Source organism: Ipomoea nil, unplaced genomic scaffold (genome assembly GCF_001879475.1).
Source record: "Ipomoea nil cultivar Tokyo-kokei standard unplaced genomic scaffold, Asagao_1.1 scaffold0804, whole genome shotgun sequence".
NCBI lineage: Eukaryota > Viridiplantae > Streptophyta > Magnoliopsida > Solanales > Convolvulaceae > Ipomoea > Ipomoea nil.
Window position 1 is genome coordinate 263,541 of NW_017617232.1, and position 71,147 is coordinate 334,687.

The window sequence follows — 71,147 nt, forward strand, 5'->3', positions numbered from 1 at the left end:
TATATATTATTATTAATGAGAAGATAAGAAAATATATGGTGGATGCATGTGCATAGTAACAATACTGGAAAAGATAACGGAGTTATAACGGTACAAAAAAAAACTTAACGGAAAAAACGGACATAAATCAGGGATATAACTATCATTCACACCAGGACTATGTGGTCTAATGGTACCCGGGTTAGACTTTCATTTGGAAGATTATGAATTCAAGCCTCAATGGAGGCGTTATTGGTTCTTTGTGTTTCAGTAGGTTGAGAAAGTATATGAACAGATACTACAATGTAATAGAGCCAGTAACTTTCAAAAAACTATCATTCACACTTATTATGTTTTTATTTATTTAGATATTTAGTTCGCTACTTTATATTAGGAATTTATAGAAATTTATGTAATGGGTTAGTAAAGTTAAATAACATTTGGTGGTGCACTGTCATGAATATATTATCTTAAATTTGATAGGAACTTTATTAATTTTAGTTCTAAAAAAATGTTGATTATTTTGTTTTAATGAACATATTAGAAGTAGGTCCAGGACAAGCCAACCCAAGAGAAGCCTTAACGAATTCCACGAGCCCCAAAGCTCCAATCATTATTGTATGGACCATGGTCTACGCAAGTTGTGTGAACCATATTTTGTCTACTGTAAAATAATATACATTCAGTATAAAAATAATGTATATTCAATACAAAAATAATGTACATTATATTCAGAGGATATACATTATTTTTGTTCTGAGTGTACATTATATTGTATAATGTACATTCAATACAAAAATAATGTACATTTAGTATATAAAAAATGTACTTTTTGTTATGGTCCACATAACATTGTGTGGAGCATGGTCCACACAATAATTTGCCCCAAAGCTGCCCTCCTCAAGGCTCAAGGTCATCCTTGGAGGGGGCCAACCCATGCCCACAGCAATCATTATTGCATGGAACATGGTCTACACAATTGTATAGATCATAAATAAAAAATATATTTTTAATATATTAAGGATACATTATTTATGTACGTAAGATACCTTTTTAAAAAATATATTTTTAATATATTAAGAATACATTATTTTATACAATGTACCTTAACTCCTTCAGTACAAAAATAATGTACTTTTAATATATTAAAAATGTACCTAATATCCATGGTCCATACAATTGTGTAGACCATGGTCCACACAATAATTTGTCTGCCCAGAGGGTTTGGTGAGGGTAAATTATTGTGTGAACCATGAATATTAGGTACATTTTTAATATATTAAAAATATATTATTTTTGTACTGTATATATTATTTTTATATTGAAGGTACATTATATAAAATAATGTACCTTTAATATATCAAAAATTGTACCTTACATACATAAATAATGTATTCTTAATATATTGAAAATGTACTTTTTATTTATGATTCACAGTTTCACACAATTGTGTGGACCGTAGTCCATGTAATAATGATTGTTTGGTGGGTGGGGTGCAACCGTCCGCCCCATGGGAGGCGTCCGATTCGCGTGAGGCAGTTGTAAGGAGAGGTCAACAATAAAAACAAGTCCTTTTGTTCTCATTTAAGACACAACTTTTGTTACTACACTCTTTGTACTCTCATTGAATGATAAAGGCTATATTAAGACTACCTTTACATCCTTTTGCTCTTTAATTAATCAGACTTGGTTAATTTAAGTAACCCAAATTAATTAATTCCATCATATTGTTTTCATGCATAAAAGTTAATCTTTTAGATTTTGATTTGTTTTTGAAAGAGTTAGGCCCTTTTTGGTAAATGGCTATTAGCGGATAGTTGTTAGTAGGGGTGTCAATGCGGGCCGGCCCGCCTCATTAGGTCTGCCCCATCGCGGGCTTTTGCGGGCTGGCCCGCGAAGCCCGCGAGCTTGGAACTATACAGCCCAAGCCCGCCTCATGCGGGCTTGCAGGTCTCGCGGGCTGGCCCGCGGGCCATCACTTAAATTAAAAAAAAAAACATTAAATAGTATATAAACATGTTAAAACCGCTTGAAATATGGCACTGTTTATTGGTCGTTCTTTCGCATCCTCACGGTGTATGATACACCTCAATGCACCGGAAACTTCCATTAAATCCATAAACCTCGCCCAAATCTCCCGAATCGATACCGCGCGTTGAGCAGAACTGTAGAAGGGTGATCAAAGCTAGGGTTCAACAGCACACTCTATTTCTCTCTCGGCTTCAGATTTTTCCTCTACAGTTCCCGTCTGTGTATAATACATATATAAATATGTATGTTTGCTGGACTTGGAGGCGATTTAGTAATTCATAAATATGTATGGATTGATTTAGTTTTAGTAATTGTTTGATAGAGTTGGAAGCGGATGGAGACGGGAGAACCGAAGAACTACGTACTCTAGGAATTATTGAATTAAGAATTGACGAAGGATTATTGAATCATTAGATTTCTTCCCTTCTGTGTACTCTTAGATAGTCAGATCTACACATTGCTTAAGAATTAAGATATTATATATATGGTTTTTTTTTTTATTTAAAAGATATTATATATATAATTTATTTATTTATTTTTTAAATATGGTCTGGCCTGCGGGCCGGCCCGCAACCCGCGCGGATTTGCCCGCGTGGGCTTTGGCTCTCCGCGGGCCATGCCCGTTAGGCCCGTATTTTCGCGAGCCTAATTTCTTGCGGCCCTAACACGCCCCATCAGGGGGCGGGTGCGAGTTAACCCGCGGGCTTCGGCCCACTTTGACACCCCTAGTCCCAGACATCCCGGGAAGTCTGGGACTCGATCGCATCGACGCTCGCCTCCTCCACCCGTGCTCGCTGCTTAAGCCTGCTCGGACAGTTCCAGACCCTGCATTAAGGCCATGGATCTCCGGCCGAGTACCTGGGGCGTTGTCAGATGATCGTGGAAGCCCTATCCCTCGCCGACAGGCCTCTCTCGCTAGACGAGCAGATTCTGTATGTTCTCCGTGGGCTCAGACCGGAGTTCCGTACGATGGCCAACTCCCTCACCGCCTCTGGAGCACCGGTCTCTCTGTCGCAGCTCTCCGACTTCCTCTAGGCACAAGAGCTCATCTACGAAGATGATTTTGCCGTCGCGGACTCCTCAGGTGGCGGCAGCTCTCCGGCGGTGTTCTTCGCTGGACGCGGCAGACACGGCGGCGACCAGTCGCACTCTGGGCGTCACTCCGGTGGACGTGGTAGCCGGTAGAATCGCGACAGGGGGAATCAGGGTCAAGGCCGGCAAGGCCGTGGTGGCGGACCGAGGTGTCAGATTTATAGATCACACGGCCACACGGCTTTGTACTGCTACAAGCGGTACAATGACCGTCCGGCCGGTCACGCCAATGTGGCGGTTTCCGGCGACAATGCGGCGCATGTGGCAGCAGACGTGTGGTACCCGGATACCGAGGCTACGTCTCACGCGACTCCGGACTATCAAATGTTAAGCCACTCCGAAGCCTACACCGGCGGGGATGTTCTTAAAATCGGAAATGTTACAGGTTTGGATGTTTTACGTGTGGGGCATACACTTATCCCATCCGGGTCTAAAAGTTTGTCAATGTCTAAAATTCTACATGTTCCAAATTCAACGTTACCATTATTATCGGTCTATCGTTTTACTAACGAAAATGACGTTTATTTTGAGTTTCACAAAAATTTGTTTCTTGTGAAGGATTGCAACACTCGGGCGGTTCTTCTTAAGGGTTTCACTTCTGGCGGCCTGTACAAGTTATTGGTCCCACAATCTTCGTGTGCCTTTCTTACCGCTCGTGCGTCTTCCGAAGTGTGGCATCAACATTTAGGCCATCCCCATAATCAAGCTCTACAACGTGCCTTAAAACATTGTCCCGTCACTACAAATAAAACCAATTTGTCAAAGTTGTGTACCGCGTGTCAACTCGGGAAATCAGCTCGTTTTCCTTTAGATAGGGTTTCAAGCACTAGTGGTAATGTTTTAGATTTATTGTACACGGACATCTGGGCTCCGTCTCTTGTAATTAGTGCTACTGGCTTTCGTTATTTCGTGCTTTTTGTAGATGACCATTCGCGTTATTGCTGGTTTTACCCATTACGGTTAAAATCAGATATATATAAAATATTTGATGTGTTCCGGGTGATGGTAGAACGACGTTTTTCACATTCTATCAAAGCCATACAGTCTGATTTAGGGGGTGAGTACCGCCGTCTTCATAAAGTCTTCAAAAATCTAGGCATTACACACAGACAATCGTGTGCCTATACCCACGAACAAAACGGGCATGTCGAACGTCGGAATAGACACATAGTCAAAACTGACTTGGCATTGCTCGCTGAAAGTTCAACCCCACAAATATATTGGGATTATGCTTTTGAAACAGCTACGTATTTAATCAATTGCCTACCGTCTTTCGCTATAAACAATGAGAGTCCTCATTATCGTGTCTATAAAACACAACCTCCGTATACCTTTTTTCGTGTATTCGGGTGTCGCTGTTACCCCTATCTTCGGCCTTATAACCGGCACAAGATAGAGTATCGGTCAACACCCTGCGTCTTCCTAGGTTACCTAGTTTCTTTTAGGGGATATCGGTGTATGGACCCTACCACGGGGAAGATCTTTATCTGCCGTCATGTTCGGTTTGATGAGTCTACTTTCCCTTTTGCTTTGCAGTCTCCTGTTCAGACTACTGAGAGTCTAGCTACAACGCCCTGGGGAGCCGGGCCAGTTGTTATCACTACTCAGTCTGCATCACTAGCTGTGGAATTACCTATGGCACAGGAACCAAGCCCATTGGCCATAGCAGCTCCAACGGATACTCATGTTACCCCAGGCCCACCTGCTGGGACTCGTAAGGCACCCCGGGGCCGGGGCAAGCCCCAAGTCCCACATACCATGCGCACTTGGCACAAAACACGTGGCATAGATGAAGAGTTCTATGCTCTTACTGCGTCCGCTGATCCCACCTGCTACTCCCAGGCCGTTGGGCACCCACAGTGGCGGGATGCCATGGACCAGGAGTTCAATGCCCTGTTACACAACAACACCTGGGAACTCACCCCAGCTACACCACATATGAACATCATTGGCTGCAAATGGGGTTTCCGCACCAAGCGCAAAGCCGATGGTTCAGTTGAACGCTATAAAGCGCGGCTGGTCGCCAAAGGGTTCAACCAAGTCGCTGGTGAAGACTTTTTTGACACCTTTAGCCCCGTGGTCAAGCCGACCACTGTTTGCATATTGTTTTCTCTTGCTAGTTCAAACAGGTGGACACTACGGCAACTGGATGTCCACAACGCTTACCTAAATGGGCATCTAGCTGAAACCGTTTATATGAAGCAGCCACCCGGCTACGAGGATCCGGCTCGGCCCAATCATGTCTGTCATTTGCAACGGTCTCTTTACGGGCTAAAGCAAGCACCACGCGCCTGGTTCAAGCGGTTACATGACTTCTTGACTACCACGGGTTTTTTGGCGTCCAAGACGGATGTCTCTCTCTTTCACTACACTTCCGGTGATTCTCGGGTCTTTCTATTGGTCCGGTGATTCTCGGGTCTTTCTATTGGTCTATGTCGACGACATTATAATGATGGATAATGATCCAGGCTTGGTTACCACCTTACTGCATCGTTTGTCCACGACGTTCAAGATTAGGGATCTGGGCCCACCGAGCTTCTTCTTCGGGATCGAGACCCTCACGTCTGGCGACTGTTTTCTTCTCTCTCAACGCCGGTATACGCAAGACATTCTATCTTGCTCTAGCATGACGGATTGCAAGGCCTTGGCTACACCGGCCTTGGTTACACAACCGGCAACTCCGTCAACCGATCCGTTCGAAAATCCCACACAGTACCGTCGGATTGTTGGGGCTCTTCAGTACCTGACTATCACCCGTCCTGATCTTGCCTATTCGGTTAACAGGTTGTGTCAATTCATGCATTCTCCCACAGATGATCATTGGAGTCTACTTAAGCGGGTACTACGGTATATCAAGGGGACTCAAGACTACGGCCTCCGACTCCGCCCGTCAGCATCGTCTGATCTGCATGCCTTCTTTGACTCTGACTGGGCTGGTTGTCCGGTTGATCGGAAGTCCACCAGTGGGTACGCAGTCTTCCTCGGGGACAACCTGGTTTCTCGCAAGCAGCGCACAGTGGCAAGGTCTTAACAGAAGTAGAGTACAAGGGTCTGGCAGATGTTGCAGCCGAGGTCACTTGGGTAGTCTCTTTGCTATGTGAACTTGGGCTACACTCGAGCAAGCCGGCAACGCTCTGGTGTGACGATCTCGGTGCCACATATTTAGCTGCTAATCCAGTATTCCACGCTCGGACGAAGCATGTTGAGATCGACTATCACTTCGTTCGGGACAAGGTCGCGTCTGGGGACTTTATTGTCAGTTTTGTTTCTACGAAGGAGCAGCTTGCAGATATTTTCACCAAACCTCTACCAGGACCACATTTTCAACTACTACGAGACAAGCTCAATGTTGTCACCCTCCAACCTTGTACTTGAGGGGGTGTGTTAGTAATATAATAATGTTTGTAGTTAGTTTATATTATATAGTTTATACTAGTGGTAGAGATTTAGTCTAACTAAATATAGCCTATGGAATAGGAGTGTATTGTATAGGACTCTCACTCTCTCACTGTGTAATCGATTTTTTTTTTGAATGACTGTGTAATCGATTTAGTTTTCAAATTATCGTAATCTCATCGTAATAACTACGAACACATAATGGCCCTCTTTGGTAAAATAGTTGCCCAATTAGCCAATGTTGGCTTAGTTGACCACTATTAACTATTTGATTTAGTTAAACAATGAATGAGTATTTGATTAATTATTTTTTTGTAACAACTTATTTCTCCAAAATGCTAACATCCAAAAAGCTATTCAAAGTAACTTTTTCGATCAGTTTTTTAAGAAAGTCATTTTGTATGTAATCAGATACCGGCTAACAGCTAATTTACCAAACACATTTTTACAAGCCAATACTATCAACTAATCAAACCTAGTACGTAACCCAATTAGCTAACAACTATCAACTAACACCCCTAATATGTTAACTGCAAATACATAATATGTTAACTCTAAATATAAATTAAAGACACATAACATGTTCAGGGACGAAGCCAGAAATTTTGTTGAGAGGGGGCAAAGAAGCAGCAACGGATCCATCAATTTTTTCGAGTGAAGGCGAAACATTAAAACAAAAGAGATAATTTAAAAAAAATTAAATTACCCAAAAAATATAGGTATAAATATTATTGGATATGAGTGAAAAATAAAACACATATAAATTTTATTAGAAATATTTATAACAAAATATGAAACATAATTAATTTAATAAAATAATTTGAATAGAGAACACATTATAAATTACACATCTTATTTTTAATATAAAAGAATGTTATATATATGTGTGTGTATTTTATTAAATATTAAAAAAGCTATTAACAATGTGATTGTATTGAAGTCAAGAGAAATTGTAAAATTGTGACAATGCCAACCAAATGATTCAAACTCTAAATCTTTACTATAACCAAACATGTGCTCTGTCAACTAATATATCTCACTTCTTGTTAATATTTATCTGTTTCTTTATACTAATACTAAAACTTGTACTATATATACATATATACATACAATTATTATATATGGGTCGGGTTGGGTGAGGGGCAACTGCCCCTGCCAACTCCGTCCATGAACATGTTACGACATATTAATTATTACATTTAGGTGAGCTTTCCTATTTTGCATGGTTACGCATCCATCGATTGCAACTATATATTTATAGTAGAGATAGAAGTCGAGCAGAAAGCCTGCAATCGAATACAGAAGAGCCAAGGGATCGAGTCTTACCAGCGACAGTGTGAAAGCAACCTCTTAAAGTAAACGGTTCCTTGTACTAGTGAGTAAAGGTCTAGCCTCTCTGGTTTATGTTCAGTTAAGTTATCATGATTTATATCCTCTCAAACGCTCTGTCGGGTCGGGGTGTGGGGAGCCCTCCTTAGGGTTAGGGTTCAGCGTTTGGAAGAATACAGAAGAGCCAACGAGCTTTAGGATTCTTTAATTAATTTCCTGAAAGAAAATTGTAATTGCAATTTCAATGGCATGTTTATCTGCTCCACTGCTGTTCTGTGTAAAAAGAAGCAAGCCTCAGCTTATCGTGCCATCAACCTCCACACCTCATCAACAAAAACCGCTTTCCGATCTCGATGATCAAGGCAGCATTCGAGTTCATATTCCAGTTTTGATGTTTTACAGGAACAGTGTTGAAAGGAGAGGGGAAGAAGATCCAGCAATGGCTATCAAAGAAGGGTTAGCTAAAGCACTTGTTTTCTACTATCCCTTGGCAGGTAGGATTTTTGAAGGGGAGAATGGGAAACTTATAGTGAATTGCAATGGGAAAGGGGTTTTGTTTGTTGAAGCAAAAGCCAATGTTAAGGTTGAGCAGCTAAGTGATAAATCCATGCATCCACCATGTCCATACTTGAACCAACTCCTCATCAACACTGTGCCTGGCTCCAAAGGGATCATTGATTGCCCTCTTCTACTTATCCAAGTAAGATAATTAATAGAGAGCTATTTGTTTATTTTCTCTTCAATTAATTACTTCATGATTTAATACTTTACTTTAATTTAGCAGTCACCTTCTCGAGACTAGCTAGCTCCATTTTGTTGAGACATGCAAATGTATTGTGATGTAGGTAACCCGTTTTAGTTGTGGTGGCTTTGCATTGGGAATTCGGTTCAACCATACTATGATGGATGGCCAAGGGTTGATTCAGTTTGTAAATGCAGTGAGTGAACTTGCAAAGGGTGCTTCTGCTCCTTCAACACTTCCGATTTGGGAGAGAGGCCTCTTAACTGCAAGGCCAACCCCAACCATCACCTGCGAACACAACGAGTTCAAGGATTTCGAGTTGTCCAAGACTACAAGGTGGTGGGACTTGGAAAAATTGTTGCGTACAAACAAATTCATCAACATACAAAAGGTAATGAGTGACCCGTGTTTGTTTTTTAGCAAACATATATGCCACTCCCTCGTGATCAAACGCTCATTCACTTTTGGGTCAAGAGAGTTGCAAGCTATCAAGGACCAATGCCCCTCAAGTACCACATTCGAGGCACTTTCTGCGTGCTTATGGAAATGTCGTACCATTGCTCTCCGACCAGACCCTAATTCAACCATGCTATTGACCATTGTTGTCAATATTCGAGAAAGATTGCAGGACCCCAAACGCCCCTTGGATACTACGGTAATGCCGTCGTGTCGGCAGCCGCGGTAACCACAGCCAAGTTGTTGTGTTCAAATCCGATATCATACGCGGCCAAGTTGATTAGGGAGGCTAAAAATACTGTTAACGACGATTATGTTAAATCGATTATAGATCTTATGGTGACTAAGGGCAGACCAAGGGGGGCTATACTAAGGAACTTCTTAATAACAGACAATTCAAGATTTGGATATGACGAGGTGGATTTTGGATGGGGTAAGCCTGTATGTGGTGGTGTTTATGGTGTTGTTTATGGAGTTGGGTTCTTGGTACCTCATAAAAGGATGGAAGACACAAAGGGTAAACTGGTGGCATTAGCTTTGCCTCCAATAATTATGGGAAAATTTCAAAATGAGCTTAGGAAGATGACTCGACCAAAAAAGTGATTTTTCCTATATCTATATATGTAATGAGAGGCTAGGGAGTAAACATGACGTCTCCTATTTCCATCTAAATTGTTTGTTTGGATCTTTTGCTTTGATGTTGTACTTTCAATATTTTGAACACACTAGCTAGTAATTTTCTATTTTAAAAAGAATAAATTTCAAATTCTGTTCCTAATGTCTTGTTAATAATTATAATCAATGGTTTTTTAAATTGTTAATTTAGTACATCAAATATTTATTTTTTGTCAATTTTAGTCACTCAAATCAAATCTCATTGGAAAATTTTAATTAGCCAATTAATCGGAGCAATTCCATCTTTGTATATATGTGTGGACACTTCATCATCATCAACAAAAAACACAGTCAAATTTAAGAAACCAGAACTCAAACTTAAAGAGCACGATCAAACTTTGGAATGACAAGTGGTTACCGGACAAAGCTAACCCCAAAGTAATCTCTTATCCTTTTCCACTTATGCATAATGCAGTTGTGGCAGATCTTATGAAACCAAATGTGGCTAACTGGGATGAGGAGGTCATTAGAGACATGTTTGTGCAGCGTGACGCTGATCTCATTATGCAGATCCCATTAGCTAGACACCGAAGTGAAGACAAAATAATTTGGGCCCTGGAAGAGAATGGCAACTTTACGGTTAAGAGCTGTTACAAGGCGTTAAGGGGTGAGCTAGACCCAAATGACATTCAGGGTTGGACAGCGTTTTGGAAGTTAAAAATCCCCCCCAAAGTGAAGATATTTTTTTGGCAAGCATGCACAAACTCCCTACCAACAAAGGATCTTTTGAGGAGAAGGAAAATTGAATGTGAAGAAGTATGCACTCTCTGTAATGTGGAAAATGAATCTATCAATCATATCTTCCTGGAGTGTAGTTATGCTAACAATTGTTGGGGCCTATTGGGAGAGCAAAGGATAAGTTCAGATTTATGTTCTTTCACTGAGTGGGCGAACCAGAAGTTGCAGTTGACAGACTTGGAGAAGTGCTGCTCATTGATAATGGTGTGCTGGGAGATCTGGCAGCAAAGAAACAATAAAATTTGGCAGAACAAGGCAGTCACACCTCCTTCATTTACGGTCAGAGCAGCAGAAAGCTTTCTAAGCGGTTGGCGGGCAGCTTCGGAGACTTGTCAACGGAATGGATCCAGCAGCTTAGAAAACAAGTGCAAATGGTCTAAACCCCACACAGGCTTCTCCAAACTAAACGTTGATGCGGCGATTAATACGCAAAATGGGAGAATGGGGTTTGGATACGTCTTGAGAGATGACAAGGGTGTTCCTTGGAATGGAACATTCACACCAAGGGAAGCGGAAGCTGTAGCAGTTAGGGAAGCACTCAGTTGGATCAAAGAGCTCAACTATGACAATGTTCAGATTGAGACTGATTCACTTCTGGTGGTACAGGGACTAATTGCAGTAGAAGGAGGGTCCTACTTTCACCTTCTTATGAGTGATATAAAAAGCTCATTATGTGATTTCACTAATGTGTCTTTAGGCTTTATCAAACGATCAGCGAATCAGGCAGCTCATGTACTAGCTAGGTCGTCTGTTTCTTTGACTGATTATAGGGTGTGGTTTGACAACCCCCCATCTATCCTTTGTAATGCTTTGTCTTCGGACTTGATTTAATTTATGAATGTTTGTTTGTTTCAAAAAAAAAAAAAAAAACGTTTGAAACTAAAGCGACCAAACTGTCACAAATCAGTTCAGGAGTTGCACTTAATTCCTTGCTTCTTTATTTTCTGGTTTGGGAATAAATCCGAATCCTGATTAGGCGCGAGGCACGTTTCTTCCTTGGTCAGTCCTATCATTTTATAGATTTGAGGTAAAATAAAAACAAAGTCTCTTCATAAAAAGATTGTATTATGGGTTAATTATTGAAAATAATTATATGATAATTTTGAATTTTTTTGAATATATAATTTTTATTATTATTAAAAACACATTTTATATATAATAGTTTTTGAATAGTGCTCATTCAAATTTTGTGCCTCTATATAAAGTGTAATTATAAATTAATTCAATGTTTGTTAATATATATACCTATTAACTGAGATAAGTATATCAAATGATTGTAATTGTTAAGTACTGATGTAGTAAATCTACTATTGTGTTCATTTTTCGTATGCATATATATATGTAATGTAATGTATAAAAGACGATGATGATGAACTGATTAAAGTATACTGAAAGAGAGAAATTAGCATAAGGTTTCTCTATTATTGAATCTATAGAGAGGGAGAGAGTTAAGAGAGAGAATTAAGAAAGAGTCCAGCAAGGGGAAAAAGCGAATTGAAGCATGTGCTCCATCTTAACTAAAAGCCTAAACTGATAGTTGAATTGCACATTTATGTTTATATATATTATGCTCAAGAACAAATTATGTCGTGCAAGCGTTGCAAAAATGACGTCGTTTTGATTAAAAACGACGCATCCAACTTTAAAAAAATAGTTTTGATTGCCGTTAACGGCATTATGTTGTGCATAATTTGAACTATATATCCAGAATTAATGAACTATTTATCCAGAATGAACTATATATCCTGAATGAATGAACTATATATCCAAAATGAATGAACTATATATCCAGAATGAATGAACTATATATCCAAAATGAATGAACTATATATCCAGAATGAATGAACTATATAGTTCAAATTATGCACAACATAACGCTGTTAACGGCAATCGAAACTGATTTTTTTTAAAAAAAATATGACGTCAAAACGACGTCGTTTTTGCAACCGTGTGCACCATGCACAGCATAACGCTCCATGCTCAACACGCCTCCTCACATGTGCGGGTCTATTACTTTTGATGGGCTCCAAACTACATTCGAATTCATAACTTTTGGCATGGCTTTGATACCAAATTAAAACATGTGTTCCATCTCAATTAAAAGGCTAAACTAATAGTTAAATTACACATTATATATGTTTATATATATTATATGCTCGACAAAGAGTAGGGCTAGGGCCCCTTAACCATCAAATCAAATATCAATGTTAAAAGTTGTATGCCCGGCAGCTTAAATGGTCATAGAGGTGAAGTTCAGAAAGAATGATCAGGGATAGAGTCTCACCAGTCACAGTGTGAGAGCAAAACTTCTCAAAGTGAGGAGAACTCCTTGTGCACAGTAAACAAGTTATCATGATTTACAGCTTTCCAGATGTCCTATCGGACTGGAATGTGGGGGCCCCTTGGGGTTGGGTTCAACCTTCTCATTATGTGTGGGGTTGGAATGTTAAAAGTTGTATAATGTATTAATGTTTGGTAATGAAGTTATGACTTTGACTAAAGATAACTTCTACGTTCCTCTATCTCTTTTGAGATTCTCAACACTTCGTTTAGATTAACATTATTATTAAACCAAACACGTGTGTCCACGTTGCAATAATTTATTCCACATTTAATCAGCTACCATGCTTAGGGAATCCACACTAGTGGATAATATGGGGTTAATATAAGAAGAAATAACTTGGATGGGGTTATTTACAAATGTGGAGTGGGGTTAATATAGAGTTTTTTTTTTGAAAGTTACTGGCTCTATTACATTGTAGTATCTGTTCATATACTTTCTCAACCTACTGAAACACAAAGAACCAATAACGCCTCCACTGAGGCTCGAACTTATAATCTTCCAAATGGAAGTCCAACCCGGATACCATTAGACCACATAGTCCTAGTGGTTAATATAGAGTTATTTCTCCTGCAAATGATAAAATATTTCTCTTCTCAAGGGAAGAGAAATATCAGGAAAGATAAGCTGCTGTGCGCGTTTCGCGCACAGCAGCCAGCCACATGGGCACGTCAGGCGCGCCTAACCATGTTTTTTTTTTCTTTTATTTTTAAATTTGTTTTGTTTTGTTTTGTTTTTTTTTTTCTCCCCTTCCCACATTCTCTTTCCTAATCACTCTTGATACTGCTTATTCTACGTAAGCAATATAAAATAACACGAGACCAATTAAAGCAAGTAAAATCTTTATTGATCCCGGTAAAGGCCCTAAGTACAATCTACTTGGCTGCTCTGAGTACCGACTGAGTACGGTCGGGATTCTCTAACAACAACCTATCGATCGTCCAAAAGTCCCTTACACTGTAGCTACTGTGGGTATTTATAGCTGCTAGGCCGGGGACAGGATTCCAGCCGTCCGGCATGTCCTCCACGTAGCCACCACGTGTCATCCTCCCGGGTGCCCTGCCTGTCGATGTAAAGAGCCGCCACGTGTCCTTCGTCAGCTCTTTCGCCCAAGGGCTACCGCTCGGTGGTCGACACCGTCGCTCGGGCAACTCCGGTCGGTCTACGACCGGGTTCTTCTCGTGGAGCCCGACCTGTTACCTGCAAAGACAAGGAGAAAGAGACAAAGACTCCTCGGTCGTGGTGAAGCTATGTCGGTCGGGATATTCCCTACCAAGAGCCCCCCAGCCCGGGCCTTTTTGATCAGTCGGGAAAAAACGGGACGGGATGAAGAAGCCCAACCGTCAGGCATTAGACCGACCGGCCAGCTGTCATTCCCTCCTACGCCACGTGTCGGCCTCTGCCGGCCTCGGCGATCCCATCCGTCGCCTCGGATTCAGCGCGGGTCGTGTCAGGCAAGTTGGCCCATTTCCCGCCTAAATGCCCTCCTATAAATAGGCCCTTGAGGCCCTCATTTGAACTTTCCTCACTCTCTTGCTTCAGTCGGTATCCTCTAAGAATCCCGAGCAGAGCATCTCAGCAAGGCGATCGAGCAAAGCAAAACTTCAGATCTTCTTCAAAGTTTCCTCACTCGGTAAGCTCTTAGTTCTTTACTCTTTGTTTACTCTTTACTTAGCGTAGAAGTAGGATAGCACTAACTTCGAGCTAACTCCCCGAACCCTGTACTAACTCCCGACCGACCTTTAGGTAGAAACATGTCGGACTCGGATAGCCAAAACGCCTCGATCGCGGATTACGATGAGGAGGTCGAGCGTATCAGCGACGAGGAAGTGGACATTATGTCCTACACTCCCGAAGCCAGCCCCCGAGCAACGCCAGCCCCCGATCGAGCTGTCGAGCATAACAGCGCATCAAGCTCCTCCGGGACATCGAGCTCTAGCTCCGGCGGGTCGGGGAGCTCCAGCGAAGAAGAGGAAGGGAGAACCACGCTAAGCGGGCGGGGCTCTCCGATTGAGGGCGTTAGGGAAACGCCTACCCGGGTGGTTGGGGACCACCCGGAAGCTGCTCCTCGAGGGGGCGATCGAGAAAATGCCCCGAGCAGACCGAAGAAGACCCGGCAGGGCCGGCCACACCGGCCGTCGAGCTCGAATTCTTGAACAGCGAGAGTGTCGGGCAAGAGATGAGCCTGCTGACCAAAGGCGAAGCGGCTCGGATTGCTGAAATACTCCGGGGTCGAGTAGAATTCGACACGAGCTGGCAGCTGGGAAACGTGATTGACAGGCATCGGGGCAAGTGGATCGGGATGCACTACGACTCCCTGATGGCCCCGATCGCCATTCCCTTCACCCCCCTCCTGAACGCCTTCTTGGCCTATTACCGGGTCGTCCCGGCCCAGATCTGCCCGAACGCACATCGGATCCTGGCCTGCTTCCCACAGATATGCACTCGGCACGAGGCCGAGTGCACGATGGAGTTGTTTAACTTCATCTACCAGATCAAGGTTCTCCCGGGCCGCTACGGGGGTGGGTTCCTGATGCTGCAATCCCGAGCAGATATGTGCTCCATAAAAGGCCTGCCCGGGAACAACAAGGGGTGGAAGAACAGAATTTTCTCCATCAAATACGACCCCTGGATCCTCCCGGTCGACCGCACTTGGAGCAGCCATTTCAGGAAGCAAGTGGTGCCAGACGCGACCCAGGCGCTCAAGGAAACGGTCTCCCGGATCTCGAGCGAGCTGCATGAGTACACCATCTTCCGGACGGCCGAGAGTCTGGAAGCCGCCAAGCTCCCGCCCCCCACGTACGAGCTACGGGAGAAGTACCTGCCCGTTCCGATGGGCGTGATGGTCGCCAAGCCGTCAAAACGAAAGAAGAAAGGTTTGGCACGAGCTACTTCTCTCGACCTGGCTTATTATCTCGATCTAACTAACTTTCTTGTTTTGCAGCTATGGCCGAGTTCGGTGATGAAGACACCGCCCTTCCCCCGCCGGTCAAGATCTCCCTCGGCGGGAAGAAGAAGGCCAAGACCAAAGCGGCCGGGGAAAAGGAGATTCCCTCTGCCCGACCTCTGAGCGCCTCGACCGTGACGACGGGCGAGGGCTTCATCGTGGAGCAGCCGGACGTCCTGGTCACTCGGGTGGAGGTCGCCCAGGGAAAGGAGAAGGTCGCCGACAAGGGCGCGACCGAGGTGGGCGGCATGAAGCGCCGCCGCGACCAACACAGCCCGACCCCTTCGGCCGGGCGGGAGAGGGAGCCTACATCCGTGCTGGCACGGATCGGCAATGCCGCGCCAGCCCGAGCGGACCTGGGGAAGATGACCCCGACCCAGGTTGCTGAGCGGATCGGCTACGATCTTGCTGAGGTAAGTCCCAACTTTTAATCTTTCTTTGCCCAAGTATCGTTGATCGGGCTAATCTTGAATATCCTCTTTGTATTGCAGATCTCCCGGGCGACCCAACTTCTTCAGGGTCAAGCTATGCTGGCCGAGGAGGCTGATCACCACAAGAAGACGGCCGCTCGTCGTCTGAAGGAGATCAAAGAGCTCCAGGCCGAGCTGGAGAAAACGCAAAAGGCCCTGAAGAAGGGTGACGAGGAACGGGTGCTTGCCGAGAAGGTCGCCAGCCGGGCGATTGGGGAGGCCAAGGAGCTGAAGGCTCAGCTCGAGAACCCGTGCGAGCTGGCGCGGGCAGCCTTCAAGGACAAGGACCTGGGCTCGGCCTTCCTCACTGAAGCCCGGGGAACAGCGATCGGTGAAGAGCTGATCGTCTCGTTCGGCCGCTGGGGTTTTACGGCCGGGAAGCGGAAGATGCTCGAACGAGTCCGCACCCGGTTGGAGCAAGCTTTGGATGGGGAGGACCTTCAGCTGGTCCTCTCGGTCTTGCCCCCAGACTTAGCCGATCCCGGTCCCTCTCCCTTCGCCCCGAAAGCCAAGGCGTCCGAGCCCGGGGCATCGTCGGCGGCCCCTTCGAGCGGGAAGGAAGCAGCTGCTGGAGCTCGGGAGGCGAAGAAGTAGGCTAGGCTTGTCTCCCCTTTTTTGTAATGACGATTGATCGGGAGCCCGGTCCCGAATTGTACCGGGCGCCTTTTGTCGATTAATAATATTTATTTTTGCTCTAACTTGCGTCGTTCGTCTTTTATCTTCTTGCTTTTCATTTTTCACACACTGATCATAATCACTCGACCACTTGGCCTTTAGACCCGGTCTCGCGACACTCGATCCGCTCAACGCCCGATCTTACGACCTTATGGCCTGGTCGTGCGTTCGATGTTTCGACTTCAAAACTGGCCAACCGATCAGGTTTACCCGATCTCCGGGCCTTTGTCGAAAAAATTTTCAAGCCTCTACGGTCGGAATGTAACCGAGCGACGGGCCTTGTACCATACTTCCTTATCCCAGCCCCCACACTATTGTGCGCTCGAGGCACGAGTGGGTGCGATAGTGGACAGAAGTTGGACGGATCGGGGAATAATGCTGAGAGCTCCTGGCTTCCCCGATCGGTGGCGTGACTTGAGTGTCCGCCTATGTGGAGCGCGTTTTGACCGGTCGACAGACTTCGCCCGATCGATTGAATGTTGAACTGATCTGCTCATGACGAGGGTGAAAGAAAATAACCGATCGTGCCGCCGCATACAAACGGTCGAGCAATCATCGATCGTATATACATTAAACTTTCCCGCTCGCAGGCGGTTGAACTAATTTTACAACCATAAATTTACATAGAAATGACGACCGGGACTAACTCGCAGGTCAAGCCCCCACTTCGCCTGAAAATACAAAAAATAGGCTAATGCCTAAAAAGAACGAGGTGCTCGGAATTCCAAGTCCCCTCGATTAGCCGACCCGTCGTTGTCTCTAGTCGGTATGTTCCCGGCCGGATGACAGCGTTGATGATGTACGGCCCTTCCCAGTTCTGAGCTAGCTTTCCCCCTTCTAAAGGTTGACTGGCCTCCCTTCGTCGTAAGACATAATCTCCGACTTGAAAATAACGAGGGTTGACCCGAACGTCCTTCGAGCTCTTGACGCGCTTCTGGTACTCGGCCATATGCCGAGCGGCTAGCTCTCTTTTTTCTTCGGCCGCATCGAGATCCACAGCCATGGCATGTTCATTGTCCTCCGCGTTGTAGGTTCTCTCTCGATCGGTCGGGATCCAAGCCTCGATCGGGAGTCGGGTTTCAGATCCGTAAACCAGGGCGAAAGGGGTCTCCAAAGTAGCTTCCCTCGGGGTCGTCCGATAAGTCCATAAGACATATGGCAACTCATCGGCCCAACTACGACCGGCCGAGTGTAACTTCTTTTTCAGACCTTCCAAAATCGTCCGGTTAGCATTTTCCACTTGTCCATTTCCCTGCGGGTAAGCGACAGACGACCGGACATGAGTCGTCCCGATCGTGGCCAAGAAATTCTGAAAATATTGGCTCACAAATTGGCGACCGTTATCGCTGATGAGATGTACGGGCACGCCAAAACGGGAAACGACATTGCGCCAAAGGAACCGAGCACACTGCTGAGATGTGATCGTGGCTAAGGGCTCGGCTTCTATCCACTTGGAGAAGTAATCAACGGCGACGATCACGAACCTTCTCCGACCGGACAGCTGAGGAAAGGGGCCCAAGATGTCTACCCCCCACCTGGCGAAAGGAATTGCGGTCGTGACTGGCTGGTAGAAGGTTGCCGGTCGTCCAGGCATCCGGGCGTACAGTTGGCACGTCTCACATTCCCGAGCTAACTTTTCACAGTCTAGCTGGAGGGACGGCCAATAGTACCCGATCAGCATGATACGACGGGCCAGGGATCGACCTCCCTGATGTGAGGAGCAGATTCCCGAGTGTAGCTCCTTCATGACTAACTCGGCCTCGAATGCGGTCAAGCAACGCATAAGGGGGCCTCCATACGATCGCCGATAGAGACGACCGTTCACGACTTGGAACCTCGGGGCTCTCAGCTTGGCTTTTCGAGCACGTTGCGGGTCGTCTGGGAGTCGACCGTGCTCGAGGTATTCCTTCAGATCGGTGATCCAGCTATCTTCCACCGGTTGGATTGGATTGACCGGCAGGTGATGGATACTGTGTTTGGGGATCACCAAGATCCGAGCTATCTTCGACATGTGTTCCGGGGCGTCTTGGGCCAATTTGGACAAGATATCCGCATCGGCGTTATCCAATCGGGGTATATGTCGGACGGTATACCCCCGGAACTGAGCGAGCTTTTCCATGGCAAGGTCTCGGTACAACTGCAAACGCGCACCATTGACTTCGTAGTCCCCGAGGACTTGCCCGACCACGAGCGCGGAATCCGTCTGAGCTCGAATGTATTCAGCCCCCAAGTCCCGAGCGCACTGAAAGCCGTTAACGAACGCTTCGTACTCGGCCTCGTTGTTGGTCGGGTGGAACTGATACATAAGAGCAAAATAGACTTTGAATCCTTCTGGGCTCGTGACTACTACTCCTCCTCCTGCCCCTTTTTTGCTACTCGACCCATCTGTAGCCAGCGACCACCACTCAGCCTCGGGATCCGCAACCCCAGGAGGCCGGGTATCCCGGGCGGTGCACTCAACCAAGAAATCCGCAAGAGCTTGACCTTTAATAGCCGGTCTTGGTCGGTATTCGATCGCGTACTGGGTCAACATTAACGCCCATTTGACTAGGCGGCCTGACGATGAAGCAGTTCGGAGGACTGGGCCGATCAGCTGATCGGTCAACACGCGAATTGCTCGACCCTGGAAGTAGGGAGCCAACTTCTTCGCGGCGATATAGAGGGCGTAGACGACCTTCTCTAACCGGGAGTACCGGAGCTCGGGACCATGTAGCGCGTGGCTTACATAGTACACCGGTCGCTGGACCCCTTCCGGATCGGTTCGGCACAATACTGCGCTTACTGCACGATCGGAGACGGCGAGGTACACGTCTAGCTCTTCTCCGAACTTGGGCTTTGAGAGCACAATAGGTGACATGAGGTACTCCTTCAACTCATCAAAAGCTGCTCGGCACTCTTCGTCCCAGACGAACCCATTAACTTTTCGCAATACCTTGAAGAAAGGTAAAGCGCGCTCGGCTAACTTGGAGAGGAACCGGTTGAGGGCTGCCAACCGACCGGTCAATTGCTGGACCTCCCGAACGGTGGAAGGTGGTTGCATGTCCAGAATCGCTTTTACCTTGGCCGGGTTGGGCTCAATTCCTCTCTTGGTCATCATGTAGCCAAGGAACTTGCCGGTCTGAACCGCGAATGTGCACTTGGTCGGGTTCAGCCGTAACTGGTACTTCCTCATGATCTGGAAGCACTCCCGGAGGTCCCGAGTGTGGTCGGATCGGTCACGACTCTTGACCAGCATGTCATCAATGTAGGCCTCCATCGTTCGGCCCAATAGATCGGCAAAGAGCATATTGACCATTCTCTGATAGGTCGCTCCTGCATTCCGGAGGCCGAACAGCATCACTCGGTAGCAATACAGCCCGTCCGGGGTTACGAAGGCTGTCTTGCTCTCGTCTTCATGGTGCATCATTATTTGGTGATATCCCTTGAAGGCATCCATGAAGCTCATCAACTCGGCCCCGGCCGTCTCGTCGACCATCTGGTGAATGCTTGGTAGAGGATAAGGGTCGAGCGGACAGGCCTTGTTGAGGTCGGTGAAATCAATGCACATCCTCCAAGCTGGGGGCTTCGGAACAAGGACAATATTAGCCACCCACTCGGGATAGATCACCGGTCGGACGTGCTCGATCGCCGCCATCTTTTTGACTTCCTCCCTGACAAATTCGCGGCGATCGGAGGAGAGATGTCGTGTTTTCTGCACGACCGGCTTGGCTGCGGGATCGACGGCTAACTTGTGACAGATGACCGACCGATCGATCCCGGGCATGTCTTCGGGCCCCCACGCAAAGATATCAGCGTATTCCCGGAGTACAGCCAGGACTTCTGCCCGGAGCTCGGGGGTGAGGGCTCGGCCAATCTTAATCTTCCTGTCCTGGCGGTCCTCGGACAGGGGGACTTCTTCAATCTCTTCGGAAGGCTCAGGCTGTTCCTTTCGTTCCTTAGCCTCCTCCTTGGCTATGGTATTCACCCGGGATGACGGACCGGAGTCGCGTCTATTAACCGCTCGGGTGTAGCATTTCCGGGCGGATTGGACATCGCCGCGGACCACGCCGACCCCATTGGGGGTAGGGAGTTTCATGCACAGGTGGGGCATAGAAATTATCCCACCGATCTTCATAATGGCGGGTCGGCCCAAGATTATGTTGTGGACACAATGGAGGTTGACCACAACAAACTCCAGTTCCGTCTTGATCGACTTTGGAGGCGTGCCGATCTCTACGGGGAGCGTTATCTTTCCCTCGGGGTAGATCAAGGCCCCGGTAAATCCCGACAGTGGTACGCCGACCAGAGTCAGCTCCTTCCTGTCGAGGCCCAGCGTCCAAGTAAAGGACGTTCACTCTGCTGCCCGTGTCCACCATAACCCTTTGGACATCCGTCCCCTTGACATCGATCGTGACCACCAGCGCCTCCATGCCGTGGTCGCTGCTGCTAGGTTGGTCCTCAAGGGTGAAGGTTATGGGTTCCATCCTCTGTCTTTTCCCGGTCTCCCGAGAATCTACGATCGCGACCGGGCAGTTCGTCCTCGATCGAGATGCATCTTCTAGCCCGCCAAAAATGACGTGGATGGTAGGTTTTCCGGATGGGCGGCTACCGGACGGAGGGTCAGGGTCCCGTCGGTCATCATGACGATCGTCCCTTCGATCGTCTCTTCGGTCCTGGCCCGACCGATCAGAGCGGTGATGAGATCGTCTGTGATCCCTCCGATCGGTATTTCTCTTGCTGTCTTCTCTCTTTCCCACACACTTGTCCAATTTTCCTAAATTGAGCAAATCTTCCAACAATTGGCGCAAGTGGGTACACTCCTCGGTGTCATGCCCGGCGCATCGATGGTAAGCACAGTGCTTACTCTTGTCAGGGCCGTCTCGATCGGGATGGGGGAGTTTGATGAGATTGCAGGACTGAGCGTACTGCATGGCCTCCGCCGCGGATCGGTTTAAGGCCGTAAACTCGCCAGGCCTGGTGCGGGATCGGGGATGGTCATCTCCCGACCGATGTTCCGCCCGGCCGGTCGGTTTACGAGACGAAGAGCCGACCTCCTGCAAGCGCTTGACGGCATTCGCCTCACCTGCGTTGGCGTAATCAGTGACCCTTCGGAGGGCCTCCTCATATGTGGTCGGGGGGTGGAGGATAAAATCCTGGTATAAGTATCCCGCCCGGAGGGAGATGTGAAGCATGTGAGTGGCGGTCGCATCATCCATGGGCTCGACCTCCCCGACTGCCGCCTTCCACTTGATGAGGAAGTCAGTCAAGCTTTCCCCTTCGAGCTGCTTGGCCTTCTCGAGGTACATATAGGACTTCCTCACCACTTTGGAAGTAATGAACTTCCGTACAAACTTGATCGCCAGGGTCTCAAATTTGTCGATTGACCCCGGCTGCAGGGTTCGGAACCATTCTGCCGCCCGACCGGTAAGCGTTGAGTAGAAGGCCCTGCACATCACGGCGTCTGAAACGCCCTTCAGCATCATATTGCTGAAGAAATCATTCACGTGAGCCTCCGGGTCTGTCCGACCGTCGTAACTCTTCTCTCCCGAGACCTTTAAGTCGAGCGGGTAAGGCTGAGCCATTACCGCTGCTGTGAAAGGCGTCTGGTGTAAGGTCGATCGGTCGGCCGGGGGTGCTGTAGGATACGCACTCCTGAGCTGCGCAACTTCAGCCTGGAGGTTGTAGAGCAATCCTCGGGTTTCGTTGAGCTCGGCGGCTTGGGCGGCTTGGGCTGTATCCCGAGCGCGTCGCCGTCGGTGAGATCTCGACCCGCTATACCCGGACGAAGCCTCGTGGCTAGCTTCCTGCATTTGTACGTCCTCTTGCCCGCGATTCGGGTCTTGGGGTCCCAGACGCTGGCGCATCTCTGGTCGGAGACGATCGAAAGCCACCGCTCGGGCAACCTCTTCGGGGTCCTCCGCTTGAACGGCCTGAGCTGGTACCTCCATCGCATCAGCACCCCCCGACCCCAACCGCGAATGAGCCGAGCGTCGAGCCCGGGAAGTGGACTGACGCTGCGGCTCTACTTGTGCTGTCGGCTGTACTGGAGGGGCGGCGGCTGGAGCTGTATAAGCTGGCGTATATGGTGGATAACCAACCGGGGAAGTGTAGCACATCGGTTGGCCTGGCCAGTACCCATACGGTGGAGGTGGGACCGAGTATGGATACTGGGCGGGATACATCATCGGCGGCTGCTGGTATGGCAGACCGGGTGGTGGGTATCCCGGTTGTATGTAATTTACCGGCTGCTGGGCGGCCGGGTATGTATTCGACGGATGTGGTGGTGAGAGATTGAGGTTGAGGTCCATTGTCTGACCCTGCTGTTGGGTAGCGTAGTGGTCGGAGGAGCTCGCTGCATCCGCTTGGTCGTCGGCGAAGTTGTTGTGTGCCCACGGGTACATGTCGATATGGTGATCGGGTGCTCGTCAAGACGTTGATTTTTTGCACGGGTCCCCACAGACGGCGCCAAAATGATACTGCTTATTCTACATAAGCAATATAAAATAACACGAGACCAATTAAAGCAAGTAAAATCTTTATTGATCCCGGTAAAGGCCCTAAGTACAATCTACTTGGCTGCTCTGAGTACCGACTGAGTACGGTCGGGATTCTCTAACAACAACCTATCGATCGTCCAAAAGTCCCTTACACTGTAGCTACTGTGGGTATTTATAGCTGCTAGGCCGGGGACAGGATTCCAGCCGTCCGGCATGTCCTCCACGTAGCCACCACGTGTCATCCTCCCGGGTGCCCTGCCTGTCGATGTAAAGAGCCGCCACGTGTCCTTCGTCAGCTCTTTCGCCCAAGGGCTACCGCTCGGTGGTCGACACCGTCGCTCGGGCAACTCCGGTCGGTCTACGACCGGGTTCTTCTCGTGGAGCCCGACCTGTTACCTGCAAAGACAAGGAGAAAGAGACAAAGACTCCTCGGTCGTGGTGAAGCTATGTCGGTCGGGATATTCCCTACCAACTCTTACATTATCTCCCAATTCTCCCCAACCATTGTGAATGCTCTTATAAGTTTGTATGTAATGATAAGTGTAATTATAGATAAAGTTATGTGTACTTTTCTATTTAAAAAAATAAATATAAAAAGTGTGTTTTATGTTGAAATATATGAAAATTATTCGTCAACTACACTATCTGTTATCATGGTATAACAATTGAAAAATTTCAATATTAATTTTCAATAATGTCATTTTGAAATAACAGTGTGATTCATGTTTTAAATCGTTATTTTTTTTTTTGTTCACCAGCCCCCACACTGGGAAAAATTATTCTTTCACTTTGTGAGTTGTAGTGCCGCTACCATCAGCCCTCAACAAGCCTTTCAAACTTGTTGGAAGGGTGTCCCAAGTCATCGTTCTCCAGTCCCCCGACTTGCCCCAAGTTAGCAAGAATGTCTACGCATTTGTTTCCTTCTCAAAACATGAGACATTTTCCTCATACCACTCCATGGGTAATCCAATTTCTATAATCAAGCAACAAAGTATTCATCGTTTAGCTTACATCCTGTTTGAGTAATAATCATGGCTACTTGGGCTATTTACTACCCGTTATATTGGAGGTGTGCACCCTTAAGATTTTAGTTCAGTTCTATTTGAATGGGATATTTTGCTGAGTGTTCAGTTACTTTTCACTAGGGATCTCCTTGTTTATCACGCTTACCACAGCGCAGCCTCCAAGTCAACTTCTACCATCCACCGAGGATAACCCCCATTCCCTCACCAATTTGAGACCTACCCTAAGCCCCCAAAGTTCTGTTGAATTGCTACGCTTTTGTGGCATCCATGCAGAAGTAAGGAAATTTTGAGGGATAAAGATCGCCCTCCTGTTATCACCTCAGAAAAAGAAAAGCGATAAAGTTGAGAGAGAAATTTTTCCCTTCTTATATAATTTTATTATTGGTAATAGATGACCCCTTAAATGTTAGTTAACATATTTGCAAACTTATTACAAAATATATTAATGAAGAACATATTATAAAATTATTACAAAATAAATAATGATAAATAAAAACCTATTTATAATATGAATAAATTAATTTGTTTTTTTTTTTTTTTGTTAAAATTTTAAGTAAAAACTTTAAGTTATATATTTTATAGCAATGTCTATAATTGTTACATTATGTTTATTGAGTTAGAATTTGAAATTAGGGATTTGATTGGTTAAATAATATTTTAAAATTATAGTTGGAATTTGAAATTAGGGATTTGGTTTGGTTAAATAATATTTTAAAATTATATTTATTAATGTAAATATGTTAGTTTGTTAAAATAGAAACTTTAGAGCGTTAATTTTAAAATGAAAAAGAAAAATTAATTGAACATAACCAATAAATTTAATGGCCTAAATGGGAAGGCCTAAAATCGAGTGAGTTAGCCAAATTAACATTATTATTGATAGAGTGAGAAGCAAACTTTGACATGGTAATGCTTGAATTCAACTCAAGTCAATTAAAATCGTATTCATATTAATTAACTAGTAATGAGTCATATATATTTATTTTAAGTATTGATTTATTCATTATTATATTGTACTATTTATTGTAGGCAATAAATGAAAAATAAGAATTATTTTTTTAATGAATGTCACATGAGCTAGTGAATAATGAATAGTATGTGTTCCTTTGATTTTGTTAATGGTTGGTTCATAGTTTTTTTTAGTACTACTAACTTTATTAGATGGTAGTATCTCGATCTCATGACCTCTTATATGGAAGAGTTACTATATGTCATCTGAGCACAAAGTGCTTGGTTGGTACAAATAAATAAGAAATAATTTATTTGATCAATGAATAATAACTATGACAAGTAAAAATAGAACAGATGAAATAATAATTTTAGGATGAGAGATTAACATTTTTCTTATAAATTATTAAGTAGATGAAAGTGTAACCACAGTTCGGTTTCGATTCCAAACCAGTTATTCCATGTTCTGAAAAATGAAAAATTAGAATCGAATCGTGATCATTCAATTTTTTTTTAACCGAACCCATCTTATTCAGATTCATTTTTACAATACCCAATTTATTTTAAATTAGACAATGCTAATGGAACCGTAATCATCCATATATCATCTACTCATTTCTTCTTGGAATGACCAACTACCACTGTATTTGGGAAGACCAACTACCACTCTGGCCTCTATATATCACACACTTCAAATTCCTCCAAAACCCAACGCCATTACTCTCATCAACTCTCCTTCCACCGGAAAATCAATATAATGCTTGGTGGCTGCTTCCGGGGACAAGTGTCCTCCGATTCGGCGGCGGACCGGGACCCGGTCCTCCTGGTATCAGGCATGGGCGGGTCCATACTCAACGCCAGGAGTAACTCCGGGTCGGATACTCGGGTCTGGGTCCGAATATTTCTCTCGGAAATGCTGTTCAAGACGAAAGTGTGGTCACGCTACAACCCCGAAACAGGTGCGCCGCCGCCGCACTGGTAAAAATGGATTCATTGTTTTTTTCCAACTTGAAATGTATAATTGTATAAATGGTGGGTTTCAGGGTATACGGAGAGTTTGGATGATAGTAGTGAGATTGCGGTGCCCGACGACGATTATGGATTATATGCAATTGATATTTTGGACCCCTCATGGGTAAGTTTTCTGTTTTCCCTTTCCTGTTCTTAGCTTTTTTTCAGCTGCACCCAAGTTTTTGTGTTTTCCACTTTTTGTCGTGTTGGATCATTCTCACATTTGATTTCCGGACTATCACTTTTCCACGTTTTGTCATATTACTTTGATGAGTTAATTCCATCAAAAGTCCCTTGTTTTTTTGTGGTAATTTTAAATTTAGTTTCAAACCATTGTTTTAATCATTTAACATTCGGACGATTATTTTTTTGGACATTTTTAATATTTCTTATGACTTTTTATATTTTTAATAAGGGTAGTTTTGTCTTTTCATATTTTTACTTTGTTATTTTTTTAGTTTCACCGATTTAATTAGTTTAAAACTTTAGCTAACATCTTATTTTTAGTAACCATATTTTTCCATCGATTTTTAGTAAAGTCCGAAACCAATTAAATCGGTTGGAACAAGAAAAATAACAAAAGAAAAATAAGAGTAGACAAAAATGTCCTTACTAAAAATAAGAAAAGTCATGAGAATGATTAAAAGTGTTCAAAAACTAATAATCTGGGATGTTAAATGACAAAAACGATAGTCTGAAACTAAATTTGAAATTGCGACCAAAGATAATGGACCTCTGGTGGAATTAACTCTACTTTAATTCTACGACTTTTAAAATAATGTCACATTTAGTCCTCCGTCTAATTTCTGATCATCTGTGACTAAATTTGTGCTTTTGTACATAACTTAAGACAAAGTTATTATTTTCTATGATTTTTTTCATTAAAAAATTTGGTCACCAACGGGTCATAAATTAGACCGAGGATCAAATGTGATAAATTTTTAAAAGTTTGGAACTGAATATGAAAAAATTAATAATTAATGCCCAAATGTAGAAATAATTCAGTGAGACAAAAATTTTAGAGTTAATATCTAATTTAATCTCTCGACTATTAAGATTTTATCACTTTAGTACTTGACTTCCAAACTTGTTTAATTTCATCTTCAATTATGTAATTTTTACATAAATTAGTTCTTTGTCCAAACCAAAATAGTCGAGATTATGACCATTTTAATTAATAATTACATAGTTAAAGATAAAATTGAGCAAGTTTAGAAGTTAAGAAGATAAATTCTTAATAGTCGAGGAATCAAATCCGGTATTAGCTAGAAATTTTAAAAAACTCATTTTTTTAAAAACTCTTTTGTGAATCGTTCGTAGTTTCGTACACGTTTTCTTGTTAGAAACTCACCAAAACTGTCTCACACTTATTTCGGTAACTGAAAAGAAACACTTTTCAAGACCCGTTTCAGGGGCCAATCAAAAATATATACAAACCTTAATTTTAATTATGAAATTAATAGATAATTAACATTTATATATATTTGATATGGGTCAAATATGCCATTGAACTGCATACAATAATGCAATTAGGTCACTAAACTTAAAAAAATTATAATTAGATTCCTAAACTAATCAATTTTATACAATTAGTCATATTTATAGGTTTTTCAAGTTGTTAGCAGGTCGCCCCTTATCAAAATATTTTTTTTAAAAAAATTATTATTTAAAATTAAAAAAAAAAAAAAAAAAAAAAACCAGATCGACTCCGCTGGAGACGAAGAAAAGTAATCTTCGTCTCCAGCCATGGAGACGATATCTTTTTTTGTTTTCTTTTTAAAAAAAAAATTAAATAATTATTTTAAATAATAATTTTTTAAAAATATTTTAAATCATGGGTGACCTACTAACCATCTAAGAAACCTACAAATTAGATTAATTGAATAGAATTGGTTAGTTCAGGAACCTAATTGTAGCTTTTTAAAATTTGGTGATTTAATTGCATTATTTGGTACAGTTAACCTATTTGACCCTTATTCCTATATATTTAAACACAAAATATTACAACTATATATATTATTTATGTTTGTACGTTTCTTTAACTCCTCTTGTACTAATTAATTCTGGCCATAACCCTATCTAGTAGTCAAGGTTATAACTTATAATTACTGATGCTTGGTCGTATGAGAAGATTTCCAAAGGCGGGGACTTAAACAAATCTGTTATTTGTTTGTATGCGAAAAATCAAATCTGTCATTTTATTAAGTAGCATGTCGGTGATGGAAATAGTTTTTAAGGAACTAAAATCGTCACTTCACGCATAAATGCATGACTTAGAGGTTAAATATGGTTGCATATTTTAGAGACTAATAAATCTGTACCATAAATATAACTAAAGGATCAAAAATGCAATTTTTCATATTATTTATCTATTACAACCTAAATACCTATCCAACAAGGTGTATCTAATAACACTACAGAACCCAAAATTTCCTAAACCATTACTATAATTCTGGTGTTGTTGATGCATTCATTCAAGCATAGGCAACAGCCAGAAGTAAATCATATATCACCCCTTGGAAGGGGAATGCCTATGCTTTGTTCAATTATGATCTTTGGGTTGATAAAGTAAAACACATTAATATTCTTAAGATATTTGTGTGCACAATGGGTATATAGGATGTTCACTTTGTTCCATTTTTCATTTGCAGTTCGCAAAGTGCATACACTTATCGGATGTATACCATTTTCACGAAATGATTGATATGCTCGTTGGATGTGGGTATGAAAAAGGAACTACATTGTTTGGATATGGTTACGATTTCCGGCAAAGCAATAGGTAAATATCTCTTTGCCCTCCAATTACTCTTGAGCAGAGGTTCTAGGGGCTTAAGATTAATCTAGCGTAAGCTGGAAACCAGATATATTGTTTGCCCGCTCTTAACTCGTTTCTGTTCTATAGCGTTTTGCCGAGGAGAAGAATGGAGTGATCTTAATCGATAGACGTTGTGGTTGCAGGATTGATCAAGTGTTGAATGGCCTGAAAGAAAAACTGGAGGCTGCATATGAAGCCTCTGGTTCAAGAAAAGTGAATATAATTTCACACTCAATGGGGGGATTGCTGGTTACCTGTTTTATGTCTCTTTATACTAATGTATGCAAGATTTCCTTTTTGAGTCTTTGGAACCTTTCTATTAGCGACCTGGCTTTGATGTCACTTGTTAAGGTCAATCGCTTAGTACTACGCTGGCTATTGGTTATAGTTTTTGGCGTAGTGATAAGTACTTATCCTAACAATTGGTATCAGAGCTAGGTTAGAGCGAGGCTTGAGTCCCAGCCAGAAGACTAACCAATAGTTATATCGTTCAACTACAGGCGTTTTCCAAGTATGTCAACAAGTGGATTGCCATAGCCTGCCCCTTCCAAGGTGATCAATTGCCTTAGTTAATCTATATATACAAAGACCCCTCCATCTTTATTGTTGGGACTTTTGAATTATATATGAAATGTGCAAACAGGTGCGCCTGGATACATCAACGATTCGCTGTTAACTGGAGTGCAGTTCGTCGAAGGCTTTGAGAGCTACTTTTTTGTGTCACGCTGGACGATTCATCAACTGGTAAAGTCATGTAAAGGAACTATGTCTCACTAGCTTTATCGTATGTTCTAAGTATGATAGATTGATCCAATTTCGTTATGATGCTTAGTTGGTTGAATGTCCATCGGTGTATGAGATGCTAGCAAACCCCGACTTCAAGTGGCAAAAGCAACCTGAAATTCGGGTGTGGCGAAAAAAAACTATTGATGAGGACGGAGATGGAGATGGGGATACTGTTATTGAGCTGGAATCTTATGGTCCTAAAGAAAGTTTGATTGTGTTTGAAGAGGCATTAAAGGATAATGAGGTATTACCCTACACCATCTATGAACCAACATTTTTTTGTTTATGTTACTTTGTAAAGTTGGTGTATTATGTAACGACTAAAAGATATGTTAGATCAAGCGCTTGCCAGTAACCTAAAACGTATAGCTGGTAGGGAAGGCGCAATTTTATTTCCTTATATATTCGTGATCAGGCTCTAATATCACTTGTTAGGATCAAACGCTTATCATTAGCTAATATTAAAGGCACAACTTTTTTTCCTTATATACTGTCACATTTTCGAGAGGTAGGGTGCTGGACTTGGCCCTTCACCAGCCTCTGTCCAACAATCCCTCATCTAGCACCCTGCCTCTCGAAAATGTAACAGTATAAGGAAATAAAGTTGCTCCTCCCATACGAGTTATAACTTTTGGCATAGTAGTAAGCAGTTAATTCTGACATGTATGTTCCCACCAGGTGGAGCATAATGGGGAAACAGTATCTCTTCCTTTCAACCTCTCAATTCTGAAATGGGCGTCTGATACTCGCCAAATTGTCAACAATGCTCAATTACCAAAGGGAATTTCTTTCTATAACATCTATGGAACATCTTTTGACACCCCTTTTGATGTTTGGTATGTGACTAACCAAATGCTTAGATGTTTTTATGACATATATATAGTACTAAGTACAAATGAAAACAAACATGAAAATAGTGTTGTACTAATTGTTTTTATGCCTGCTTGTCTTCTTTGCAGTTATGGTTCAGAAACTGAACCAATCGAGGATTTGTCTGAAATCTGCCATACAACGGTAAGCGTTTGATCCTAACAATTTAACAATTTCTAATGATATATAGTCTACTTATTTGACTATACTTTGATGTGTTATAGCCTGAATACTCCTATGTGGATGGTGATGGAACTGTTCCAGCTCAATCAGCCAAGGTATCATTCTTTTTTCCTTTCGACTAACTTTGTAGTCCGATCATTTATAGTGCCTAAAAAGTAGAGGTGTCAAAGTGAGTCAAAGTTCACGGATCAACCCACTCACATAAAATCCTTACCTCGAGCTCGCAATTGTAGCAATTGAAACATGGACTATTCTAACCACGCTAATATTGACAAATGCGTGCTTGTAGAGAAATTAGAATACAAGATAGATTGCCAATTGCTATATAATTTGATGACACCTCTATTATCATTCCAAATGAATAGTCATAAAATCGAACCTTAGAGCAACCTCAATAGCAATAGTTTTTTTTTTTAGGTGCAAACTAGGAGAGAGAAGATAAGAGAGATGGAAAAAAAAAACTGAAAAGTAAAATTTAAAAAAATACAAAGAAACATGCCCAGTTGGGCGCGTGCACGACTGGACGCTGAATGTGCGCCATACGTGCACAAAGGCAAGAGAAAGAACCAAAAAAAAAAAAAAAACAAGTTTTCCATTTGTGTAAAAATTCATACCTTGATTTTTTCTTCATAAAAAAACAGAGCTAAAACCCTATTAAGGGTGCTCTTAGTGGTGAGGGCATTGATTCTTAGGACTGAAAAAATTTGAGAAAGTATAGAATAGATATTACCGTGTTTCAAAAAATAAATAAATTACAAGATAGATTATTTTGATTACTCTTCCAAAATGGTTGAATTAATTTTAATTTTGATTTTTTGAAAAAAAAAAATTGTGTAGGCTGATCATTTTGAAGCAGTGGAAAGAGTGGGAGTATGTTGTGGGCACCGAGAAATATTAAGTGATGAAAACGTATTTGAGCTACTTAAAGTGTGGTTAGGAGTGAATGAGAGTGAGATGACAACCAAGCTGAAGGTGAAGCCCAGGACTTGCAGAGTCATGGATGCTACACACTGAACTTTCATTGTCTTATCTTTTATACTTTTATATTGAACACTTAATACTGTATGTATAACCCACAATGATCTCTAAACATTCGGAGAGTTAGCCTACAGATTTAAGACTGCTCTATACCCAAAGTCAAATATCAATTTCTTGACGTTTGGTTAAGGATAGATGAACCTCTTCCATTCAATCACACTTGACACCGTTCAGATTACCTCTTAAATAATATAATAGTTGAAATATGTTATACTGATTTGTAATTTTAAATATTGCCATAAACTCAAATATTAACGGTTATTGTATAATGTGTATATTTTAAATTGTAATTTGATGCAATGTCATTCAGGGAATGACACTTTCACAATGACATTTAAACAAAACTTTGTTGAGTTCATAATCAGGGCTCATTCTTGAATCAAAAGAGCAATCCCAATGTCATGTTGGAATGTCTTACATTGTCATATCTTGAAAAAAATCATATATATCATTGTTAGAATAATTCTTATTTTTTTTTGTTTGCTTGCACGAGCTTAACTCAATAGTTTAGTAGACAATATTTGAGAAAAAGGACAAATGTTCAAAATTCAACAGCGGCATAAAATGGACAAATCCCTTGTAGAACCTTAGAGTTGAGGATTAACCTCTTGGAAAAATTAATAGTGGTGTAAATATTGCCCCTCAATTTTTAAAAAGATACATATATTGCCACTACCGCAGTGTAAATGTTATCCTCAGATTTCCTCCCGTACGGTACGACAGGGGCAATATATGTACCTCTTTGATAATTCAGGATAATATTTACACCACTAATAATTCAGGAGGAGTGACATTGATAATTGTCATATTATGGAGGGGTATAAATTACAATTTTTCCTTTATTTATTTTTAGGTGCGAACATCTCTTAACGTGAGAATACATGTGCTTCTTCAGTAATACATGGTATGTTCTACATGAATGCACAATAACTATAGTCCTGTGAATACTACATAAATGCACGATGCATTCTTATAGTAATTTTGTGCATTCATGTAATAATTTCAGTACATTTATGTAGTAGTTACAGAACTGGAGTAGTTATTGTGTATTTATGAAGAACTTACCGTACATTACTGCAAAATCTGTATGTTCTCACATTAAATAGATATTCTCACATGAACGGGACCTATACTATAGAAATAGGGAGTGAAATATTGCATTCAATGACGCTGCAAAGTATCATGTCCGATATCCCACTGATAGGAGAATAGTAAAATTGAGGTTTTAGTAATAAATTTTTTTACTTTGAGCCGATCCAAAATAGAATAACCTTACTTTGCCCCCCATTGGCCTTTAGCAACGATTCATTGAAGTTATAAATCAAATTCATTAATATTCATTGTGTTAGTCAAGATACGTTATCAATTTGTTAAATTAAAAGATTCATTAAACAGTGAATCAATTATAACACAATAGATCAATTTTTACTACCCAATTAGAATCAAGGCAAAACAAAGGCGCAAAATGACTAGTCAAAGAGCTACTGTGCAAAAAATTTACATTATTACACTGCGAACAGAATTATGAGTCCTAATATGTATAAGAATCATGAAAGAATTGAAGATATTTTTAAAAGGAAAATGAGAAATCTATTATCAGAGAATGTATCATCAAACAATTTAACATAGTGACTTGAAATGTATAGATGGAGTAGCTTCCGAGGTCATAGAGCAAATGAGCCTTCATTTTCGTTAAAACTGATTGGCGCTGGACAACTGATTTGCTTCCTGCAACATATCCACATATACTGTTCTAAGACCCATTTTCTCAATGTTGAATGTATAATATATAAACATAAATATGCAGTTCAACTATCAGTTTATACTTTTAGTTTAGATGAAGCGCATATTTTGGTATCAGATCTAACTCCATGCCGTTTGATATTTAAAATTTGAAGCAATTATATATCATTCACTTCTTTTTTATTAGTATCTTCTTACAGTTTCATGAAGTGACAGATGGGAACATGACATACCTCTGTGAGACAAACGTTTCATCAGACAAAGCCTTCTCCAATCTCTCCACAAATGGTGTTGCATGCCAACTAACTTTTTGATCCTGCAACATCAACAGATTCAAGTTACTGGTTTTCAAGAAGAAAACAGGAAACAAAATAGTACTCCAAAGCAAACAAACTACTTAAATAATAAAGCATGGCAAACCTCTTTGTACTTAGTAGTGGTATTTGGAATTCCGTTTCCATTCCACCATTTAGGCGAGATATGAGAAGTATCGTGATCATGCCAGTGAGCAGCAACCATCCCAAGGATAGGCCTGTCACCTGGAGTTCTACCGGAATGAACACTTTCAACAAAATGTAGATTACTATCTACTTGGTTGAGAGATGGATTCAGCGAGGAAGACAAACTTGCTTCCAACTCCAATTCCTTATTGGCCACGGTTTCTCTCAGTACCATCTCTGAGTTAAGGTTTGTTTCATTAGGATGTTCAAGAGATTTCCCCATATCACTGGGCAAGAGGATAGAAGTAGAGTCTTGAATGGAAGTAGAATCTTCATCCATCAATTCCTTCAACTCACGGTTTGAGGTAGAAACCACATACTGATACCTGACTCGAGGATGTTTTCCATTTGCCACGTTATTATTTACATATGATGGGAAAACAGTGCCAGGTGTTTGCATCTCATTGGTTAGTTTCAATGGGGTTGGGTAGGGTGAATGCTGGGATTTCAGACTAGCAAATCTGGATGAAAATGTCTTCGCCGCCGACGTTGTAGGATATGACTCTAACTCAAAACGAACAGATTTATTTATGTGTGTAGAACTCGGAAGAATTGCAGGTGAAACTGATGAAACAGTATCACCATGAGCCTTATTGGCATTGATCCCAATGGATGGAGTGTTCCTAGACACACTGCCATTTCTGGAGCCAATACTCTTTTCTCCATTTTCCATATAGCTACAATAACATACAAACACATATTCAGAATCTTGTGCAATAAATTTTGATAAACATAAAGACTCAGTTCTGAACACAAACATAACAGGCACATGTCAAACTGTAATAGTAAAGGAAAACAAGGATTAGTATTTCCATAGTTTCTGGCAGAACATGAGGGTATAAAAATAAATTTGGAAAGCAACTATTCAGTTCTGGACATTTGACTCACATGCAGGACAGCAAGATTAAAGGGTACTTCAAACATGAAGAAATCTGAAAAGTGGGCACTTCATAGAAAATATACGTGCACTTTCAAATGTAGACTAGAGCTAGTAAGGACTGTAGGATCAGAATGCTACCTGCTAGGAGTAACGACAGAAGAATCTGAACCCTCCATTACTTCTTTACAATTTTTGGGAGGTGTCAGAGGTTGATCAGGCTTTTCAACCAGGTTTTGATTCTCAATAGATGAGTTAGGGAGCCAAGAGCCAGAATTTGGAGATACAACCTTCAGAGCTGATGAATCTTCACATTCCTTTGAGAGTTTTTGAATTTCAGAAGGGGCTTCTTGTAAGGTTCCACAAGCTTTGAGGAATTTGGCCTGCAGAATAAAACCAGTCAAAATAAATAGATGACATGGGACTATTCAAGGTCCTTTTTCACATTAGTTCTTGTATAGGATACTTAGAAACATAGTTCAGTAATTTCAAAGTAGCCCTTGGATGAGATTACAACATCAGACTTCTAGATAAGTTGCTTAAAGGGGATACTAATAACATGTTATACTAATGTGCCTGAGACACGTATGTATAGACCACTCAGGTACTATAATGTTCAGTCAACTATATTCAACTTAAGTAATTAATGTTTCTTGTACTTGACAATGTTCCCTTCTTGGTTGTTTTTTAAGTTCCTTTAGACATTCACATACTCCAAGCATGTCCTTCCTACTTTGTGCTGCAAAATTACACTAAGGCACCAAAATAAACAAACCATTAATTACATTACTAAGAGCACATAGTTAACATATATTAAAATGAATATACTAGAGCATGCAAGTCGCACATTAGTTATTTCAAACAGTTTCCAGATGAAGGAATTATACCATGCGAACTGGCAATCATAATAGGGTCAGTAAATTCAACAAAATGCAGCTATTACACAAGTAAACTATGAAAGTTAAACACAAATCATGAACATTCGACACCTTTTCTATGGCTACTATGTATTTTATATTGCAAAATTCAGAACTTAGAAAGTCTGTATCTTACCCAAACTGTTCATTTTACCCTGAACTCTGAACCCTTCAGTTTAACCTTGACTTACCCAGCTTAAAAACAAATTTTTGAACATGAGAACAATAGATGTATCCTCCAAAATAATTAAAAACTGACCACACTGACATGGAAATCCAAGACTAGAGGTAACAGGAAATAGAAACGGGAATTGTTGGGCGGAAGCCGATGAAGGGCCAAGTCCAACACCCTACCAATGTGGCAGTATATAGAGCTATAGCTTTTAGCTAAGCATTTGATCCTAACAAGTGGTATCAAAGTGAGGTCACGAGTTTGAGTCTGCCTCAGGAAATAAAATGCCGTTTTTGGCGTAATGGTAAGTGATTGATCCTAACAGGGATAAATATAGAATCACAATGAAGATAGTACTTTAATCAATTAAGATGAAAACAGTATCTCAACAGAAACAGTTTAAAATTCTTAAAAACAAAAAAAAAAAAAAAAAAAAAAAACTAATAAATAAATAAATAAAACAAGGAAAACTGTGTAATTGAATTAAACTGTCATGAACTCAGGAGGAACAAGAATTAAATTTTCAGGGTACAAACCTGGTTCCTGAGCTCTGTCACATTCAACTCAAGCTCAGGAGTTCCAATGTCCTGTTTCTCCACTCCCTTGGCCTCCAAACCGTATTGATCTTCTTTCTCTAAATTGGTATATCAATGAGACAAGCAATAAAATTTACTAAACTAATTAAATTTCAAATCCAGCTTGATTGCGACGAAGTACATAATTATACTGAGAACTAGACAAATTCTATCACTTTGATAGGGAAATAGGAGAGGGGGAGGAGTTACCATCAGAAATAAATAATGAAGACAAATTACACCAATTGCATGGTACTGCAGCTTCCTGATCGCACAACAAAGAAAAACAACACTCAAAAGATATTCCAAAGAGATCATCCAGTTTGTTGTGAAGTTACTATCAGTTTTCGTCTAGATCATCCAGAAATCACAACATATACATACAAACACACACACACGCGCGCATAAGTATATAACAGATTCTAGTGTTCTGGAATAACGCAATAAGAAGATTGAGCAAGAAAACGAAGAAAATGAAATGAACTTGCAGGCTGAGAGACGAGTTGATAGCGAGAGCGATCAGGCGTAGTAGGAGGATCGCCGCCGCCGCCTAGACGAAAACAGCTGAAGAAACAGCCCATCGCCGCCGAGAGCACTGCCGCGGAGAGAAACTTGAAAGCGGATACGAGAGGTAGGCAGTTATCGCGTCCTTCGACAACTGGCCAAGACCACACCATAGCGAAGCTATCCGATTGTAACCGAGCAATAAAAAACCCTAAACGCCGCCACAAATTACTCACAAGCTTTTCATTCGCGTATGAGAATTTAGAGAAGTGGAAATGGAAATTGAATGGATGAGAGAGAATTTGAAATTCGAACAGGTGCTACTGCGAGGGAGAAGAGTTTTCCGTTTCTTTTTCTTTTTTTCTTTTTTAACAGTAACTAATATTTTTAATTTATTATTTATTACTCTGTAATTAACTAATTATGTTTTCAAAAAAAACTAATTATTATTACTACGGAGTACTTGATTTTGACATTTTGGTGAATTTTAATTAATTAATTAAGCACCGGACATTTTTAAGGCATGTTAGTATAAAAATTTTAAAAAATAATTTCAAATTAGGTGCATGACTATATAATTTGTATCATTTTAGTCTTGTTATTTAATTTTTTATTTAAGTTTCGGGTTAATTATTGTCGGAATTTCAACAAGAAAAATAATATATTCTAATTAAAACGATATTTTCGACCAACTATTGTCAGAAAAATTATGTTTCTCATTGAAATTCTGGCAATAGTTGATCGAAAAATTGGACAACATGATCAAATATAATACAAATTATATAGTCATACACTTAATTTAAAAATATTAATGGTCAAGAACCAAATATAACACAAATTACATACTCATGCACCTAATTTGAAAATATTAATAGTTAAGAATCAAATTTGATACATATACAATAGTTAAGGGATCAAAAGTATTTTTTTTTTTTCAAAATTCTAAACATTTATGGAATAATTATATTCAAAGTTTTAAATTTTTATAATCTAATACTCCGTATTAAATTTTTGTATCTTGTGAAAATTTTATCTGATTATACATAATAAATTAATAATTATATTCAAATCTTTAAAATTTGAGAATTTAGTATCAAATTTGTATTTTGCAACAATTATATCTGAGTATAACATTTGACTCAAGTAAAAAAACTAACATAATTCAAAAATTTGAGTTAGCCAACAAATATAAAATTACAAAAGCTTCAATTACTCTATATTGGGGACTCACGATAAGTGTACTCAACCAATCATCTAATAGCATCCTCAATATTCTTAGTTTTTGGTATTTAGCCTAGTGAGTTTTTAACAAATGAGGGTGTTGATTTTTAGAGAAATCTTTCTCCTACAACACCCCACATTTTGTCAGAATTTAAAAAAAAAAAAAAAAAAAAAAAAAAAAAAAAAGGTTTCAAAGTGGTCGTCAGTTGGCAGCCACTCTAAAAAGGAAGGGCTTTTATTTTTTTATTTTTTTTTAAAGTTGGCCGTTGTACAACGGCCAGCTTCTTCTTCTTCTTATTCTTTTTTTTTTTTAATAAAAAAAATTAAGTTTTGTGCTTTAATTTTGTTATAAAATTTTTAAATTTTGAACAAAAATTTATGCAATATAAATGACTAAATTTAGTATATAATTTTGATGCCATATTTTTAGAATTGAAATTTTATAATTATAAATTTATTTTAACTTTGACATGTTTAATTTAAATATAATAAAAAATAATAATTGTAATTATAATTTTTATAATAATAAATAAATAATTAATTAATTAAAATATAGTTCAGTAAAATGGTGGATGCACAAAAAATTGAGAAAAAATCTATAACTAATGGGGAGAAGGATTTTTGTGATTGTGTGAGATAATGGATGATGAGGTGGATGTTGGGGTTCACAAAAAATGAAGAAAACCCCCAATTATTGAGGATGCCCTATTAGGTGGGGTCCTATCATTATATAAATGCATGACAAAGTAGAAGTAAACACCATTAATATATAACCGGCTTGATTGACGTGACTCGTGAGTAGCCGTATACTCTCATTCTTTAAGGGAAGTCGGGAGTTCGAACCCCCTCTCGTATGGAAAATTCGCCTAGCCCGGTGCATAATAAAATGCACATATGGTACAACAAAGATAATAACAATCACCATCACAAATGCTTTGTACATTTTGATATGACCAACTCACAAATTTCATTAGAAATTTAGTTATTGAAAAGACTAAGTTCAATCATCCAAGGCAAAAGATATAATAAACAATGTCTTGCTAGTATGTCAACCTTAATAGCATTTACTAATTTTAATTTCTTACCAATATAGGATTTAACACAAAACATAAGCGAACTTTGCATGAGGAGAATGAAAACGTAAAACAAAATGTGTTCGTGAAGTTTGCACTAGTCCAAAATGGGAAGACACAACAATGTTGACTGTAAGGCACAATAATTTGCACTATAATGCAACAATGCACAAAAATATGCACTCGAAAAATGAAAAATGTGCATTAGAAGAAAGAAAAAATGCACCGAAAAAAAATGAACTTATACAAAATTATCATAATGTCACCGTATTTTTTTTAATTATCTTCATTCTAGACCCTTGAATTCGACTGGATCAATAGATGAGATTAAATCTTATTTTTTACTTAAGCAATTCTTCGCATTTGATCGTGACACAGACACACACACATAGATGTATTGGATCAAATAAAAATACACTTTCAGGAGAAAACTAAGGATGTATTCAATTTAGAATTTAAATAACTTTTGTAGACTTTTTAAAATAAAAAAGTTTATAAAAGTTTATGAATGTTTTTTATATAGACTTTTATAGAGTTTTAAAAAGTTTTGAACGACTCTATGAAAGTCAATAAAAGTTTATTAAAATTTATCATTTTAAAACTTTTAAAAATCTACAAAAGTCATAATTGAATACACCCCCTAAGAATCAATCTTTGCCTTAAATCTAAAAAAATGAAACAGATCAGATCAATTTTTTTTAAAAAAAAACACAATGGCATTTTTGTAATGATAGCCAACTCTACTCTGCAACTTTTAACATGGCAAATTATTGTGTGGGCCACAGTCCAAAACGACGTCGTTGAATTTTATGAGTTAGAATGAAGTACATTATGAGTTAGAATAATGTACATTTTGTGTTGAATAATGTACTTTATGTGTTAGAATAATGCACATTATATGTTAAAATAATGAAAATTTTATGGCAAAATAATATACTTTATGAGTTAGAATAATGTATATTATGCTTAAGAATAATGTACATTATGATTTATAAAAATGTATGTTGTAGTGAGTCGCGTGAAAAATAAAATACGCGAAACAACGTCGTTTTTGGATTGTAATCCACACAGTTGTGTGGACCACGGTCCATGCAATAACTATTGTTTTAACACTATACTTAAGAGTGTCAATGCGGGTCGACCCGGACCACTACGAGCTTTTTTTCTCGTGCCTTTGAGGGTCGACCCGCGAAGTCCGCGGCTAGAATTATGCAATCCTAATCCGCCTCATGCGGGCTCACGGACCTAACTTCAAAAATTAAAAAAATATTATATTATTAGTTTATATTTAAATAATTTAATCTAAATAATATGGAGTATTAAATTTTGTTGTGTTAAAAAATTTAAAATTTTACATTTTTTAAGATTTTAATGTTGTGTGTGTGCGCGCGTGTATATATATATATATATATATATATATATATATATATATATATATATATATATATATATTATATTTTTTTTTTTTTTTTGAAAAGTCTGTGGGCTATCTTGCGGCCCACACTAGCTAACCTGTCAAGTTCGCAAGGCCCGCATTTTCGCAGGCAAAAAAATCTAAAAGCATTAACCCGCCCCACCGAGGGGCAGTTTAGGACTGGCCCGCGGGATTCGGCCCACCTTGACACCCCTAACTATATTGTGCACTTCTAAGGATTTTTCATAAATTTACATTGGAGGTGTTTGGTAAATGGCTGTTAACTGATAGCTCTAAACTGATTGGGTTAGTGGATTTGACTAGTTGATAGTATTAACTAATTGTAGAAAAGTGTTTGGTAAATTAGCTGTTAAATGTTAGCTGATTACATACAAAATAACTTTTTCAAAAAGCTAATCGAAAAAATTACTTTGAGCAGCTTTTTGAATTTTAGCATTTTGGAGCAATAAATTGTTACAAAAAACTAATTAATCAAACACTCTGATGGATTTAATTACCCGGGGTGGACCCGAATCACTAAATCCGGATAAGAATATGAATAATAAATAAATAAACGAAACAATGTCGTAAAGGCCGTGAGACCGTATATTATATTAAATGCCGTAGAATTGGTTGTTACAACAATTGTTCCTGTAAAGAGTGTGTAAGAAGATGATTAGATGTCCTAAAGAGACAAGGTGGGGGGTTTTTATACAACCCCCACCCCTAACCGCCACTCCCTAAGGTGGGGGGTGGTTAGATCCGCGTTGACCGCGCCTCCTTGACCGGTTCTAGGTCGGCCTCGCTCATGGCTGACCTCTCTAGGACGACCTCTCCGCGGACGACCTCTCCCGGACGACCTCTCCACGGACGACCTCTCCCGGACGACCTCTCCAGGCTGGGTCGGCTGAATGATGGCCGAGGTCCCATGGGCCGAGGCCCCACGGGTCGGGACCCCGGGTCTTGCTCCACCTCTGCGGATCGGTCTGCTCCGGTCGTAATATATCCATCACACTCATTAATTTTTTAACCAAGTAAAACAACTAATAATGGATAGGCTAATTATTTACCAAACAGGGTCATTATGTTGTTAAAAAGTACATAATTAGTTTTATAAATTACATTTTACAAAATGCACTTAAGATTTATGACGGAATTTTTTAATTTTATTTAGTTTAGAGATTCACAATTTAGTATTGAGTAATATCCAAAATGGTCCCTCGACTATAGCTAAATTCACAAATTGGTCCTCAACTGTTAATTTTAACCAATTAAGTCCTTAATTTTATAATTTTAACACGATTTTGTCCTCCGTCTATTTGACCGTTTGTTGACTGTGATTTTTGAGAATATATATGTAATTTCATGGTCCATCGTCGGTTTTTTAAGGTTCCGATTGCATTTCCAGACTGCACTGTTACATTTGAACCCACTGCCGAAAGCAATCTGCCAAATCCTGTCGCCTTTCTTCATCCCTTCTTTGGATTCAATGTAGTTGAGTTTGTACCAGAGCGAAGAGTTAAGAAAAGTGGGGTGTTACATGGGCGATAGACTGTGTCACGGCAGCGGATGAGGGCGGACGGCGGTGAAATTACATATATATCCTCAGAGATCACGGTCAACAAATGGTCAAATAGACAGAGGACCAAATCGTGTTAAAATTGCAAAGTTAAGAACTTAATTGATTAAAATTGAAAGTCGGGGATCAATTTGTGAATTTAGCTATAGTTGAGGGACCATTTTTGGTATTTACTCTTTAGTATTTTACTACTTAAGGTTTAGGGAAAATTGTAAAAAATGTCCCTCTATAATATGTCAATTATCAATGTCACCCCTGAATTATAAGTGGTGTAAATGTTGCCCCTCAATTATCAAAACGGTGCACATATAGATAGCCCCTCCCGTAACGGACATGTGGTTCCCTATTAGTGTACGACACCGTTAAGCCGAAGTAAATATGTAATTTAGTTGGTTTTTTCCTTCCCTCGATCCGAAGTACCAGCGATGGAAAGCGGTAGGAAACCATAGGTCCATTATGGAAGGGGCTATATGTGCACCATTTTGATAATTAAGGGGCAACATTTACACCACTCATAATTCCCTGACATTGATAATTGGCATATTATAGAGATGCATTTTTTACAATTTTCCCTAAGGTTTATCATTTACAATTTAGTTTAATCCATAAATACACATTATATTGTTACAAGTTACACAATAAAATTAATAATAATTATAATAATACCACCATTTTTTTACTTGACAATAATTACAAAATTACCATCACCTTTTTTTTTAAAGATAACTTGAACCAAATATAAGATAAGAGTGTAAGCTTTAAAATGTTACATTTCATTGGTTAGGTTGTAAAGTGGTGTCTGTCTTTCAACTTAATTTTACATTTGTTTCTCATTCACACACTAAACACATACAAAGGTATCAAACAGCAGCATCAATATTCTGAGACTTGATAATCGTAGAAGCATCGCCCTTAGATTTCGCACTCCCGCTACTAAATATTCCTTGCAACGCGTTTAAACGTTCATCCAGTATAGTGGCCTCTAGTTCCTTCATCTGCCTTTGCTGATTTTCCATTATCCGCTCCAGTTCTTCCATGTGTTTCACTTTTCGCTGCAACTTCTTAAGCTATATATAGCCAAACATAAGAAAAATTAAAAATTGGCTAAAGATATATATACGGAAGGGATCAGGTGCGAAAGGGGCTTCCCGTGCGATTGGATTCAAATTAAGCATTAAACTGTGACGCACTTTAAGTTACAACACACGCACATTAAGCACACAAACAAAATACCTTCAGAACACAAATCCACGCACCTTAAGCACAAAACTCACGCATCTTAAGCATAACCCTCACGCACCTTAAGCACAAAACTCACGCATCTTAAGCATAACCCTCACGCACCTTAAGCACAAAACCCACGCACCTTAAGCACAAAAACACACGCATCTTAAGTTTCAACAACTACTCGCATTAAGCACAAACTAACGCACCTTAAGTACAAAACTCACCGCACATTACTCACCTCACAACCGCACGAGAAACATGCACCCGCAGTGGAACTTAATTATATATATATATATATATATATACACCAATGTGAGAGTTGTGGACAAATCTTAACCATTGGTAATTTTTGCATCTAGGTCAAATTTAAGGTGCATGATTTTTGTGCTTAAGGTGCGTGATTTTTGTACTTAAGGTGTTTGATTTTTGTGCTTAAGGTGAGTAGTTGTTGAAACTTAAGGTGCGTCAACCTGAAGCTTAAGGTGCGTGGTTTTCCTTCATAAGGTGCGTGATTTGTATGCTTAAGGTGCGTGAGTTGTTGAAACTTAAGGCGTGCCATTTTAAAACCTTAGGTGCGCGTGGTTTGTGTTCTTAAGGTTTCGCGTGATTTGTGTTCTTAAGGTTTCACGTGGTTTGTGTTCTTAAGGTGCTTTGTTTGTGTGCTTAAGGTGCTTTGTTTGTGTGCTTAAGATGTGTCATTAAGGTGCGTCAACCGCACAACTGCACGAGAAGCTATACTCGCACCTGAACCCTTCCCTATACATATATATATCAGGTGTTGGAAGTAGCAAAGAAAAGAAACTCCCACCCCCTGAGAGTTACTAACCTGGGTATCGACTAAAGTTGAAACCAAATATTCCATCTCTCTGTGTTCCTGATCAGCCAATAATTTGGCATGAGCTGCTGCGCCACCAAGAGCAGCTGCAGTGGCAGCCCTCATTTGCAACGCCAGAGGTATGCTACTCTTCTGGGAGCTTTTATCCTGTGTGTCTGGAAAGAAAATGATTGAAAGAAGGATGAGAAAAATAATATAGCATCTAGGATCAAAGTTGAGCTGTGGGCATCAATCACTGTTTAAAATCCACAACACATCAATATGAAGATCCGCTAGAAAAGTATAGCAAATGAAGTTACGGTTTTCACTATAAATACCTGAACTCATTTTGTCTATCTGACCACCTTCTGCTAGAGGATCTCTGTCAAATGAATGAGTTTCTCAGTACACATCCAAACACAGAAGCATCACTATCACAATCAAGGCCTTAAAATATTATGACGACCCATATCCAATTTTTCTTTAACTCAGGCAAGGAGATTAGAAATTCAAACAAATGAAGCATTACAGTAAACACAAACACTATAAGCTACTACATGAAAATTTGAAAATAGTAAAACAAATATATAACTGCCATTGTAAACAAGAAGCATTTGAATCAAATTTAAGCAAGCTTTGGCTATAAACTGAAATTGGAAATATGAGAAGCACATGACAAAAGAAGGCAAGTAGGCAAGTGTATTATTTGAATTACATGAAAGGAAAAGTCACCTATGCCAGTTCCCATATAAGAATTTTAACTCATTCAATAATTGAAGCTAAGCCAAGTTGTGGCTAAAGTCAACAGAATATGACCCGAGAAAAGTGTGATTTGGTCACCACAGGCCAGCCATGCTGAGGAAGAGGGGAGCAGTGGAGCATGTTTGCATGCCATTCAGTGTAGGCTGTGATTTTAAGGCATTAGTTTGAGTGTCTGACAAAGAACTTGTCACAACAATTTTGATCTATGTAATTAACTTTGCAAAAGATGCATAAACCTTTATCCAGTTAAGTGAGAAATCCTCATTTTGAAACATTCCCAATATCCAACAAACTAAAGATAAACAATAACAAGCAGAGTTTTGAAAAAGGTCAAATTCATTTATTATTCAAGCTTAGAAGTCTTCTGTCTCCCAACTCAAAAAAAAAAAAAAAAAAAAAAACCTACAAATGAATGAAACAAATAAAAGATATTATACGTTTATACATGCAAAACCCAACAATAATACATCAGTCAAATTCAATATCAAGTTATTTCACAAGGAATACATTGAACAGCATAAAGACTCAAAGAAACATAATTTACCTTTCTTGCTCATTATTTTCAAGGGAAGATTCCAACTCATCCCCAAAACTATCACTGTCATCAAAAATCTCCCTAGAACACTGGTTTTCATAGCAAAGTGCTGTAACAGCTGCCTCAGTTGCAGAAGAAGTAACCCATGGACCAACAACAGTAGAGATGTGTGCTACCTGAGAGTAGTTATCTCATCAATGAAGAGCACACAGGTAGAAGAATTGGTGGAGGCAGGTAAACATTCAAAATAACCATCTTTACAATTTACACAAGTTCAAAAAATGTCCCTTATCCCAGTTCATACACTAAAACCCCTTCAAGGCTGCTTCATCATGCTCTTTATAAATACTTAGTCCTATGCAAGCTTGAATGTGCCCATGAAAAAGTAAGAAAACCCAGTCCTATGACTCCTATGCAAGCTTTTACAATGTCCACTAAAATAGAATCTTGATTCTATTTTCTTTAGATCATTACATCTTTCTAATGTTCTATAAGGAAATGGAACATATCTTTGACCAAAACAAAAGATTTAACATTGAACTAGTAGAAGTTGAGATTCTGAATTTACATACAATATAGAACCAAACAAAGCACAAGATAAATGAAGAGCTAGTTTACCTGTTTCATTAAAGAACTGCTAGGTCCTGAAATTGGCACACTGCATCTTCTCTTTGTAGGTGGTTCTTGGTTTTCATTATCTCCATTCTGTTGCTCATTCTTACAGTCATTGGATTGATGCTCTGTTGTCATAGTTGCTTGGGGCTCACTTGAAGCAGGCTGTGCTTGTTTCAAACCATTTACATCACCATTTGTATCACAAAATCTATTCTTTCTATGGGCAGATCCCAGCATAAGATCACCAAACGGAAGCTGTATAAGCTTTGAGATACATTCAAGTTTGTTCTTTGTTTTCACATTTTGGGCAACGAGATCCCAGTCATCTCCATGCTTCAGTACAGACTCAAATAGGAGTAAAGTTTCCGCTTCGGTCCATACAACCTGGTGGTTGCCACTTTCAATGAACTTAAAGTCATCTGCAGACTTCTCCTTATCGAAATTACCATCTTTGAAGCACTTTTCACATAAGATAAAGCTCCCTTCCTGATGTTAAACCAACAATTAACAAAAATGAATAAAAACAGATACAATTACTTGAGGTTTTATCCATTATCTATGGTCTCCATTTAAAACATAACTAAATACTTTAACATCCCCATCCCCGTCTCTCTCTCTTGCTCTTCCTTTTCTTCTTCATTTTTCCTATTAACCAGCAAAAATCGGTCTAGGCGCCCCTAGACCGTGGCAATTTCCCTCCTAGGCGCCTGCCTAGGTCGCCGCCTAACGCCTAACTCGACCGAATTTGGCCGAGTTTACTCGTCCATTTCGATCGAGTTAGCCAAATTAACATGGTCGGCTCGGCCTTGCTAATTTTTTCCTTACTCGACCGAATTCGGCCGAGTTTACTCGTCCATTTCAATCGAGTTAGCCAAGTTAACCTGATCGGCTCGACCTTGCTAATTTTTTTCAATATATATATGACATATATATACACCTACACACGTGCACTGCTTTCTTTTCTTTTAGTTAGCCGCCTAGGCGCTAGTCTACTGCCCGACTAGCGCCTACTGCAACCATGTTAACCAATTCTCTATTAATTTTTTTCAACACAAGTCAATTTATGCATACAATACATACACAAGCGTGCAGTCACAAAGCAAGATCACTAGTAAGCTCATTTTAAGACAATCAAAACAGGAAAAGCAAAGAAATTCATAAAGCACCTTGCTATATTCGTAGTGCCCAGAGGTACACGACTCTTTGCAGTTGCCACACACCAAAATCTCCCTCTTCTGCTGCTCCAATAACTCCGCATAAACATCGGAGTACGACGACAGCGGCGGCATCTTGAGCCCACTCTCCGCCGCCTCACCGGCAACGCCCAACGAAGGCGGCGGCGGGAGCGGAGCAAGGGGCTTGAGCGAATTAGGCGCGGCAATGACCCTCACCCCATGAGGAGCCCCTTCCTCAACCCTAACCCTCCACTTCCCATCCTCTTCCTCCTCCGCTTCCGCCCCGGCCTGAACAGGCTCCGGCTTACTAGGATCGAAATTGACGAGCCCCCACTTCTCGAGGAAGGTGAAGACCTTCTGGAGCACGCAGATGTCGCCCACCAGAGACTTCCGCACCTCCGTGAATGTGAGCTTCCGGGTCGTATCCTCCCGGTACTTGGAGATCATAAAGTCCCTGTACTCCTTGTATATCCGGGGCGTCCTGGTGATTGAGCTCCCATCGAAGAACTCTCCCAGTGACAGCCTCTCTACTTCGTGGATGTTATTCCACGAAAACCAACCTCAAGAAAAGATCCAAATTAGGGTTTCATACATACATATATATGCATACATTACATGTAGAGAGAAAGCGAGAATGAGGTCTTACTGGTGTAACTGGGGATGGTGTAGAGATCGTGGTCGGGGGGGCCGTCGGAGGAAAGTTTAGAGGTGTTGGGTTCGCGTGAGCCCTCCATAACTGAGATGGTGATTGGTGAAATTTTCTCAGGTTAAAGGAGTGCTTTGTAAATATTGGCAAATTTTTTTATACAACATGCTCACCAAGCTACAATTTTAATATATTAAAAATACATTACTTTTGTTCTGAATATACATTATTTGAAAATGTAATCTATAAAATAGTGTACTATTATTTTAGTATTGAAAATACACTATTTTATAGTTTGAGAATGTAATATATAAAATAATGTATTTTCAATACTCAATAATATATTTTCAAATTACGTAATTTTAGTATATTAAAAATGTATTTTTTTTTTTAAATTTATAGTCTGCATAGTTATGTGGACAATGATTCATATAATATTCAATTTGTAAAACTAACAAAATAAGCTAGTTCGACCCGAGTTTGGCCAAAAATGGAATCGACCCATTCTCAAACTCAACATGTGGTATGGCGAGTTGGCAGACCGCAAATTATGCTGTGCAACCGAATGCATCATGGGCATGGTGCATATGATGCAAAACGACGTCGTTTTGGTTAAAAAAACGCGGGTCCCACTTAAAAAAGAAATCAGGTTCGATTTTCGGCAATAGCATTTTTATATATCCATAAATTCATAACTATATATCCACAAATTCATAACTATATATCCACAGTGAATGAATGAAGTAAAAATCCACAATGAATAAACTAACTATCCACAATGAATGAACTAAATATCCACAATGATTGAACTAAATATCCACAATGAATGAACTAAATATCCATAAATTCATAATTATATATCCAGAAATTCATAACTATATATCCAAAAATTCATAACTATATATCCATAAATTCATAACTATATATCCACAGTGAATGAATGAAGTAAATATCTACAATGAATGAACTAAATATCCACAATGAATGAACTGAATATCCATAAATTCATAACTATATATCCAGAAATTCATAACTATATATCCACAATAATGCTATTGCCGAGAATCGAACCTGAATTTTTGAGTAAAAGACAATATAACTAATGAAATTATTTCTCTTAATTAATTTATTGATAATGAATATTTTTTTTGAGTAAAAGACATTTTTGGTCCTAGACTTATATTGGCACGGATAATTTTGGTCCTCCTTAAAAAATTTTATCATTTTAAGGACAAACTTATTGTGAGGGACATTTTTTGTCCTCCTTCTATATATCCGTTAAATGACCATGTAAGTGAAGGGTAATTGCATCATTTCATGTTATCTCCTTCTCTATATTTCATCCATGCATGTTTTGTTCTTGATTTCAGACGAGGTTTTTAGTTTCTGGAGAGGAGAAAATCATATCATCCCCGTAGGGAATCTGGCTGTTACCAAAGCGGTGGTGGCATTGACGGAAGGGGAGCATAGATCGAAGGCGGAGCGACGGTTGACCGGACGGAATCTGAGTAGATTTAATGACATGACCTCGGCGACTTAGCAGACCTCATGATGTAGACTTCCTGAGTGAACTCTTTCAACATGTCCGCATGCAAGTTTTCTGGCTTTAGGACTTTTATAGCCACCTATTGACTACAATATGTACCTTTATACCTGAAAAGATTTATGATATGACCAACAAGGAGTGCAACCACAACTGAAACTCAGTATAAGGATCATATGTAACTTACAAATCTCCAAAAGTTCCATATGCAATTTTGTTTTCAAATTTCAAAAGCTGTGAATCAATTTTCCAATCATCAGTTCCACCAGTAGGTATTTTTCCACATTCAGAATTTGGTTCAGGCACTGTTTGGTTCTGCTCGTTGTTAGGAGTAAGTATGAGTTCTGGTTACTCCTACAACATATTTTCAACAGAGTTCTTAGCTGCTCAATGATGAAATCCTTGAGCACTAAATCAGTATGTGAAAATATTGTGGTTGATTCAAATCTTTCAAATATAAGCAGGAAGAAGAACTCAATGATGCTAAATCTCCGTCTTATTGTAGAAGAAAGGTATCATCATCCCCGGAGAAGGAGGAAAAACCGCAGCCGTTGTAGGAGATAGGTTGAATTGACTGAATTGCACTCCTCTTCAGATGGCTATTTAACAAAATTACAGACTGATGAGGACCAAAAATGTCCTTGTCACAATAAGTCTGTCCATGGCAAAAAATTTTATGGAGGACAAATATTGTCCGTGCCACTATAAGTCTAGAACCAAAAATATCTTTTACTCATTTTTTTTTTTTTGAATAAAGATATTGTAGGGACAATGTAGCGAATATAATCAATTGATGAATTAAAATCTGAGTCATTCACTTGATTAAAAAATTTAACCGCCATTTTTTCTACCCATTATAAGTTTAACTCTCTTTGGCTCTTATCAGTATAGTAGATAGTAAATATATCGGCCGAATGCAATAGGTATATATATATATATATATATATATATATATATATATAATTTAATTATATTTATCTAATCATTTTGTTATTTTAATTGTTTTTATCCTCACATTAAAAATTACATTGTTTATGGACTAACAAAATTATATAATATCATATAATTGAAGTAGACTTTTTAGTTTTCATGTTGTATTCTAAGTGTTATATTATATGATTTTAGCATACCTTTTTGTTTAAGAAAGTCTAGAGTTACAAATCTCAATGGGTTGAAGATATTAATTTATGATAAAACTGATAACGATTATATTTCCACAAATGGTTTACAAATAAGTTTTTAATAATCTGTAATTACACTCTTTCTATTATTAAATGGCAATCATATTATTTCGTTGATGCGTAATATTACATATAAAACACTATTATCTATCAATAATATTTTATATTACAATATAAATCATATACTTTTTATCATGTCTTTGTAAATATAATGTTATAACAATTACAATTATTAACTTAGAATAAAATATAGTCCGTGCATTGCACGGGTGGCATACATACTTATGAAAAACTCAACAGGCCTTATGAATAAAGATTTGTGGAATGACACGTATCTTGTAGTTTAATGACATCGTTGTGGCCCTTTCATACGGAAGGTCACGGATTCTAGACTCATCACAATTATTAAGGGTGTTACATATCATGTTGTAGTCACCGTTGATGGATACTATATAACTTATAAGTCCACCGTTGATTAGTGTTGTATTTATTAGAGATAGCGTTTCAAGTATTCATCCATTCGAGTGTAGTGAACTTCTGGGTAAAGTTGCGAAGCTTCTTCTCCATCGTCTCCTATCTCAAAGTTTGTCAAACAACCCTCATAGAAAATGTGGTAGTAAAATATCACTCCTACTTTACCAACATACTCCATATCTGCATGTTACCATTTTAATGATTAATAGATCACTTAAACTTTAGCCACTCATTAAAAAAAAAAAAAAGGTGTCAAATAGGTCAACCGGTTATCAAAGTGGCTTTATTACCCGAATAAGACATTATAAAATGAGATAGAAGAGTCTTACATACCTTTCATGGAAGCCAAGAATTCATCACCAGTAACCGTGATCTTCTCAAGCTCTATTCCTTTTAAGTTTTCCCATTTAGCAATCAACTCTCTTTGAGTTAAGATGTTTTGTGGTGGCCTTAAGTATACTGTCTTGTTCAAGGTCCTGGGATCATCTATACACTTCACTGTGTATGCTGCCACATCATCTTCGTCCATATATATCACTGTATGTATATATAGTATGCATCAATTAAATTAGATGGATAGAAATGAAAAGAAAATTAAGATCAGAATGAAAATTAAAAGAAAGTTATATACACTACTGGAAATTATGGAATTTTCGACCACCTGAAAGTGATCTTGAATCAAATTGATACCAAAAAGTGGTCGAAAATAGCCACAAAGGTTTTTCCGGATACCAAAAGTGGTCGGAACAAGGCTTTCGACTTGATTTAAGATCACTTTCAGGTGGTCGGAAATTCCATAATTTCTAGTAGTGATATATGGTATGGTTTGTACATACGACCTTTGACATTGCCAGTCCCGTATATGTAAGCTGTGTGTTTGGGAGGAAGAAGAGTGCCAAGTTGAGAAAGGTTACCACAAAAGTAACCAGCAAAGCAATTAGCTGAAATATAAGTGTGGGGAATATTTGCTTCTTCAATGGCCTTCCTTATTTCCATCTTCTCTTCAAATGTAGCCCTACCTGGAGTTCCTGCTTCCATGGCATTTCCCATTCTTGCTGGGTCCATGCCGAATTCCGACGGCAGGAAACGCTGCACTAGTACAAAAATGAACAAATGAGACTGACTTTAATGTTCGTAACTGTTTTAAAAAGAAGGATGCATTGGTGGATTCTTAAAAAAAAAAATTAAAAAAATTGAGCATAGCCATGTCTGTTGAGCCACTGAGTTACGATAATTTATATCTTGTCACATGCTCTATTGGACGTGGGAGCACTTGTCACTTGGGATAGGAAATTCAACTTTTTGGGAGAAGAAAGAAAACAAGAAACTGAAAACAGAGTGAATGGGCATGTTTGCCATATTTAATTATTTTTTTTTTCAATTTGATCAATTTTCAATATGTAATTTCTTTATCTCTCATATAAAAGTTGAGGAGGATGTAATATATATGACAAAATTGAAGGAGTAGAATATGTGACAATTTTATAATAATTGATGACTAAAAGTGAAATTTGTTCAATTTTTATTAGTTCGAATTTAATTAGTTTAATATAAAATTTAATTTGTGATGTAAATAATAAATTTTTAGTAACAACATTTTTATGTTGTTGTTATGTTTCATTTATTTTAATTTTTAATTAATCTATATTCAATATTAGTCTTGTTTTAATCGTCTTGATGAGATCTTTCAAATGATATAATTTATTTATAATAATATAATATTTATGTTTAAGTATTTAACAAAATATGTAAACACAAAAAAAAAAAACAAAATAAATGATATAAAAGGAATTAACAAATGAAAGCATGGGCAAAACAGGAATTAAAAATGTTTTAAGAAAATGCCGTGGATGAACAGTGTCGTGCAGCACTGTTCATCAACAACAAATTTTTTGGCATTTTGCCGTCCCATTGGAGCCTGTTATTTGTCATTTACGCCAAATTTTTGGGCTATTTGGTGATATGGCGTCTCCTTGGAGATGCTCTAATAATAATAATGAATTTAAGTAGAAAGAATCTCTTTGGTTGGTAGTAATGTGGACAAACAAATATGGTAATTAGTATTGAATCCCTTAGTAGGGTACAAAAATCTTCAACCAAACAAAACCTAAGAGCATCGACATTGGTGAGTTTTTGTAGGAGAAAAATTAAGATAGAATTTTTGCATAGATGGGGGTGGGGGCTTTATGACAAAATATATATGAAACATAATCAATTACATAAAATAATTTCAATAGAAAAGACACTATATTCATATATACTTTTTAATTTTAATTTCTTTTAGTTAGATCAACTTTAAGATTCGAATACGATGAAGTATAATATAAACTTGGAGTTAATACTCAAAATCGTCCTCGACTATAGTGGTTTTTCTCAATTTCGTCCTAAACGACTTTGGTGACCTAATATCGTCCCAGACTTTTGTGTTTCGCTCAATTTAGTCCTAGACTTTTGTGTTTTTGCTCAATTTAGTCCTTCATTTGTTATTCTGTCCATTTGGTGTTAAATAAATAGACAATTCAGTAATTTTAATATTGGCATCTCTTTACTCATAGACATGTGAACTGCGAAATCTTTTTTTTTTTTTTTTTTTTTTTTACGAATTACTCCCAGAATTACTCCTAAAACTGCGAATATAAAATTTGATTTGCAAGTCCGGGAGTAACTCTGGGTGTAATTCGTACAAGAAAGAGGAATTTCGCACTTCACAAGTTGAAAGTAAAGAGAGATCAATATTGACATACTGAATTGTCCCTTTATTTAACACCAATTTGACGGAATAACAAATGGAGGACTAAATTGAGCGAAACACAAAAGTGTGGGACGATATTAGGTCACCAAAGTCGTTTAGGACGAAATTGAGAAAAACCACTATAGTCGAGGACGATTTTGGGTATTAACTCTATAAACTTGTAAAGTACATTAATTAAATGATTCATAAAAAGAAGACTAAAAGAATATTTAATTTGTTAATTAAATGATTCATAAAAGATAGACTAAAAATACATTTAATTAGTTTTGTGAAGGGATGAAAGAGGTAAAATAAAAGATAAAAACTAAAGACAAGTAGTGCTAATGAGATTCAAATTTGTGACATAAGCTATTTAACATCAAGTTTAGAATTCTAACAAACTAAACAATTCAAACATTTTATATATATATATATATATATATATATATATATATATATATATATATAAAAGGGGTGGAATGGGGGGAGGGGGCAGCTGCCCCGTAAGTCTGCCCCTGCAAAAACTCCAAAAAAATTATTTCTAGAGCAATATTATTTGTGGATTTTTTTGGAGTTTTTGCAGGTAAGAAATAAATAATAATTACTCTAATAATGTGAAATAATATAATAAGGAACCTTGATATTCCCAGCTTCTTTAATGGCGTCAACCAGCTTGAGCTGCAGGAGAATGTTGTGAGTGCGGAAGTGCACTCCCGACATGGTGCATATGACGACGTCCACTTGTTTGACAGCGTCCACAAGGCTCCGGTGGTCGTCAAAGGAGGCCTCCACTAAGCGAGCTCCTTGCTCCTTCAACGACAACAACATTTGGAGTTTGTCGATGTCGGAAGTGGAACCGATCTCGCGGCGCTGGAGGACATATGTGGGGTGGCCTTCGGCTAAGCTCGCCTTCACTATTCTCTTCCCAATATACCCAGTGCCACCCACAACAAGAACCCTACTTTTTTCCATTTCCAAACAAGTATTGTATTTGCACTGAATATAATCTCCCTTAGGCTTCGCTAGCTTCTAGCTCCCACATATATAGACGTCTTCAAAAAAAGCTACCACATATCAAGGATAAGCCTACCTTGATATTTTCCTACTTCCAATTTTTTATGAGTTCGATCTATGTGGATTTTCAAATCTTACTACTTAAATTTTACTCTTGATACGATAGATATTGATAATATATATATATATATATATATATATATTTTTTTTTTTTTTTTATGTGAGTCTCTATACAAATGTATACATCAAGGTTTTGTGTATGAAAGTAAAAATTGAGAATAAAAAATGAGAGTATACATAATATTTTCCATTTTTATTAGTATTCAAAAAGGGGTGGCGTTTCGATTTAGTGTATTAGGACTAGTATTAGGATTCTTGTAGCTAGTCTCCCTATGATTCCTCTTGTATATATTCTCCCTGTCTGTACAGTTGTAATCACTGTTCATCTAATATAGTTTCCTTCGGTTCTCATCTGGTATCAGTTAATCTAGGTTTTTTTTTTCCCTTTATTCCAATGGCTGACGGATCTGTTAATTGCTAAGAACGGACTGTGTCCGATGCCGCCATCAAATCTTTCGCTAGCCCAATTGTCACCTCGCTTTCTACTGCTCATCACTTGCTGTTTCCACAAGTGATTTCGCAATTCACATGTCTATAAGTAAAGAGATGCCAATATTAAAATTACTGAATTGTCTATTTATTTAACACCAAATGGACAAAATAACAAATGAAGGACTAAATTGAGCAAAAACACAAAAGTCTGGGACTAAATTGAGCGAAACACAAAAGTCTGGGACGATATTAGGTCACCAAAGTCGTTTAGGACAAAATTGAGAAAAACCACTATAGTCGAGGACGATTTTGGGTATTAACTCTAAAGTAAAACCTAACCGTTCGATTTGACTTTATTTGAATAATCCGAACCGAAATACCCACCCCTATTAAAAAAAGGTACATGTAAATAAGATGAGAACAATAAATCTGAGAACCCACGTGCCACTCTTTGGAAGTTTGTATAGTCCCCTTGAACTCTCTCCTCTAAATAGAACGTGATTGGTGGTGAGGTCCTTCACAACAAAAAATTGACAGATGAAACTCAAAGAAAACGTTATTATCAGTGGCAAAACGTTTGACATACAGGAGAAAATTAGTGAGTTTTGGAACATGTAAAACATTTTGTAATTGCAGGGAACGCAAGATAGAGGATATAGAAGTGTTTCCAATACTAGAAATATTTACACATGTACCATTACTGACTTGAAGAGTGTCATTGCCGGTGTACGTTTTCACTTTTTTGCAATGAATAGGAGTCTAGAGTGGCATGACGTGTAGCTTGGTGTCAGGAAGCCAGTTACGAGAAAACAAAACGGCGGCTAGAGCATTTGCATAGGTCAAATTTTCCTGAGGAATGGGAGCACCTGAGTATCTATGGTAACACTGTAGAGCAGTATGGCCAAGATTGTTTCAGATCAATCTGACACTTTGGAACATAACCCCGACCGCGTACACGACCTCAGCCTCCTTTATTGCCACGTTCTCGACAACGACAATGAGTAAAATTCTATTGTTGCGGAGAGGCAGTGGTTGGTCCTCGTTGTGCAACAAGTACTGACGGCTGGGCTAGAGGAGCAGCTAAAGAGACATCATTGGCATAGATAAACTGATGTGTAGTGAGGTAATCATTGAGTTGATCAATGGTGACAGGTTCCTTGGTAGTCAACGATGAAACCATCGCGCGATACTCAAGTCGGAAGCCCTTGAACAAATAGAGATTCTGTTCATCTAATCCAATTGTTTGGCCGGTTTTTACAAGTAGTCCAATTTAAACTTTGACTTTGCCAAGATACTTACTCGTTGTGGAGTCTCCCTGACACAAAGACTACAACTGACTAAGGAGACTCAAAGAAAATGCCCGGGAGGAAGACCCATAGGCAACTTCAATAGCTGACCACATGACCAGAGACGTGGTATGACCCACAACACTATACATAACCTCATCGAATAGAGACAAGATGAGTATGGACAAAATAGATGCATCCTGACGTACCCAATTTTGAGCCTCAGGATTGGCTACTACGGAAAATTCATTTGGAGCCTTAATAAAAGAAGCTAGACACGGGAATGTGTCATCTATGTAACCACTGAGATTTTGCCCGTGAAAAAACGGAACGAGATGGGTCTTCCAGAATAAATAATTAGACAATGTAAGTTTTATGGATACAATGTGATAGACTATCTGTAGGGGTATTTATGGATGATGGAGGGGTGGAGGATATGTCGGAGAGGGTATGAGAACAGGACACTGAGTCACCGGTGGTTGGTGGCGGCACAGTGTCATCGGCAGTAGCGGTGGTGGTTGGGTTGGGAGACATGGATCTTTTAGGTATGTTGATATAGAACAATAAATATGATAAGAATAATAATTCTGGAAGAATCAATTGTTATTTAATATTTGAGTAATACAATATATTTTTGCTTTTAAAAAAAATAAATTAATGTAACGATGAGATAGAGTCATTATAAATAAAATAGGAGATTCAATTATTATATGTGCTAACAGCCTAACACATTTATATTATGCGCACATGTAAATAGAATAGGAGATTGAGTTATTATATGTGCTCACACTTTTTACATGGTTAAGGGATCGCGGAGAGCGATTTATAGAGCTACTCACGAATTGTCAAATGCTTTAGCATTATCTATCATTCGCAACTGATCCAGTTTGCTCGGAGAGCGATCTATAGAGCTACTCACGGATTGTCAAACGCTTTAGTATTATCTATCATTCGCAACTGATCAAGTTTGTTCATATATCGGTTATGCTATTGATAGCCGCAGATCTTACATATCATCTTTCGATTACTGTTTAATCAAGTTTATTCCTAGATCGCAGAATTATTTAGCTCATTCTTTAACTTCTACGGCATTTGATCAGGCTACTACTATGTATAGGGACTCTGTCCCTCCTGACTCTATTTCAGCTTATATCTCTAATAAATTCCGCATTGGTTGATTTTCAAAAAAAAAAAAAATTGCTCACACATTTTACATTTATATCATAGGGACATATAAATAAAAGTAAAGTTAATTTTAGAAATAGTCCATTGAATATTGACATTTACTATTTTTATTATTGATTTTTAATTGGATCATAACGTACGGTTCATTGACTGTTGACATTTACTAATTAATTTTCAATATCGACTTTCAATTTAACCATAAACGGTCCTTTGACTATTAATTAATTTTATTTCAAATTTGATCTTTCATTTAAATATCCATTTAATAAACATTAAATTTAAGAGTGCGTTTGGTTCAAATATTAAAAACTGAAATGGTGATGAAAATCAAATCCCAAGTAGGGTACAAAAATCTCCAACCAAACAAAACTTAAGAGCATCGACATTAGTAATTTCTTGTGGAGTTTTTGTAGGAGAAAAATTAAGATAGAATTTTTGCATAGATTGGGGTGTTTTTTTTTTTTTTTTTTTTTTTCTTTTTAATGGAGTTTTTTTGTCTTGCAAATCACAATTTTTTGTGGGTTCCAGTCAATGGGAAAATGGCGCGTTTCTCTAAATAGATCCTTGTTTTTGTCCGAATTGTTCTCTCTTTTTTTTTAGAGCATTAATTATGATGTTACGAAATTAATTTCATATTAATTCAAATTTTAAATTTTAGAATTAATCTCCAGGTTAATGGTTGTCTGTTATGGATGTTACCATGACTAATTTTATTATCTCTTTTAATGACATGGTTAAATGTTATTTATTCCATCAATTCCTATATAAGTTGTGGTTGAGTAGATGACTTTACACACCAAAATTATTGGCTTTCTTCCTCTCGAAACTCTGCTCATCTTCCTTCTCAAACCTCCTGTGTTCATCCCGTGTTCTAGTTCGCCGGGCTCATTTGTTTGAGTGCTCAAACATTGAGTTATAGTGCGTTTTATCCTGAAAAACCTAGGCTACAACGTTTCTAGCACCTTTGAGAGGTAGAAAATAAAGTTTTAAGGATAGTGTGAGTATGACACGACTCGTACTAACAATCTAAACCTTTTGTTTTTGTGATTGTTATTTTTTCAAGAAATAATCTTTTTGTAAGATTATTTTGTAACAATATTTTGAATTACAATAAATTGTTTAAATTACTAAAATATATATGTATTTTGTAGTGCCTGATACAACCGGGAGGTGTTGAGTGTGGGTATTATGTCATGCGATACATGTTTGACATTGTGGGCAAATTATGTCCTGGACCCGTGTCCACACTGAATTGTGGACATGGGCCCAAAACGACGTCGTTTTTTTAAAAAAAAAACGCGTCATTTAGTTATAAAAAAAAAAATTTCGCGTGCGTTTTGCCGTTAACGGCGTTATTTTTTTTTAGATTATGAATGTACAGTTATGCCGTTATGAATGTACAGTTATGCAATTATGAAATTATGAACACAGAGCTCTAACATTATGAACTTACAATTATGAACATATAGTGATAAAATTATGACCATGGAGCTTTAAAATTGTGAATATAGAGCTTCGAAGATTATGAATGTACAGTTATGAAGTTATGAATGTACAGTTATAGAGTTATGAATCTACAGTTATGCAGTTATGAATCTACAGTTATGAGATTATGAATCTACAGTTATGGAATTATGAATGTACAGTTATTGATCGAATTATGAACAAAGAGCTTTGACATTATGAACTTACAATTATGAACATATAGTGATAAAATTATGAACATAGAGCTCTAAAATTGTGAACATAGAGCTTCGAAAATTATGAATGTACAATTATGGAGTTATGAATGTACAGTTATGGAGTTATGAATGTACAGTTATGGAGTTATGAATGTACAGTTATAGAGTTATGAACGTACAGTTATGGAGTTATGAATGTACAGTTATTAACATATAGTAATAAAATTATGGACATATACTCCTATAACGAAGCGGTCTGAAATTAAAAAAAAAAAAAAAAAAAAAAAAAAGGAGATAGCAGTGCTTAACGGCACTGTTACCCGTGTCCAGCATGCATGCTGGACACGGGTCCAACGCATAACGATTGGACATTGTGAATATTCATCTGTTGATTGTTTGGATGAGGTAAGTGAATTTAAATAGAACCATGTATATTTTCAAAAAAAAAAAAAAAAAAAAAAACCTATGCATAGTTAAATTATATTTTAGAGAAAATTACACTTTTGGTCCTATGACTATAGGGGAGGTGGTAATTTCAGTTCGTGACTTTTAAAACTAACAGATTTAGTCCTTTTAGCATGCTTTTTTTTACACATTAAGTCATTCCGGCTAATTTGCCGGTAGATTTTCGCCGGAATTTCAATTTAATTTGTTTATTATTTTTTTTTGGGGGGGGGGGGGGGGGGGGGGGGGGGGTAAAATCGTCCGTTCATCTCTTTGACAAGAATTGAAGAAACTCCAGGGATGTAGTCTACCATTTCATCTCCTTCTGAACTCCAGGGAAGAAACTCCAGAATTGAAGAGGCCATGTGAATCCCTTGATGAACCTTTGCAAGATCATAGCAATGGCGCGATCCGAATTTCTCATCACCTTCGTGGTCACTGAAGAGTGGCTCGGATTCCTCAGCTCCGATGATGATGCTAAGCCGCCGACGAACCTTCTGTTTGGCGCCATACAAAACGCCATTCCTTCTGAACTGATCCGAGCGAAAGTTTACGTTGATTTCCTGGAAGCCGTGCATACGGAAATGGAAGCTCCCGTCGACCGTCTTCTTGACAGTCTTGCGCGGCCGCCGGCGAGCGTTATTATCTATGACCTGTTTTTGTCCTGGGTGGTGGATATTGGGAGTCGGAGGAATATTCCGGTGGCGTGTTTTTGGCCCCAGTCTCCGACGATGTTCTCTATTGCGTTTCCATTTCCACTTTACTTCCATTATTAATGCCAATGGAATTAGTTATCCATTAACAAACGTGATTGCAGAGAAAGGAGATGAAGTGGTAGACTACATCCCTGAAATTACATTCATAAGTTTGTGACTAAGTTTGAATTGAAATTAGGTGTAAATTCTGGTGTAATCTACAAATATTTGTACAAATTCTTGAATGCGTTGATGAATCCTTCTGTTAAAATGGTTAGGGCTCTCTGAAGGATTCAAAATAGCATAAAATGGGTTGGTTTCTAAAGAGGTAGATGTTTAGGCGATGAGCAGATGAAATGCTAAGCTTTCTCCGGCGGAGATGTTTGGCAAGGAGGAAGAGAAAGAAGAAGAAATGACTTGGAAATGACCAATTTGTCCTCATAGTTAAATAATAAAAAATGATTTATATTTTTCCGGTGACTTTTGGCCTGTGATTTGGCCGGAAGGACCAAATCTGTTAAAAAAAGCATATTAAAAGGACTAAATTTGTTAGTTTTAAAAGTCACGAACTGAAATTACCACCTCCCTTATAGTCATAGGACCAAAAGTGTAATTTTCTCTTATATTTTATTAATTATCATATTTAATAATTTTATTAATTAAATTATTTTGTAGACATTTGAAAGCAATAATACGTACTCAACGACATAAATGAGATTTGAGAGCTATGAGCAAAATACTTTTTGAAAGAGTATGTGTAATAATTTTTATTTTAGATTAAATATTATCTTATGAAATATATATTTTATATTTATTCAATTTATTTCGGAAATCAAACATGCTATTAGATTCTGTTATGTTCTTGCTTGTTTTATTAGGATTTAATTAAAATTATAATTTAAATAAAATTATAATTTAAATAAAATTATAATTTAAATAAAATTTTACATGGTATCAAAGCCTAAGTATCCTAGATTATCTCTTTTTTCTTTTTCCAATTGAGAAATAGTGTATTTCTATGGGTGCAGTGAGAGTGCAGTGCGCAACTGTCTTCTCAGTACTAACCTTTTCGGTGATTGCCTTCGCAAACTAACACTATTGCGTTTTTTATGACCACATTGCAACTTTATGGCTTCCACATGGTCCAAAACCAACTCACGTGCTCCCACATGCTGCCTAAAGCTATCTGAACAATATAAGGGTGATGAGAACTAAACTGTCATTACAAGTGTACAGATTGCGAAAATATATATTAGGATAGGGAGTCATAATGTGACTCAAATACAAAGAGTCCTAATACTCCCTCCCCTTCAAGCACATGATATACTAGTAACCTGTAGCTTGTCTCTGAGAAAAGAAAATCTATAACTAAGTAAAGCTTTAGTAAATATGTCTATAAGTTGATCTTTTGTGGAGATAAAATTAACTTAAATGTCTCCAGAAGTAATTTTATCTCGAATGAAGTGATAATCAATTTCCACGTGCTTAATACGAGCATGGAAGATGGGATTTGCACACATATAATCAAGTAGCACCAAGATTGTCATACCATAATTTTGGAATAGATACCTGACACTTTAATCTCACGCAGCATGGAGATTATCCACGTAACTTCAGCACATACATCTGCTAGAGCTTTGTATTCTGCCTCAGTAGAAGATCTAGCAAAAATTCTTTGTTTCTTACAGATCCAAGAGATAAGGATGGATCCAAGAAACACAACAAAACCACTTGTGGACTTATGGTCCTCAGGACAACCAACCCAGTTAAAATCAAAAAATGCATAGAGTTCTCTTGATGCTGAATGATGGATTTAATTAACACGGGTAGACCGAATCAGTAAACCCAATAAATAATGTAAGTAGAAAATGGATAAGAATATAGGAAAAAAGAGTGTTGTAGGGTCGCGAAGACTGAATATTGTATTAATAATGGAATTGTCAAGCTATTACAAGGATGTTGCAATGATATTACAAGTGTAGTTTAGGTCAAATAGATAGAACATGTCTTAATAACACAAAAGGGAGGCCTTTTATACCTAAGGACAGGGCCGGCCCTGGGGCAAGGGCAGGCTGGGCCCTTGCCCAGGGCCCATGCTTGGGGGAGGGCCCCATCCTATCTCTTATATATATACTATATAGTATATATGTATTGAGTATAAGTAATTTATATACATATGTTTTATAGTAAGGTGAATTAGCTTAGTTGGTAAGATACTTGAATTTTAATCTCATTTAATCAAAAGGCCTATGATCCAATCCAATCCTTCCCTTTACGTTTTAGAATTCCTCAACTTTACTTCTTTGCTTATATTCTAATGTATATTTTAAAATTTTATTTTTATTGATTTTTTGTGTTTAATACGGAGTAGTATTTTTAATGTAGTTTTTAAATATACTCCGTATAAGTTTTGATATATTTATACTAAACATATTATGAATTTTTTTTTATATTAAATATATAAATTTTTATGTTAAATTTTTAATGCAATTTCTAAATTTATAAATTTTTATATACTTATACTAAACATATTATGAAAAATTGAATTAAAAAAACTTCAATCAACTCATGTTAACCAAACAAGACACGTAAAAATAGGACGGAGGGGGTTATATGATATATTTTGAGATTGAATTATAAAAAAAAAATTAAAAGATAATTTACTTCGTACCTTTTTATGAATATCTAATCAATGTAATATAGAAGCTTTTATCATGTGTCATTATATGTATTCAAATTATTCTTAAAAAAGTTTAAAATTTATCTATTTAAAAGAAAAAGTATTTGTATTCAAAAAAAAAAAAGTATTTATAAAAATCATATAAATAATATAGAAGATGTGTGATTTATAATATGATTTATGTTCAAACTATTTTATCTAGATAATTATGTTTCATATCTTTTTGCATTTTTTTTATTGTGTTTTGAAATATTTTAATTTCTACTCAATTTTTTTTTGAGCTTTTCATATGTTTGTAATTATTGTTTTATAAATTTTTAATAATAATTAATTTATTATTTATTATGATAAATGTTATTGTTTATAAGTTTACTCGATTTTAAATTATTTATTCATTTTTATAAACTACAATATTATTTATTTATGAAGACACTTATACAATTATTTATTATTTTGCATTAAGGAAAGCACCTAGAAATTTTTTTCATGATTATTGTTGTGTATAAATTGTTAAAAACTTGTATCTTACTTAAAGTTATTGATATTAATAATATTTTCCTTATTTAATTTAAATTTTAGATATGAAATATATATTAACCGGGGCCCCTTTTATTTTTATCCTGCCCCGGGCCTATAAAATTATAAGACCGGCCCTGCCTAAGGAGACCCGTAACCACCCCCACCCCCACCCCCCTAAAGAGGAGTGGACGGTTATAACCACATTTGACCGCGTCCGGCGCCCGGGTAGGTCGGCCGAGGGGTTGGCAGAAGGGGTCAGCCCCTGGGCACGGCTCGAGCAAGGGGTTGGCCGATGAGGTCGGCCGGGGAGGTTGGCACATGGATTCGGCTAAAGAGGTCGATAGAGGGGTTGGCCGAGGAGGTCGGCCGAGGGACCGGCCCATGGGCTTAGCCAAGGAGGTCGAACGAAGGGGTCGGCCCATGGGCTCAGCAAAGGAGGTCAGCCGAGGAGGCCGGCCCATGGGCTCGGTCAAGGGGTCGACCCAGGGGGTTAATCACCGAGGCGACCCGGTTCACGCGCGGGGCTTGATCCGGTGGCTCGGGGTTTTCAATGCTCCATTTCGACCCAGGGGGTTAATCACCGAGGCGACCCGGTTCACGCGCGGGGCTTGATCCGGTGGCCCGGGGTTTTCAATGCTCCATTTCTCCAGGTCGGTTCGCTCCATTTTCAATATATCCATCATCAGTCCCCTACACTCTGAGCTGCGAGAAGTCGTCAATGAGAGAGAGTAGATCCACGTCGCGTTTCGACCCAATCTCTTACATTTTTCTATTCCATTTGGCTTCCTTAGCTTGTTTTGCTTCCAAGGTACCACCCCTCTGAGTTGGGACCTGGCCTTGGCTTGGGCACTCCGCTGCCAAGCCCTAACCCCACGCTCCAAAGTGGTTGAGCTCGAACTTGGCATGGCGTGACCCCGTGGGGGCCGAGTTCGAGTCCCCGACACCTTGTGTGGCTGAACTCTACATTACCGCTCCACCACGTAGTCCTAGCACCTTTAATTAATTTAATTCTTGCTACGGGACGGGAGTGGTGCGTTCCAATATACCAAACCCGTCATCCAAGCGGCCACGGCCGAGCCCTACTTGGCTCGGGTGAGCCAAGCACCCTGTCGGTCTAGGCCTTGGCCGAGCTCGATCAATATCTTGGCCAGCCTCGGCCAAGATCGTGCTCGGCTATACTTGCGTATGTTCTCATTTTTTGGCCCAATCCCAAGGCTTGGGCTGTACTTGGAGGTTAGGTCTCCCGCCATGGACTAATTTTTGTAGCTTGTTTTTTTTTTTTTTTTTTCTTGGTAGTGTATAATTATTTGGCAAAGGGTACTCTCGGTCCAAAAACTCTTCTGCTGGGATTGGTACGGGAGGTTGGACCTTGTGCCCCCTTAGGGTACGATAGCCCTTCGACCCGAGTCCTTTGACACCGGGCCGTTATGCTCTTCCGTCAGGGCTGGTACGTGAGGTCGGACCTCGTGCCCCCTAAGGGTACGATTGGAGGGGTCGGGTAAGTATCCTCGTTCCCTCCCCCCCCCCCCCCCCCTCCCCATGAAAGAAGTGAAAATAAGTCATCCATGGCAAAATTTTTATTGAAACGGAGGGGACGGACCACCTCTTAATAAACAAATCACTGATAATACTTCAGCAAGTGCTCAGAATTCCATATTCTAGCTACCATCTTCCCTTTGTGGGTCTTGATCGTACTCTTCTGCTCGGCGGGAAGGTATGACGACCTCCGCGGGTGCTCGGGCTTCGAAACCATAGGCTAGTGAGAAGGGTGTTCGCCAACTTTTAAAGATGGTAGAATGTGACAACCCAAAATTTAATTTTATAAATTCGGTTTTAAGAAATTCCAAAATTGCAATTGTTCACTCTATAAATTTTTTGGCGATAAAATCGGTGTTTGAATAAATTATTTTGAGTCACTTTTATATAAATTCAACACCATGACTTATTTTAAATCTAAAATCCTAAATTTTCAGGTATATCGCGTACCAAGATTTTGATCCAAAAGTCAATCTGAGTGAAACCGGGAGAAATCTGATGAACCTAAACTATGTGGTTGTCTAGAAAGTATTTTTGGAAAAATGTATTTTGACCCCCAAAACTATTTTAAACTAAGATTCTAGACCATGCTCCATGAAGCTTGGTGAACCACTAGACTTTATCTCATTGCCTGATATTTTTATAAACTAAGCTAAATGACCAATTTGCCCTCTACCAATCATTGTTGATTCTCATAGGGTTTAGTGCCACTATAAAATGAAATGTTTTCAGCCTTTGCCTCTTGATTCCCACCCTTGTCTTCCCCATCTCAAAGCTCTGCAAGGGAAACCAAAGAAATCGCAGTAAGCATCTTCACCATTCATCCATTTCTCTTCTAGTTTCCTTGAGTTCTAGCTTCCATCTTTGAGTATCTAGATCCTAAGGCTTGTTGTATGGTTTGTTTGAGGAATACAGATGGTGAAGGGGGTTGTAGCTGACTTAGGAAGAATGAGGAATCCTAACAAGAAGAGGAAACATCAGAGGTATAACCCATGTACTCCCACCTCTTTCATAGACTATGTGAAGTCAAAATAGATGTTGAAATGAGTAAAAATGCTAGATTATTGATGTGTTTGAGCTATTAAGTGATCTATTGTTGATCTATAATGTGTTGTTGAGGATTTGGGAGTGTTGTATTGCTTGAAATTGCTTTACAGGTGAAGAAGGATCTCACTGGTGCACAGACAGTGTGCACCAGATGAGTCACGGAGCTAGCCAACGGTCCTAGGCAAGGACCGTTGGCCAGCCTCGTGAAGGAACGGCCCTAGGGCACGGCTCATGGCATGAGTCGTGGCCCTAGGCCGCTGCTTGGCGGAAGCCAAGTGGCGGGGTTTTTCAAGCCCCACCGCAAGCCCCGCCAGGCTATAGTAGTGTAGTGGTCGGGCCCTTGTGGCTCAGCTACATGTCATTTCGAACCGGGACTCGCGGGCCCTTGAGGCTCGGACACTCGGGATCATTACGACGCACGAGTAAAATTTAATTTTATTGAATTTGGAGTAGAAATGAGTAATTTACAATAGAATTTGTGATGTTTCTTGCTATAGAAATTGTCTGGGAACATTTGGAGAGAATGAAAATGTGAAGTATATGGTCTTGGCTATTGGTTTGAGAAGCATGACAATTATTTGATTGTTAGATTAAGAAGTATGATCGTTATTTGCCAAAGTTACTTGATTAGCATGCCTAAGTATTCATTGTGAGTATTTGAGAATTTTGCCAAGAATATTAGATGTTTGGTTGTACAGAGCATGAATCTTATTGCACAGTGAAGTGAAGTATTGAAGCATGTTGTCCATTTTGAGTTTAAAGAGCATGATCAACAATTGCTAAGTGTTTGCTAAGAAGTTTGCTAAGCATGTAAGTGATGAGCATAAAGTAGCATAATATTGCTTGACTTATAATAAAAAGGAATTTGAGATTTTTTTTATAGTAAAGAGCATGTTAGCATATCATAGACCAAAGTGCATAAGTGGCTCTAAGTAAGCCTAAGTTCTCTTTCAAAAACCTATATTTATTTTGGGAAAATCATTATCTAGTTGCATTGAGAAGTTGCATGATATTTGATTTCCAATTTGTGAGAAAAGAGAAGTTGTTGAGAAGCTATGTGCATAAGTTTGCATAAGTAAAGTTGTTGTATAAGATTGAAATGCATGAGTTATATCTATATGTATCTAGTGTGAGTAATCCGAGGTTTTGGAGGCCCGTTAGGACTATGTCCTTTCGGAAGAAAAGATAAAGTTTGAGAAAGGAAAGAAATAGACATTGCGATCCGATGTGAAGTAACGAGGTCGATATTCCCGAGTTACTAGGTAGGATACTACCCGCCGGGCTTGGAATCTCAGTTAGGCGGTGTGCACACTGACAAGTACGATACCTGATTCCACTGAGTTTGAGAAAAGAACCAAGAGAGTGGTTCTGTGGGCGAGATGAGTATTAGGCCGGCTAGATGCCGAGCCCAGATAAGTCCATTCACGTTATGTTGAAGTTCCTACCTCGCCCACGAGTATAAGTAAAGAGAGAAAGCGAGTCATTGCGACTCTAAAGAAAGCGAGTTAACGTGACTCTAGAGAAAGTAAAGAAAAGCGAGTCATTATAACTCTAAGAAACCTCCGTTTAACAAGTATTCCTTGTTACCAAAGAAAGAGTGAATTTGTATATCTATCTACTAGAGCATCATGTTCATCTTATTGCATGATTATAAAAATTGCATGTATTACATGAATGCATGAGAGGTAGTATGATAGCATAAGATTGCTTATTGAGATATATGATAGCATGAGATTGCTTAATGAGTTATATGATAGCATGAGATTGCTTAATGAGTTATTTGATAGCATGAGGTTGCTTATTGAGTTATATTTAGCATGAGATTTCTTAATGAGTTATTTGTTAGCATGAGATTGCTTATTGAGTTATATGATAGCATGAGATTGCTTATTGAGTTATATTTACCATGAGATTGCTTGTTAAAAATTAATCATATTAGTAACCATCAGTTCGAGCATGAATAGTGTATAGTGCCATGTTAAGTTATGCATGTGAAAGTATGAGATCGTGATAAACTAAATAATTGAGAAAGTATGCCTATTTGATAATTAAGTTGCAAGCATATAGAAACCCTGTCGAGCATGTTTAATTGTTGCTTAAGTGACCGAGAGTACTTGACCTAAATGTGTGAAACGAATGTTTTCCAAAAGTATATATGGTAGTATTTTACAAGGTTGAGTGGCGTTATACTTAGCTTCGTGCTAACGGGTTGCTTTCTACTTGTTGTTTGTTAACCCCTTTCAGATGGGCCCAGTTCATGAGAGCGTTCGAGTTAGACTAGATTAGCTTAGTGTGCTAGTTGTAGTCTAAACTCTTACTTCAGTTATGTTATTTTGAGACCTTTATTGTAGACTTATCTAGTTTTTTTTTATGGTGCTGGATACCGGGGTTTCATTCCCCAAGTTTGTTTTATGTTGTAAGATTGTGGATGTTTAGAACCTTTCCTTGCCTGTGCAATCACCGTATACGGTGATTGTGGCGGTGACACATTTTTATGATGATTAGTAGATTTATTATGCTTGTTAGTATTTCCTTTCTAAGTTAAGTATTTGTTATTATGGTTTTAGAAAAGTGGGGTGTTACATCCAACCTGCCCCTTGGTTCTCCAGATCTTTTGTACTCCTTCCAATGATTCGTTGAAGGGTCTTAGGCCTCATGTTGAGCTCAAGTTCTCACACACTTAGAGGAGTACTGTGCTAGCCCGGGGGGGGGAGGGGGGGGGGGTGGCAGGAGGGGTCCAAATCCGTTTCTTGGGCCTCCAGGACCCCTTAGTCTACTCAAATCATGCATGTTGTCCCTGGTGGCCGAGCCTGGGCTCCTTGCACTCATGGCGGCTAAGCTCGGGCTCCTCGTCCTTGCGGTGGCAGAGCTAAAGCTCTCTACACCCGCGGTGGCCGAGTTCCAATTCTTTGCACTCATGGAGGCCAAATCTCCAGCATCTTAGTTAGTCCCGGAGGGGTCGGGGTGAGGGTAATCCACCTCTGCACGACCCCATCTGGCGCCCCGATGCCAAGTGGAGGGGGCTGCACTACTCCCTAAAGCCCCTTAATGAGGCAGTTTAGCAAGGTCGCGGCTTGTTAAATTGTTATCACTTCGTCTTGGAGTTTTGGGGCCCGAGACAATTGCTATCTTGGATGGCATTATCCTCTCCTCGTCTATCCGAAGGTCACATTGAGTTGACCCCCCTCAACTTGAGTTCTTGGAGCTATGGGATACCGGGCACTCGGCCTATCACGCCCCCTTGAGAGGGGTGGGGTAAGTGTAGGCGCCCCTAAAAAGGCATCAGGGCCGAGCAGCGGGGGCTTGAACACCTCCATGGAGCTCCTCCATGGCTACCTTTTCATAAATATCTAACAACCTATACACTGAACCCAAGTCTTCTTGTCATTCCTTGCATTACAATGCATAGAGACACAGGAGAGATCACAAAATTAGCAATTTTAGATTTACCTACATTATTATTATTATTATACATACAAAATGAAGACTTGTGATTACATTAAAACATGAATCTGCTGCTTCAGCAAATTCATTTTGAACCTTTTACCCAAAAGCCTCCATCATTTCTAATTTTTCGTACAACCGAGGGGAGCAAGTAGTGATCCCGAAACCTTTTATATTGAGCCTTATACCCCTATTCAGCTGGCCTACAAGGTCCTATATCCTCTATAAACATACAAAGAATATATCAGGAAACCTGTGTTTTCTCTTTGATCTCTGCAACAGGTACATACATAAACGGAGAATTTGGTGTAGGTGATTCCACCATTTTGTTATAACGAGCATCACGAAGCCTTAACAGAACCAGCTGGAGTCTTTCTACCTTGTTCTTGATTCTACACAGCCTTTCCATTTCAGCTTCAGCTTCCAGCTCTCCTCCACCTTTTCCATTGAAACATAATCTTCTTTTCTCCTTCTTCACTCGCTCTCTCAGAAGTTTGAGACTCATATCATCACCAAATTCTACAATTGCCTGATTCCATGTGGAGAACATTAAAGATAAAGGATGTGGTGTTTTAACTTTTAAATGAGTTACATGCAGGTAGAGAATGTTAAAGATATACAATGCGAGGCATGAACTAGTTACATTCAGAATATGCTGACCCGATTTTTGACTTAAAACTTCAACTTCATGACAAATATAACTCAAGCAAAATTAAAGCAAGTGTAAATTAAAGAGAAAATAGTGTTTTTTGACTATATGAG

At 39.2% G+C, this 71,147-nt stretch overlaps 7 protein-coding genes across 10 annotated transcripts in view; 3 read left to right on the plus strand and 4 right to left on the minus strand.

Moving 5' to 3' along the window:
* The first annotated feature begins 5,554 nt into the window (after positions 1-5,554).
* On the plus strand, positions 5,555-6,133 carry LOC109177241 (uncharacterized mitochondrial protein AtMg00810-like). Its single transcript, XM_019326558.1, has one exon. The coding sequence runs from the start codon at positions 5,555-5,557 to the stop codon at positions 6,131-6,133; it is 579 nt and encodes a 192-aa protein (XP_019182103.1).
* Positions 6,134-8,045: 1,912 nt separating this feature from the next.
* Positions 8,046-9,435, plus strand: LOC109177301 (benzyl alcohol O-benzoyltransferase-like). The gene is made up of 2 exons (XM_019326614.1): positions 8,046-8,527; positions 8,673-9,435. The coding sequence occupies exons 1-2, from the start codon at positions 8,072-8,074 to the stop codon at positions 9,252-9,254; spliced, it is 1,038 nt and encodes a 345-aa protein (XP_019182159.1). The 5' UTR covers positions 8,046-8,071; the 3' UTR covers positions 9,255-9,435.
* Positions 9,436-25,947: 16,512 nt separating this feature from the next.
* LOC109177380 (phospholipase A(1) LCAT3-like) lies at positions 25,948-32,223 on the plus strand. The gene is made up of 11 exons (XM_019326738.1): positions 25,948-26,279; positions 26,364-26,455; positions 28,983-29,110; positions 29,290-29,425; positions 29,647-29,698; positions 29,790-29,890; positions 29,979-30,176; positions 30,611-30,768; positions 30,892-30,946; positions 31,027-31,080; positions 31,823-32,223. The coding sequence occupies exons 1-11, from the start codon at positions 26,078-26,080 to the stop codon at positions 31,997-31,999; spliced, it is 1,353 nt and encodes a 450-aa protein (XP_019182283.1). The 5' UTR covers positions 25,948-26,077; the 3' UTR covers positions 32,000-32,223.
* Positions 32,224-33,507: 1,284 nt separating this feature from the next.
* On the minus strand, positions 33,508-37,628 carry LOC109177379 (protein JASON-like). The gene is made up of 7 exons (XM_019326737.1): positions 37,296-37,628; positions 37,018-37,072; positions 36,769-36,866; positions 35,285-35,526; positions 34,187-34,943; positions 34,000-34,082; positions 33,508-33,751 (listed from the first exon to the last, which is right to left on the minus strand). The coding sequence occupies exons 1-7, from the start codon at positions 37,482-37,484 to the stop codon at positions 33,688-33,690; spliced, it is 1,488 nt and encodes a 495-aa protein (XP_019182282.1). The 5' UTR covers positions 37,485-37,628; the 3' UTR covers positions 33,508-33,687.
* A 5,763-nt stretch (positions 37,629-43,391) lies between these two features.
* LOC109177378 (SWI/SNF complex subunit SWI3A) lies at positions 43,392-48,488 on the minus strand. Its single transcript, XM_019326735.1, has 7 exons — positions 48,373-48,488; positions 47,718-48,286; positions 46,555-47,037; positions 45,946-46,112; positions 44,978-45,021; positions 44,652-44,815; positions 43,392-43,665 (listed from the first exon to the last, which is right to left on the minus strand). Exons 1-7 carry the CDS (start codon positions 48,458-48,460, stop codon positions 43,459-43,461), a joined length of 1,722 nt encoding a protein of 573 aa, XP_019182280.1. The 5' UTR covers positions 48,461-48,488; the 3' UTR covers positions 43,392-43,458.
* A 2,794-nt stretch (positions 48,489-51,282) lies between these two features.
* LOC109177381 (isoflavone reductase homolog) lies at positions 51,283-55,297 on the minus strand. The gene is made up of 4 exons (XM_019326739.1): positions 54,938-55,297; positions 52,410-52,659; positions 51,904-52,107; positions 51,283-51,750 (listed from the first exon to the last, which is right to left on the minus strand). The coding sequence occupies exons 1-4, from the start codon at positions 55,271-55,273 to the stop codon at positions 51,587-51,589; spliced, it is 954 nt and encodes a 317-aa protein (XP_019182284.1). The 5' UTR covers positions 55,274-55,297; the 3' UTR covers positions 51,283-51,586.
* Positions 55,298-70,372: 15,075 nt separating this feature from the next.
* LOC109177444 (pathogenesis-related homeodomain protein) overlaps positions 70,373-71,147 on the minus strand; it is a 5,631-nt gene continuing 4,856 nt past the window's right edge. For all 4 annotated transcript variants that reach the window (XM_019326833.1, XM_019326834.1, XM_019326835.1 and 1 more), the window contains exon 11: positions 70,373-70,914. In XM_019326833.1, coding sequence (XP_019182378.1) covers positions 70,630-70,914 — 285 coding nt within the window. In that variant the 3' untranslated portion in view covers positions 70,373-70,629. The remainder of the gene's footprint in view (positions 70,915-71,147) is intronic.

Coding starts and splice junctions, on each gene's coding strand:
- LOC109177241 (XM_019326558.1), top strand. CDS start 5,555: ATGGATAATGATCCAGGCTTGGTTACCACCTTACTGCATCGTTTGTCC.
- LOC109177301 (XM_019326614.1), top strand. CDS start 8,072: ATGGCATGTTTATCTGCTCCACTGCTGTTCTGTGTAAAAAGAAGCAAG. Junction 8,528..8,672: donor GCCCTCTTCTACTTATCCAA/GTAAGATAATTA, acceptor ATTGTGATGTAG/GTAACCCGTTTTAGTTGTGG.
- LOC109177380 (XM_019326738.1), top strand. CDS start 26,078: ATGCTTGGTGGCTGCTTCCGGGGACAAGTGTCCTCCGATTCGGCGGCG. Junction 30,769..30,891: donor GACACCCCTTTTGATGTTTG/GTATGTGACTAA, acceptor TCTTCTTTGCAG/TTATGGTTCAGAAACTGAAC. Junction 31,081..31,822: donor TTCCAGCTCAATCAGCCAAG/GTATCATTCTTT, acceptor AAAATTGTGTAG/GCTGATCATTTTGAAGCAGT.
- LOC109177379 (XM_019326737.1), bottom strand. CDS start 37,484: ATGGTGTGGTCTTGGCCAGTTGTCGAAGGACGCGATAACTGCCTACCT. Junction 37,073..37,295: donor ATCAACTCGTCTCTCAGCCT/GCAAGTTCATTT, acceptor TTGTGCGATCAG/GAAGCTGCAGTACCATGCAA. Junction 36,867..37,017: donor TTCATTATTTATTTCTGATG/GTAACTCCTCCC, acceptor ATACCAATTTAG/AGAAAGAAGATCAATACGGT.
- LOC109177378 (XM_019326735.1), bottom strand. CDS start 48,460: ATGGAGGGCTCACGCGAACCCAACACCTCTAAACTTTCCTCCGACGGC. Junction 45,022..45,945: donor GAAAATAATGAGCAAGAAAG/GTAAATTATGTT, acceptor TTCATTTGACAG/AGATCCTCTAGCAGAAGGTG. Junction 43,666..44,651: donor CAACTTTAGTCGATACCCAG/GTTAGTAACTCT, acceptor GGCTATATATAG/CTTAAGAAGTTGCAGCGAAA.
- LOC109177381 (XM_019326739.1), bottom strand. CDS start 55,273: ATGGAAAAAAGTAGGGTTCTTGTTGTGGGTGGCACTGGGTATATTGGG. Junction 52,660..54,937: donor AAGAAGCTGGGAATATCAAG/GTTCCTTATTAT, acceptor GTACTAGTGCAG/CGTTTCCTGCCGTCGGAATT. Junction 52,108..52,409: donor CGGGACTGGCAATGTCAAAG/GTCGTATGTACA, acceptor ATATACATACAG/TGATATATATGGACGAAGAT.